Below are 72089 nucleotides of genomic sequence, written 5' to 3'. Positions count from 1 at the left end.
TTGCTGAGTGAACTTGAAACATGAGTGAAATTGTATAAGCATTTTGGTATGGGACAATGAAAGGACAGATTGACCATATATTTCTGTTGCCTACTCTCCTCAGAATTAGGCTTACAAGTTATATCTTGAAATGTAGTAACTGTAATTGTCCTGTTTTTACTCAATACAGTACAAAATATAAGAACAATACGCAATAAATACAATCCGTACATTACACAATGTACTCTACAATACAATTTATAATACAATATACTATATAACATGCAACACCAGGAGCGTGAGTGTTATGAATAATATAAATGCTAAATGATAAGTGATGGTGATGGTATTGCACAGTAGGTAAGTGGTAATATGATATAAGTAGTCAACATTGGCAGCACAGTGGTAGTGCAGTGATGATGCAATAACAGTACAACAGTCCAACAACTGTACAATAACTACAGTGTCTTGTGGTTAGAGGTTTGCCCAAAAATTCTCCATTGACTCTCACTTCAACACATCAACCCAGTCTGATGTCTCCAAGTGTGTAGTGTGTGTAGACTATTATGTTACCTATGATAACTTTAACTGTATTGCTTTACCACTGAGTCCCCATTCATTGTCCCCCACATTGTATGATAACTTTAACTGTATGACCTGCTTTACCACTGAGTCCCCATTCATTGTCAATGCCGCCCCCTAACGGCACAAAGTCAACGTTACAGTGTGACTAACAAACTAACGAACAAACGAACGAACGGACGGACGGAGACCGATCCATAGTTCCCCCTTTGTTGGGGGACAAAAACAATTATTGGTGATGGACCAAGTGCATTCCTGGGTCCATTTTGTTTGGTGGTATATTTTTCTTATTCTGTGGAAACGGGCCAAACGCAGACAACGTGACGGCACGTCCAGATATTTCCAGTGCAGCAGCAATGTAGTTTGATAGCAGAACATTTTATGGTGATGACGCAGATGTTATAAACATCATCCAAATTCAAGATGCTTTTATTCCGTTTTATTTTTCTCTTCTGCCAACTAACCTGCACAACAACCACAAATTGAACTCTGGTTAGGCTGATTTTAAATACTGACCTAAACCAGCAGAGAATCGTAAATGTCAGATTAGCTTCTGAATTGAATGTGTACAGATATATCCAGTAATATTTCAACACCTGGCAGATATCCAGATGAGTGTGAGTTATACCTTGTAGCCAACAGCTCCTTGCAGCTCAGCTCTGATCTAATGTAGTATTTCTCCCTCAGGGCTGATAAAGGAGGTTATTTGTAGACACAATCAATTTTTTTAGGACTTTGTACTTTTTGAGTTCTGAAACTCAACTCTGAAACACTGAAAATATGGCATCTTTAAATTCTAATCAATTTTACTTTTTCACCTTCCAAAGAGAAGGAAGCACCCCACTTTTTTTTTTTTTCATTATAACTGGTCTACCATTGAACTTAGATAAATTACATTTACTAGTTTCAAGTTTTATAATGATTCAAGATAAATGTATTGTCCCATTGACCTTATTGGTAATATATGACGTATTATATTGACTGTGTGTGCAACTTGCTGTCTCCTCCCAGGAATGACAAACTGATAGGACTCCTGAATCTGAGGTTCACTGCCGAAAACCAGCATCCACTTCCCTCTGTGCAAAATGTCTGGGAAAACCTCCACGCTGAGTCTGCAGTAGCAGACAAGGAAGGAACAGCAGAACGTCCTCGTCAAAATGAGGTGGAGAGAAGAGGGGAGAGATTTGAGCGATATCTAAAGCCCTCAGATGAGATCCTGTCGAGACATGTTGATAAAACCAGTAAGTTCATAGCTTCTCAGATGGAGGCAAGAAAAGTTTCAACTGGAAAGCTAGTTCTACCCAAAGACCCAACACTAAGAAACAAGCAAAGCCTAGGACTTCCTGGTTCTTTGGTCCTCCAGCAGGGGGTGCCATCTCACAGCAGCTCAGATAGCAGGAGTCATCACATCCCACACTTCCACAGTAATAGTAAAGATCTGACTTCAGCTGTTGACCAGAGGATCCTGAACACCCCCACTCCATCCAGCTCCTCCAAGGCTCACCTCGACAGCATCCACAACAGTAAAGGCTTCTGCCAGCCAAAGGATCACATCGTGTTCCTAAAGACACACAAAACAGCCAGCAGCACCATCCTCAACATCCTGTATCGCTATGGCGACAGCAGGAACTTGACCTTTGCCCTCCCACTGAGCAAACACAGCCAGTTGTTTTACCCATTCTTCTTTGCTTCGCACTTTGTGGAGGGCGTCAGCAGCAGAAGCGTAAGGCAGTTCCACATCATGTGCAACCACATGAGGTTTAGAAAATCTGAGGTGAGCTTAATTAAAAAATTACTCACATTGTTTGGTTTAACTGTTGCTATGCCTGTTTATAACTGCATGCCTGGAGTTATCCATCTGTAACATAGCTAGGCTACATCATCTTTCACCTTTTGGTTATTGCTTCATATTTCATAATTGTTCATGAACCGGGTTCCAATTTGCATACAATTTGGCACTGTAAAACTTCTATTAACTGTTAGACCCATTTCATATGATATGATTTCATATCCTCTAAAGCAGTGGTTCTCAACGTGGGGTCCGGGGACCACCAGGGGTCCTTGAGGGGGTTCCAGGGGGTCCCCAGCAAATTGATGAATTGTTAAACTTCACCATTATTTCATTTACAAGAAGTTAACACAATTAGAGAATGTAGAAGAATGAAGAACTATTTTGATCATAGTTTCACTGTTATCTCTCTACCTACAATACAGATAGTCATGGAATTCTAGACAAAATCATATCTGACAGTAAAATGATCTTAGATTTGGGTCCGAGAGACAAAATCTCATCAAATGGGGGTCCGTGGCCCTAATGTGGACTAAATTAGCGGTCCTTAATATGAGAGAGGTTGAGAATCACTGCTCTAAAGTAACATGTTGAACAGCAGTTACATCAGCTAACTGGAAAAACATAAGCAATGAAGAAAAATGATTGTATTCTTCCTGTAAAATCTCTCCGAATTTCAGTCACAGTGAAGTAGAACTTGGTATTTTCTCCTAAACACATTTTTTCCTTTGTCATGTCCCAGGTGGCAAAAGTGATGCCTGAGGATACCTTCTACTTTTCCATCCTGAGGCATCCTGTGGCCATGATGGAGTCTATCTTTATTTACTATAAGAGCATCCCAGCCTTCCACAAGGCTCGCAGCCTGGACGACTTCCTCGATAACGGCTGGCGAGGCTACAACTCATCGCTGACCAACAACCACTACGCTCACAATATTCTGGCCTTCGATTTTGGCTTTAACAACAACGTTTCGGTCGATGCTGAAGACCTGGAGGCGAGAGCCAGCACAGCTATCGCGGCCATTGAACAGGACTTTCACCTCATTCTTATTTCTGAATACTTTGATGAGTCTATGGTCTTGCTCAAGCACGCCCTCTGCTGGTCCCTGGATGACGTGGTTTCCTTTAAGCTCAACAGCCGCAGTGAACGGACCCGTCACCCACTTCTGCCAAACACCGCAGACAAGATCAAGGCTTGGAACGCTTTAGACTGGAGGCTGTACCTGCACTTTAATGCCACCTTCTGGCATAAAGTGGACACTCTGGTGGGGCAGGAGGAGATGAGGCGGGAAGTATCTCAATTGAAAGAGCTCAGAGCCCAGCTAACGAAAACCTGCCTGAAAGATGGTGGGGCGGTAGACCCTTCCCAAATAAAAGATGCTGGACTGAAGCCATTCCAATACGGAGCAGCTGTCATCCAAGGATATAACTTAAACCCAGGCCTAGAGGGATCAACCAAAACAAAATGTCAGAATCTTATAACTCCAGAACTGCAGTACACAGATACGCTGTACTCCCAGCAGTTTCCTGAGCTAGCCGCTAAGCAAAGAAAAGCAGCTAGGATGGTTGCTCCGCAGCGCCAGTCTGGCTCAAACCGAACTGGCATGACGAGACAGGTCTGGGCCAGGGAAGCCCATCACAGAAGAACTGTCAGACACAAAGACCCAAATACCAAGAACCAAAAGGCCCCCACAAGTGCCCTGTTAACACACACAGCAGCTAAAAACAACAGAAATATGCCATGACTGGTAGCTGGAAGTGATGACTTGTATTGATGATTGATGGGACCATTCAGTTCTTATAGGTTCATACAGAGGTTTAATTTGTTCAGTCTAATGCCCATGTTGGAACATTTTCTTCATGTACTTTCAAGTGCATTCCTCTAGTTTGATTTTATGCCAATAACATAAACACAGTGAAGTTGGAGCTGAATAGAGGGATGATCTCGAGGCATGGCTGTAGTCAAGAGCACCTTAGTCGAGTCAAAAATCAAGACCAGGTCCAAAGGGGGTCGTGACCAAGTTAAAACTGAGACCAGGGCAAATCCAGTCCTATTCAAGACCAAAATAGGCAATAAACAGTGTACTTTCCAAATGTAAAAAAAATAATGCTAGATATCTGTTGATATTACAGATCAACAGAGATCTAGATCTATCTGCAGAAGCTCTGTACTATGCCCTTCAACATCCAAGTAATCAATACATAAGTGAATTGATTTATGTTATCAGTTAATAAGACTGGCATTAACCATTTGTGCTTAGAAGTGGAGTCAGTCTAATCTGTATCTTTCTGTGCCATCCTGAGTTAAAATTAAGATAATGAAAATATTATAGATTATAGATATTTATTTCTGATGACTTGAGGAAGAATCCCCTCTTTGTCTGCCCTCTCTACTCTTTGTCTCTACCAAATTCCTCAGTACAGCTCCAAAAAAAGAAAGGTTGTGTTGAAGAATATCACATAAGCTCAAGAAGATCTCAAAAGAACTCTTGCTTGGAGTTTCCTGGTGAGAACTCAGACATTTCCTGGAAATCCTCTCCATTTTTCCAACAAATTACGAAGTGAAGAATTATTGCTGAGAATGGAGTACTTACCATAGAGTCACTTAGCAGTCCTTTCTATTATCAGAGAGGCATTATTATTTTAAATAATGTTCTAATTCTTAGAATACCAAATAATAACTGTATTTATTGTATGTTTTCCAAATGTTTCTGCACAATACAAATGAATTGTGGATGATAATCAAGAAAGGATATTTAATGATTTCTGATTATCTTAATGCTTTGAGACTATATCATAGACAATCCCAATACTTTTGTAAATATGTCTATGTCTGTATATGTGATTTTCATTTGCTGAATATTGACAGTAATAATGTCACCACTCATAAGCACAGATTTGGCAGGGATTGAGTGTAGGACAACCACACTTAATGGAATCCAGTTCTCCAATCTTCCTCTGATCCAGCAGGTCCTGCTAGATGAACCACAGGATATGCTGAATGGGAAGCCACCTGACTGCTGGACTCATCCACAAAAGGGGGAACATAAGCATTCTTGCATTGGTGGTGTGTATTTGAGTTTGCCTTTTAGTTTTATTTCTACTGGTGCAGAATAAAACAGACAGAACCAAAAGTTTCTCTCCAGTGTCCTTCCTGCTCTGTAGAGACCAGTAGACATCAGAGAAATGTTTTAGCGTGGCCTAGGTTTTCATGTTTCTTTTAATCTATTTTGTGTGAAATCTACACATGCTTGAGTATTATGTGAAATTATTATGTGAATGGCATAAAGTATTAGGTAAGTGTCAGGTATTGTCAGACATTGGGAGGTGTGTGGGTGTTATGATGTGAGAAATCCAAAGTCTTTGAGGAAGTTCCAGGGGGTCCCCCAGCAAAATGGGAAATAGTTTAATTTCACTGGAATTAAATTGAATAGAAAGTTGGAGAATGTGTAAGAATGACTCTTCTAATCACAGATTTTACTGTCACCACTATTATCTCTCTACCGACAGACAACAAAAATATTCTTAGATGGGGTCCTGGTGTGAAAACCTTGATCGGATTGGGATCCATGGTCCAAAGTGTCTCTTAGGGATCCTTAATATGAAAATGTTTGGGAACCCTGGTGTATGACTTTCATATCAGGCAATTATTTTGCACAATATCATAATCATAGAAGTCCAGCACCATATACATGAGATGTCAAATAAGGTCAAGTTAACCATTGTATTGGGAAATTTGGTCTAAAAGTGGGGTCCAGGTAATTTCATACACTATAACTTATCTCAATTAGAGAATGACTATCGCAATCCTAGATTTCACTCATCACTCATCATTGTTATTTCCCCATGTACAGTGTTGACAATTCTACAATTCAATACTACATCAACAACAAAAAATCTTCCAATGTGGCTCTCTGGGACCAAATCTGATCAAATGGGGACTGTGGCCCTAATGTGGGTTTATTTGGGAGTTCGGGACATGAAAATGTTTGAGAACCCCTGATATCAGAATATAGGCACACATCTCCTCTCCTCATTACATTTCCTTTGGAAAACATGTTTCCAGTGACTGGTCTGAATGAGGACATCATGGCGTCTCAGTGTTTGCCCTGTGATGGACTGGTGACCTGTCTAGCTTAGTGATTCTCAACCTTTTTCATATCAAGGAGCCCTAAATTAGTACACATTAGGGCCATGGACCCCCATTTGTGTCTTGGACCCAAATCTGACAATATGTTTATTGATAGATATGATTTTGTCCAGAATTCCATGACTATCTGTATTGTAGGTAGAGAGATAACAGTGAAACTATGATCAAAACAGTCATTCTTCTACATTCTGTAACTGTGTTAACTTCTTATAAATTAAATAATGGCGAAGTTTAACAATTCATCAATTTGCTGGGGACCCCCTGGAACCTCCTTAAGGACCCCTGGTGGTCCCCAGACCCCACGTTGAGAACCACTGGTCTAGGTTGTCTCAATGCATGCTGGGATAGACTCCAGCCCCCTGCCACTTTGGAAAGGAATGAAAAGGTAATAATAATAATAATAATGATAATAACCTTTATTTGTATAGCACCTTTCACACACAACATGCAGCTCAAAGTGCTTTACATCAATAAAAGGCAGATAACAGACAGATAAAAAGATAAAATTCATATAAAAGAAGGTAAAGAGAGTGAAGGAATGAATGGTCTGAATGAGGCAGTAATATACTTCAGCCACTAGATGGAACTCTTGTCCATGTTTTGGTAGCCTTGTTGCCGTCATAAACCAGGCTCAAGTCCGACCCCTTGTGTTTGCCAGCAGTAATAAATAACAGATGCACTGAACACTATTTTCTGCCAAGGAGTCCAATCACTAATATCTGATTGTTGACACTGTTTATTATTTAGACAAGGTGGAAGGGACAGACAAAAGGGACAGACAGGGTTTGGCATGTCTTTCTCTGCTTGAATGCATAAATGCAAAGTTAGTAATGTGTATATGTGTGTGTGCATTCAAGCCTCTGGATGTTTGTATCAAACCGATATGTGCTTTGCATATTATTAGTGTCTGTGTGCATAATGTGTGTTTATGCAAATGACATCAGTGAGAGTTGTGTGTGTGTGTGTGTGTGTGTGTGTGTGTGTGTGTGTGTGTGAGAGAGAGAGAGAGAGAGAGAGCAGGCATGTTTGACAGCAGCAGTTCTAATCAGTTTGTGCAGTGCTTGCAGACAGAGTTGGGTCGATGGTTAGCTCGAGGAACCAGGGAATCGAGACTCAGGGTGGGGGCGCTGTCTCGCTGATGGGGAGTCTTCTGGCTCCATCATTTCCCCCTGTGGTTCCTGTACTGAGAGGGAAGAGCATGAAAGACAGAAAAAATGGGTTTGGGGGGGAGGGATGAGAAAACTGAGACATACGAGAGAGAGAAAAGGTCATGGTTAGGCGCGTTTAAATAGGGTGGAGCAGGAAATTTAATGTGTGCTTGAGGCGTGGTCTTTGTTCCCGAACCTCAGTTATAATAGTAATAATTTCATTTGTTTTGGGGTATACGGATAGCATTATTTCTGCTAAAAGTGGTACTAACAGCATACGGTGAGCTTGAAATTAAGTTTATGTTTCTCACATTCCCTCTTGGTAGTTGAGGTATTTTGTGATGTCACACTGCCATACCTTGGCTTGTGCTGAAACATCGCCCCTGAAGTCTGACATCCGGGACTTCCAAATCGGCTGCTAAAAAGCACTGCATTCATGTGACTGTGTCGTAAAATCAAACCTGGAAGGCAAACGACAAACAAATATGGATGTCCTGGAGTGTCTAACTACAAACGCGTAATAAAGGTGCATGTGTAGGCTATATAAGTATTTTGGCGGTTTTTCGCCCAATTGGGCTTCTTTTGATCGCATAGGTTGGAAAAAGAAATTGTTGGGCGAGCAGATAAATATTGGGCTGGTTTAGGATCATTTGGCTGGGTTTTTAAAATGATGACTTCTATACTGCATTGTATGATCATACAACTAAAGGGAATAACATTGCACCACCTACTTTGGTGAAATATTGATTGACATGAACTGACATGCACAGACCCACTCACCTGACCTGTCTAGCAGCAGTGTGCTTGTCTTTGCTGTGTATGTGCTTGTACATGTGTACAGCATGTGTGTGTTTGTGTGTGTGTGTTGCACTGCCTAGCAATGGTCTGGCGGGACACTGACAGGTTATAAAGTGAGTCAGGTGGTGGATGGTTCTATTGTACATAGTTAGCAAGTGAGGGAAATAAAAGAAAGCGTACCGAAAAGAATGAGAGTGTGACCCTGATCTCAAGCCATGGATAATGCCTGTTGCAGGAGACATTTTAAATACCAAAGACCAAGTGCACAGCAGCCGTTATGTCTGTTTTGGCACTTCATGTCAGGCAAGAGCTGAGGGAGGATATCGGTGATTCCCCTTACTCTCTCTACCTAGATGAAACAACCGGTATAACTGAGAACAAACTGTTTTGCATTTAGGTGAAATACGTTACCTTTCTTGAAAAGAATGCATTAGAAATCAAGAATATGGTGGATGGATGGAGATGGAGCAAGCGTCATGGTAGAAGAACACCACTCTGTTTACATCGTTCTCAAACAAAAGCAGCCTAACCTACAATTTATCTGCTAGTGGCTCCCCAGGCAATGCAGCATCTCCCCAGCAACCTTGACTAACTTGCAACTGGTTTGCCCATTCAGCCAAGCGCCAGGACGATTATCAGACTATCTATGAGACAATAATGGGGGCTGTCCGCTCAGACTGCTTTCACAAAGTGTCACCCGTTGGTTAGTGACAGCAGATTACATTGATCAAGAATATTCACTCAAACTACATTTCACTCTAGCATCAAATGCTGAACACTGCTATGCAGCACAGCCTTTGAGTGAGATGTTGTACTGATGTACTGTAAGTTCTGATGGAAATCAAAACTGTGAACAATTACCTTCAGTTGAAGACAGGCGACACTGAGAAGAATTGTTTAGCTTAGAGAGCATCTTCCTCTCCCCTCTGGATGCAGATCTGGATACCATGTTCCAGCAACAATTGGAGGCACTGCCACCTGAAAAGAAGCAGCTAATTAAATCCATGGAGACGCTCCAAAAACTGGAGCTCTTCTGTCTTAAGTCTGTGTTGTCCACCATTAACAGGCCAGGACCTTAAGACTTACCCAGTTTTTCTCATGCCCACTTAACACACTGGAAACCCAGTGGAGAAATGTGGCATCAGCGGGTTTCTCCAGTGACTTGGCCAGTGATGCATTTTGTCTGGAAGTCAAGGCTTTCAAAGATGCTGGAGGAAACAAGTGTTTTCAACATTTAGCAGTTTGCTCAGTATTCTCCTACCCAATGTTCATGTGGAGAGAGCATTTTCCCAAGTGACACTACTTGAAGATGACACAAGAAATCGCATGGGATTACCGCTCCTTTCCAGCCTCAGTGTGGTGGTCAAACCTATGAATTTTTTACATCTGGGCGGATTTTTACACCATTATTGGACTGGAAACTGTCAATCCAATCTGGCAACATGGCATTGACAGTAAACATGTTTTTTTTCTCTTTTCTCTTTTATATTGAACTTTGGTAACACTTTACAATAAGGGTCACTAAGTTAAGGGTTATTTAATGCTTAATAAGCATTAACTAACCCTTAATTAACAGTTAACTAATGTGTAATTTACTAATGGTGTTCATGTTAACTAAGGTATTAATTTATACATTAATAGTTTATAAAGATGACTATTAAATAATGTATAAATTAATACCTTAGTTAACATGAACATCATTAGTAAACGATTACCAGACACATTAGTTAACTGTTAATTAAGGGTTAGTTAATGCTTATTAAGCATTAACTAACCCTTAATTAATGTACCCTTATTGTAAAGTGTTACCTGAACTTCTGATGAGGGCAGGGAGAGAGGAACATGGCTACTTCTGCTCCACATGCTTTAGAAAGGAGTACAGGAGTACTTTGGTGGCTGGTTATCTAGAAAATATAAACACATCAATGCACAAACATTACAAGAGCAAGCATCAGTTGAGAGAATGAACTGTCATTTTGTTACAGTAGTTTTTCCGTAATCCTGCTAACAGACAAACAGACAGACAAACAAACAAACGGCACCGAAAACATAACCTCCTTGGCAGAGGTAATAACTTTATTTGTATAGTACCTTTTAACAAGACTGTTTACAAAGTGCTTCACAGAATAAAAGGCATAAAAACAAAGAAATAAAAGGAGTAAAACAATACAAACAATAGTAAAAAGGACAACAAAGGATCAAATTTAAATACACAGAAGTAAAAGAAAAAAACACTAAATACATGTAAACCAATTCACCACCACCTAATTAAAAGCAATGGTAAAAAGATGTGTTTTAAGATGCTGTAGTACTGATCAAACATATAAGAGAATCCTTGATTCTTCTTACCTTCTCGTTGTGTTGTGCAGTTTGCAAATGCAGTCGCTCATTGTCCCCCACCAAAGGGGGGACTATGGATCGGTCTCCGTCCATTAGATCGTTCGTTCGTTAGTCACACTGTAATGTTGACTTTGTGCCGCTAGGGGGCGGCATTGACAATGAATGGGGACTCAGTGGTAAAGCAAGTCATACAGTTAAAGTTATCATACAATGTGGGGACAATGAATGGGGACTCAGTGGTAAAGCAATACAGTTAAAGTTAGGTCATAGGTAACATAATAGTCTACACACGCTACACACTTGGAGACATCAGACTGGGTTGATGTGTTGAAGTGAGAGTCAATGGAGAATTTTTGGGCAAACCTCTAACCACAAAACACTGTAGTTATTGTACAGTTGTTGGACTGTTGTACTGTTATTGCACTCATCACTGCACTACCACTGTGCTGCCAATGTTGACTACTTATATCATATTACCACTTACCTACTGTGCAATACCAATATCTGTCCTTTCATTGTCCCACACGAAAATGCTTATACAATTTCACTCATATTTCAAGTACACTCAGCAATCACTGACTGACCCAAGGGTGGAACTACATCACTGGTGGGGGACAACATGTTTACTATTTGCTTGTTAATGACTTGGTCTATTTGCGTTGTTCCAAGCTTTCTATAACGCACATTTGCATGCAAATGCTCCTTGCATTGGTTATGGCGCCTCGTTGCCCGGTCCAAATTGTGGATGTCTCCAAATCCCTGGATAGTCCAATTGACTGCTTCTTCCATGACAAGACAGGGCCAATAATACAGGCGATTGGTAGCAAGGCTGCAAGTGAGCCAAGCACATTTGTCATACCACAAAGTTTTAAAACCCCCCAGCTTCTGGTCTTCTTGAATTTAATTCCCAGACATGGTCTTCCAGCAGTTTTGAATAAAATTTTCTCCCTATACTCCAGTGTATCGAATGGGTTTGCCAAGAAAAAACCCACAATGTCTTCTGAATTATCCATATAGCTTGCTAGGTAATAGCTAGCTAACTTAGGTAGGTAGGGTCTCCCACCCTTCTGCTGCGGGACACAAGTTAAAATTCGCAAGTTCACTCATCAGTACTCCAAACGATTTATAGATTTTGGTGTATATATTAAGGGACCCTGCATGATTGGATGGATATAATTTTATTACAGTGGTTGATTGGGGTGACGTCCTCCCTAATACATAATTTCCTATGTGTATTTGATAAGAGGGAGGCAAAAGAAAAAAACAAATTAATGGGGGCAAATGGGGATGATGTGAGGTCAACTGGAGTTTGTCCTCCCTTGTCCTCCTTCAGCACTACCTTACCATTATGCTCAGAGGTGCTGTTGAGATTTCTACATTTATAATATTGTTTTCTTCAATCTGTGTTTCTTGATACATATAAATACTAGATGAATGTCAGTTTTGACACAATTGTTTTGTTTTTTTAAGAAATTGCATTTTTTTTAATTTTTTTTTACTCAAAATAAAGTGAGAGAGAAAGGGGGGAGGCACAGTGGACAGTGTATTGAGATCTGTAAGAAAGAAAAACATGCTTAAAGCTGCTGTAGTCAATTTGGGCAACTACTCCCTCCCTTCCTCTTGTAACCCCTCCCTCCCGATGAGGCTCAGGCGTGTGCATGTACGTGCCTGTCAACAGAGAGGGGCAAACATGATAAATTCCAAATCTTTTATGCAAAACACAGCAATGCTTGCTCAATCTAGATGTAACTGAAACATTCACCAGCAAAAAAATGTTTTTTGACCACTAGAGGGGTGACAGAAACCGCAACACATTTGTAAACACACACAGCAAAACTACTGGGCTACAGAAGCCCCTTAAGGACAAACATAAAGGCAAGTGCATAAAGGCTAATGGCTAAAATAAACGTACCTACAGAGAAATATTGACGGTTACCAGTCTCGCTTTGCCAGATTTTTCTCCCGCTGAAGGTTACATGTCCCACAATGACAAGTGAAGAGGTAAGTACCAAGCAGTGGTGGAAGTAGTACTCTGATCCTTTACTTAAGTAAAAGTACCAATACAGCAATGTAAAAATACTCCATTACAAGCAAAAGTCCTGCATGAAAAATCCTACTTAAGTAAAAGTACATAAGTATTAGCAGCAACATGTAGTTAAAGTATTAAAGTAAAAGTAGTGGTTTGGTCCCTCTGACTGATATTTTTATTATATATGACATCATTAGATTGTTAATACTGAAGCATCAGTGTGTAAGCAGCATGTTACTGTTGTAGCTGCTGGAGGTGGAGCTAGTTTGAATTACTTTATATACAGTTAGCTAGTTTAGTCCAGTGGTTCCCAACCTAGGGCTCGGGCCCCTCCAAAGGGTCACCAGATAAACCTGAGGGGTCGTGAGATGATTAATGGGAGAGGAAACAAAGTTCTGATACACAAATCTGTTTTCAGTTTTTGGACTTTTTCTCTAATCTTTGATTTTTGCTGAAATATTGGATCATTTGAACATTTATTGAAATGAAACCATGTGAGGTTTAGAGGGAAAAATCACTATTTGGTGGAGCTGTTAACAACTCATAGACATCTGAAATGTGACCCGACTACACACTGCTTTTTGTAAGACGTCAAAAGCCAAAAAGGTTGGAAACCACTGGTTTCATCTTTAACAATGTGTTGTATTTTAAAAGCTTGTTATATTATCCATTGTGCCAAATCTCCATGTGAAAAGTAACTAAAGCTGTCAAATAAATCTAGTGGAGTAGAAAGTACAATATTTCCCTCTGAAATGTAGTGGAGTGGAAGTATAAAGTAGCATCAAATGGAAATACTCAAGTAAAGTACAAGTACAATTGTATTTAACTACCTTATACTGTTGGCCACTGAGCAGCTCAACTGGAACAGCTGGACTGCACTTGTATCCAACAAAAGGGCTTTTTCTACATTGAGCTGGCATGCAAAGGATAATTCTGGTTATTTTAAAACCTGGGCCTTAATTTCCTAGTTTTTGCCATCATGACGATTGCTTGCGTTGAAAATTTCATCCCTTATTTCACTATGGAGTGTTCATACCTCCAGGTTGCCGGGAGCGCTGCTGTCCAACACACACACACAGGGCCAAAGCAGTGATCTCCAATACTCACATTGCACTCACATTGCAGTTCAACATGTCTCTATATAGCTGCGATTTAACTATTATTACAACATTCCAGTTCTAATAGTCTGTTTGATACTTTTATACTTTTAAGTCATGTCAGTTTGAAAAGCATTCTTAAGTTTTACTGGGAAACCCCCACATACAAAATCATTTATGAATTTAAAATCAACCATAAATGAACTACGGCAGATGTTTCTCACTTTTTGTGAGTGTGGTTGATTGTATTAGTGTGAATAAAACTGATCATTGTGATTTTTCATGCATTTGCATTGAACAGCAGCACTCCTGGTGACCTGGATTTATTCTGGTTGACCTGGATTTAACTCTACAGTGAAGTAAGTTTTCAGTATCAATCTGGCTAATTATATTTGTATGCCCATAAACCCACCTATGATCAAAAGCAACAAGTTCACACCTCTTCTCGGTGGGGTTGTCGAAAGGCATTCTGGGAAATGCAGGAAAGCACTAACTGAAGTAGAAGTAGATGAGGCAGGTTGAGGGAAAGTGGGTTCACCAAAAAAATAAATTACAACTCTTCATTACAAAATAACTCCTGGAATGCAATGAACATCATTGATTGATGATATCCAAATTTGTTTTCGCTCCTTGAGGATGTATGTTTCTTATGTGTTCTTTGGGTAAGGGCTTTTATTACTATATATATATATATTCCTTCTATCTATTGTATTGCAATTAGCATTATCTATGATTTTCAGTTTTGTTATGTTTTTCCATCTCTAAATGTAGTATTGATTTACATTTGAAGCTTATGATTTGTTTATCTCATTACTTAAAAAAAAAAAGAAAAAAAAAGAGATTGCATTATGGTCAATCAGCCTGATATAAAATAATATACAGTCATAAATGAAATGTGACAATAAATAAAAAGTATATATATAAAAAAGGAAAGTATCCAAATGCACTATTGTATTTTCCCTTTGCTCAAGACTTAAGGTTGATAATGGGGAAATGGTTCAGACATCAGGACAGCATAGATGGTAGAAACAATAAGTCGCATATATCATCCAGTTTATTTTAAAGAATTTACGCTCAATGCCACACTGAACCTTTTAACTCACAGGATTAAAATCAAAGTCAAGAGAAGGGTTTTATAGAAACTGTTAAAATTGCTACCTCAACTGTATACTGGTAGAAATACTGAAATCATGAATGACAACTGCAAGTTCAAGCCCCTATCTTGACATAGACATAGTTAAGAGGAAAAAAATTGACAAATGACACAAGTCAGTAGGGAACAGAATTAAGTCTCTATGGCATACCTGTCTCCGAATCAGCTGGAGGAGGTATAGGAGATGATTTTAGTAGGCTATGTGTAGAGAGAACACCATTCCCATGGGCTTGTAGCCCAGTGCTTCTCAACCTTTTTCATATCAAGGACCCCTCATTCAGTCCACATTAGGGCCACGGACCCCCATTTGATGAGATTTTGTGTCTCAGACCCAAATCACTAGGTGGCGCTTCTAAGGGCAGCCGCATGTATTTGGGCTTCATTTCATGCTGCCTAGGATGTTGATCGCTATAATGTCTGACGCATTTCAGGATTCACTGTTTAAAAACTGTGTTTTTATGCTGTTGTACCCTGCCATGTCAAACTTTAATAAATGAATGAATGAATGAATCTAAAATATGATATTGTCCAGAATTCCATGATTATCTCTATTGTAGATAGAGAGATAACAGTGAAACTATGATCAAAACAGTCATTTCTACATCTCTCTTTCTTGTAAATTTCTTGTAAATGAAATAATGGTGAAGTTTAACAATTCATCAATTTGCTGGGGACCCCCTGGAATCCCCTCAAGGACCCCTGGTGGTCCCCGGACCCCACGTTGAGAACCACTGTTGTAGCCTACTAGTAGACCAGTAAATAAGCATATTCCATGTTTTTGACCGCTAGACAGAATTATATCGAACTAAATGTGTTTTTGTGCGCGTGTACAATGCACTAACCCGCAAAATTAAGAAAAAAAAACAAGCACTGAATTTGAAATAACTGACACAACTTCTAAAATTACCTGTATCTCAGTGCGCCTGCCGTATCCTGCATTTCCAGCCTACTTTGATGAAAAATGAAATAACTGTGACAAAAGAAAGGCCGACGATTTTTTGAAGTTATCCAATCCAGTTCAAAATGCTCTAGGAGTATGAAGGACCTGTTGACATGGAGCTGTTTCTATTTCAACATGTGTTGACCAGCTGCACTAATTAGACTTCTACAGTAACCAGAAGATGAGTTCCATTTCGACAAAAAAAGCTCCTTCAGTTTACTTTGCTAACTGTGGTCTCATGAATCTGTTCCTCCATGCATGGCATAAGCTATATTTAAGCATTTTATCTGTCACACTGGGGAGGATATTTAACTCAGAGAACTGTAATAAATGGTCTGAATATTTCCAAAGGACTAGCAGACTAGCACCAGCCTGCTTGTAAAATTAACCAGTCACAGGAATGTGGACTGAGAGAATAACAGCAGAGTAAAGCATCCGAAAGCAAAACATCAGTTTACTTACGAGGTTAAAGAGCCCAGAGCTTGCTCCCTCATCCATCTCCTTGGTGAGGGCGGCATCTCCCCCAAAGCCCCCCCCCCAAAAAAACCCAAAACCCGGTCCAAGTCTCTCCAGGTCTCCCCGTTAACCCAGACTACTCTGTCCTCTCTCTCTCTCTCCCTCTCTTTCCCCTCGCTCTCTCTCTCTCTCAGTCGGACTCCTCCTGCCGAACCGTCATCGCTCCGACGCGCAGACAGATGGAGGGGTAGAGAGTCATAGGGCGTTTAAAGGACAGGGTTTATTGTCACCCGTCCAGGTAGCTATCTCTCTCTGTCTCTCTCTCTCTCACTCTCTCTTTTGTCCTATTGTTCCCATTTTAGCATTTAAATCAGTTTGTTAAAGCAGAGAACATACAGTATATGGCATACCAGAAGTTCATTCTGAATGAATTTTGGGGGATATCAAGTTGAGCATAAAGCTACAAAATACTACTTTTTCACATAAAAGAACAATAGTCCTACATAAATAGGATATTCTATTATATTCTACATTATCAGTCTGTGTTCATGGCTAATCTTTAAAAATGTCTAATCTCTGAAATTGAGTGCTTAGTCAAAACTCAACTGATAGCAGACAAGGTTAGCAAGAAGGTTAAGCATTATCAAATATTGTACTTCTCTTCTAATATTGAACACTCTAATATCTAATTTTGAGCTCTTCTAGTTGACATCAGCATATTAGCAATCCATGGCAATAAGGGAGAAGCTCCTTTGGTCCTTGCAACTTCAACTTCAACTTTATTATTATCCCGAAGGAAATTTGGTCTGCAGCAGGCATCGAAACACATCAGGTTACATAAAAACATAAAAACATCGGCAACAACAAGCATCAGAAATATAGAACACAGAAAATCCCGGAATAAACCAACAGTTCAAGTAAAAATGAAGACACTCCTACCACTCTGAACCAGAAACTGAAAAACCAAAAATGGGAAACAATACCAGATCCAATATTATGCACTGCAAGTGAAGTGCAAAATAAAGTACAAAATCAAATCGAGTAAAGTGCTGTGCAGTGGCAATAAGTAAAAAATAATGATTAAGATTACTGTCAGTTTTGTCATATTAGGCTGTTGAGCCATCAGGCCCCAAGCTATCAAGTTCTGATACTGAAGAATGTAATAGCAAGTTAAAAGGTGTCAATATCTAACTTTGTATTGGCTTTGCTGTGTTTAGCTGTAAACTCAAAATGCTACTGTTGGGCAAAATCTGGTCGGATCTGTATTTAAATTGGTGTGCATGTTCCACATAAGGGTTGAAACATGATTACCAAGTTTCATAGCGATTGGTGAAAATCTGTTTGAGTTATAAGCCAAAATGTGGCCATGCCGACGACCAAACTTCAGATTTTAACTAGGACATGGTCCTAGAGCATGTGTACCAAATTTTGTGTAATTTCACCAATTGGATTTAGGAAATACAGTTTTCTGGTCTTTGTGGTGCCCTCTATTGGTCAATATTTGAATGTCTTTACACACATGTTCATTCATTATATCTGAACATGTTGTCCAAGTTTCATGATGATTGGACCATCTATCACAAAGTTATAACAATTTAGCTGATAGGCCACGCCTCCTTCACAACTTTAAGAGTTAATATCTTCAAAACTACAGTAGATATCAACAATCTATGAACAAAATTTAAAGAACTTGGACCATAGATGCTACTGACCAATTTTGGTGATAATCGTCAAACGGTGTAGGAGAAGATATTAATATATAGGAGATACAGCACCTATTTTTGACCTTTAATTATAGCGCCACCATCAGGCTGAGCCCAAAGACAAAAACAATAATAATAAAAAAAAGTACCAATGCAAAACTCTGAAGAACTGGTCCCCACTGACTTCAGTTGTTTTGGAGAAGGCTGCTATGGAGCTGTGCTGGCAACCTCCCTGTGTGTTATATGGACAAACTTCACCTGTGTTTCAACTGGCATGAGGGTGAGTAGATGATGACAGAATTTTCATTTTTGGGTGAACTATTCCTTTAATGGAGCATTGTAATGTGAAAAAGCCCTGCCATTCTAGTTTGATTTTTTTGTACTCCCACCAAAATATCTGTCCAATAGCTCTGCTTGATATTAGTCAGTGTTAAACTAACCAGACAATACAGTGTAACAATTTGGTGATCTCTAGTTCAGACTTTGAAAGGACTATTACAGTGTGAAAACTCCATTAGCCTTCATAGCTGAAATGTGTTGAGACTCACAGTCTTACAGCACAGTCCTCCATCTTTGAGTAGTTGAATGTCAGGGGGGGGCGGCTGCCAAAAAAGCATGGACCGGAAAATTACTTTTGAAAGCCAGAAATCTCAGTGGCTGGCAAAGTAAATGTTGAGTCATAGTATTCTCCTAGGAAAATATAAACATAACAACAACAAACAGGTTTAGAGTTTATGGTTTCACATAGGACATTGCAGATATTCTGACACAAGTTACTGACACAAGACACGTAGGGCAGCACAAAGATAGTGGCACAGTGACAATTAAAGGGGAACACCACTCACCCAGAACCCATAACCCATGGTCCAAAACAAAATATTCTTTTTTTTTTTTTACTTTATTGCCATTAACACACATTAACAGGCAATTAACATTACAAAACAAAATCACCTTGAGATTGGGCTTCACTTGACATACATACACATATAGATGAAATGACACCGTACAGAAGTAGAACACACACACATCTACCTATACATATACCAACAAAAATTCTACATCTAAACAATAAAGTACAATATTTCTAACTAAGGTAGTCAATAACTGATGACCATTTTCTTATAAAAAAAATAGGCAGTTTTAGTTGTAGCTGGGCAGTCATGTGTTCCATCATGTAAACATGTTTGACTTTTTGTAGCCATTGAACAATCGTGGGAGTGTTAGGCTTCATCCAATTAATAGTAATTATTTTTCTTGCAACCATCACAAAACAACATATTCTAATTCCCAACTTTCAGTCATCAGGTTAATGAAAGGTTGCCATATTTTCAAAAAGTATAATTTTCCTCTCTAGTTGACATTGTGCACTGAATTTTCTCCAGGTGTAATACATTCCCTAGCTCTTTTAGCCACATTTCAAATGTAGGAACCTTTTCAGAGTTCCAGGATTGTAGCAGTAGCTTTCTGACTAGCAGTGTTGAGAGAGATGTCCTGAGCCTCATAACCATTCTTCACGCCACCTGGTTCGACAGCCCCAAATAGCACAGCTGGGAAAACTCCCTGCTGAAAGACCCAAGAACAAATGTAACTTGGGACATAGTAAGAATTGATAAGACAGCGGTCCTTCCTCGTTTAAACATTTCACGCAGAGTGGTGAAGTCTTTGGGAATATCTTTTGTAGTCTGGTCGGAGAGAAATGCAATCTGTGTACAACCTTGAATTGTATCAAATTATGTCTTGTATTGGGTGTATTACAGGGCTGGAGCGTATGAGCAAGGCCAATGGTTCCAGTGCTAAAGAAAACAGGAATGGGGAGATAGGGCCCCCCTGGCTTATCCCCCTATACAGGTGAAAGGGTCTTGATATGTTTCGATTTTGTGTATTATCTTGATCCAATTAATAAATGATTTGCCAAAACCCAATCTATCTAGCACCGACAACATTTAAGGCCATTCTATTTGGCCTTTTCGGTGTCAAGTGATATTATAGTGATATAAATTTATATTGCCAAAAATGTATTATTGCCAATTTTTGGATCCCTGGTCTGTTCTTAAAATGGGTGAAACAATCTAAGTAAAAATTATATATGACAAAGTAACTACTCAATGAATGACTGAATTAAAAAATATGGGAACACTTTACAATAAGGGTACATGCGTAAGCATGGTCAGAGCTGTGCTTAAATTTCCGCACGTTCTCAAGCATAAGTACAAATTAATAAATCCGACTCCTTGCTCAGAAATGGTCGTACGCATGGTTTACACACATATTTGTACTGATGCACTCTTGATAAATGAGGGTCCAGGGGACTAAGCAAAGTGAATGGATTGCTGTGATACTTGCTTGTGTCCTGGAGTCTGCTGCGGCCGACGTTGCTGGACTTGGATGGTGAGAGAGTCTTTGGGAGCCAAGTTGAAGAAACTCTTGATCAAGGGTTAGGGTTAGGGTTAACTCACTGAACTATTCTCTGGGAATGATTTATAAGGTATATGGTGTCTCTACCTTCAGATAGCGTTCAGCCAATGCTGATTTGATCCGGGTGATAGCACCTTTGAAATCTTAGGATTCTCTATTATTCTCACCAAAATTGTCAGAGCACATTTCTGGTGGCAGATTTGAAAAGTTAAGATCAGAACAAATAAATTGATACCAAACTTGGGACCTATAGACGTGTCAAGATTGGTGAAGTAATAGTGTGTTGTTCATTAACTTCAGACATTCTAATATTATGAGCTTACAAATAGGACCAGATGCTGACTATCACATCCACAGAGTGTTTTATGGCAGCATTATTGCCAGTGCTGAGTGTCAATCGTTAGTTAGTCATGCTGGGCTGGCTGAATCGCTCAGCAATAAGTAGATCAGGAGCCCCGGCATTGTTGATTTTAGCATTAGTGAAAAGTGTGAAGGTCCTGACCTTTTGGTCTGGCTTGGGGTGAAAACCGGCAGGCGGTCTCTGTGCCACTTGAGGAATGTGGATGTCTCCCTGCTCTGGAAACAGAGGGGCTTGTCTCCTACCTGGGTATGTAGCTACAGTTTTATCAGTGTTGGAATGTGTGTAATTTAGTAGGTGCTGAAGCAACAATTATATGTTCAAGATAGGGCTGAACGATTTTGAAAAAATATCTAATTGCGATTATTTTGACTGATATTGCAATTGCGATATGATTTGTGATATTAGAGGGAATGATCATTTTTACATCATTATTCTCATTTTCATAGAAAAACGTATTGAAATGATTATGGTGTGATTTTTGCGGGGATCTGTACCAAACAAAGATGTTTTCTTAAGTCTGTAGAATATGATGTGTAGGCCAGAACATCTCTGCAGCACGACAATATTTAATTTAAAATGGTATTTTGACACACATTTTGCCTTTAACAAATATTGCGCCTCCTGCGATTTGAAAATTGCAGTAGGCCATATTGTGATTTCGATAAAATTTCAATTAATTGTTCAGCCCTAGTTCAAGATCAAAGTAATCCAGCACACACCAGGAGTGTTCAAATCGACTTTTTAGTTTAATTCATATAAAACACACTGAACCAAAAAAAGAAGAAATACCTTTTTGTTTAATTTTTGTTGACTTTAACTAACTTCATTTTGAATTCTAACTAGTTTATGTTTGGTAAGAAGCATTACTTGCAATGCCAAGGAACAAGCATGGGGTCGCCATTTGCGCCAAATTACACTAATCTCTTCATGGGATTTTGGGAGGAAAAATATGTTTTCAATAACAACCCTTTTAGTCATGGTATTCTGTTTTTCAAGAGATTTATTGATGATATCCTTATGTGTTATACAGGCCCTGAAGAAGATCTCCACAGATTCTGTGATTATATCAATAACACCTATCCCTTGTGAAGTTCACTATGCAGTATGATAAAGAAAAAATACATTTTTTAGATCTATTGATATCAGTCAATGAAAATTGGAATTGGACACTTCCATTTTTCATAAAGAGACAGACAGGAATACTATCCTTCACGCTCAGAGTGACCATCCTAAAAAGATGATTGCCAATGTTGGGCTTTGATAGGGGCAGGTTTGGTTATTAGCAATTAATAATTAATAATTATAAAATTATTAATATTCATAAAATTATTGACGGGGTCAATATTAACGGGGCACCACCCTGGAGGGACCAATAACTGAACCTTTAAGACAATCTCAAAATGGCTGTTCACTCCCAAATGACAGTGTTTAAGTACCACTGTACATTTATGAGTGAACAGTGAAGGGTGAATTCGTACACAGGCCCACACAACCAGCATACACATATGCATAAGAAATCACAGACAACTTCTCTTTAAAAATATAACAGTGTTTATTTAACTTTAGTAATATTAATCAATAATCAATAGCACTTCAGTTAATCAATCACTATTACACAACTATAACTATGGATCTAAACTAGCAAGCATAAGGCACAAGCAGCATATGGCATATATGGATATGTGTGTGTGTGTGTGTGTGGGTGCGTGTGGGGAAGAGAGAGAGGAGAGGGAGTGGAGAGAGAGAGAGCAAGATGGCAGACGTGACCACGTGGGTGGGACATCTCGCGAGAGTTCAAGATGGCGGCCGTGATCGCTCAATCCGAACAAAGGGGCTTTAGAACCAAGATAGGGTTGGAGTTATGCAGCTAAACCGACACCATCTAATCCTTAGGTAGTAATGACTGTGTAATGAGATGTGGGTGTGTGTGTGTATGTGGTGGTTAGTAAGAGAGAGCGAGAGAATAGAGGGGGGGCACTCAGGGTAAATCTAGAGCTTCTACCCAGCACCATAGCTCCTGCATCACATCGCTAGCTTGCCTGGGAAGCTAAGCAGGTTTGGCTGTGGTTAGTCCAAGGACTAACCACAGCCACCACTTCCAGCACCAGGTGGTGCTGGAAGTGGTGTTGGAGGACCAGTAGGAGGTGCTCTTCCCTCTGGTCTCGTGCATGATATCCCCAATGCCCCAGGGCAGAGACAGGGACTCTGTCCTGTGAGTGAGCACCGTCCTTTGGATGAGACGTTAAACCGAGGTCCTGACTCTGTGGTCAATAAAGATCCCATCGGCACTCATCGCAAGAGTAGGGGTGTAACCCCGGTGCCCTGGCAAAATTCCCAAACAGGCCTTCCTTCCATCATGGCCAACTAATCAACCCTTGTTACCTCATTGGCTCTTTCAGTCCTCTACTCTCCACTGAGATAGCTAATGTGTGGTGAGCGTTCTGACGCAAACTGGCTGCCGTGCATCACCCAGGTGGGTGCTACACATCGGTGGTGGATGAGTTGTAATCAATTATTAATTATTATTAATTACTCGCCGTTGAGAGACAAAATAGCAGCGTTTTACCACGCAGGGGCTCGGGATGCGACTTCGGGGGTGGTACTGGTAAAATGCATTATATTGGCTCTCTACGGTGACTATCAACACAAATGCAAGTCCAGCGACATGCAACTGAACACAATCAGCTTCAAATTAACACAATCAAATTGAGCAGCAAGCACAATGATTGAGGTATCTTTACACAGTATAAATATGGACACGGCGGTCCGATGCGCTCCCCAATAAGCACAGTTGTAGCTTCTGATCAGTTTAAGCTTAATTCAACACACCTATGCTAGTCTCTGCCCAGAACCAAAGCCTCTTACTTGGGGAATCACTCTGAAGTGATTGGTGTGTGTTTTCAGTCCGTCTTATCAATCCGGTTGGGTCCTCCCAGGCGGGTCGGCGGAACCGCTATCTCTTCATTGCACGGAGCAGCGGTCAGCTGGCTGTCCTCGTAGGCAGTGAAGGATGTCAGCCAGGAGTCGACTTGGTTGAAGAAACATGCTCTTACGTTGTCTTCTTGGAGGGAAGGAGTGTCCTCAGCTGTATTCTCTTCCAGTCTACTTCTGCAGGTCTGCTACACGCACCGGTTGCACATACAGTACGCGTAAGGAGTTAGAATGCCGGATACACAAACAGCTAATCTAATCCTTCTGGATCCAATAGTGTTAAACACTAAACAGTCTGGGCTCATCCAGCGAGTTGAAGACTGCGCCTCGGCTAAACAAAAGAAACGTTCGAACGTTTTAAATACCACCTTGTTAGCAACGGAGTGCAGTGATTCTCAACCTTTTTCATATCAGGGACCCCTCATTCAGTCCACATTAGGGCCACGGACCCCCATTTGATGAGATTTTGTGTCTCAGACCCAAATCTGAGAATATTTTTATTGTTAAATATGATTTTGTCCAGAATTCCATGACTATCTGTATTGTAGGTAGAGAGATAACAGTGAAACTATGATCAAAACAGTAATTTCTACATCTCTTTTCTTGTAAATTTCTTGTAAATGAAATAATGGTGAAGTTTAACAATTCATCAATTTGCTGGGGACCCCCTGGAACACCCTCAAGGACCCCTGGTGGTCCCCAGACCCCACGTTGAGAACCACTGCTCTATAGTCACATCCATGTACAGAGAGCCTGCAGTTAAAATCAACTGGCTCTCTCAAGAAGTTTATGGCAACTACAGATGTGGTTGATGTACACATTGTTCAAATACCTTTGATACAAAAGTATTCAACCATCCACATACAGGTGAAAAATATAACATCAAGGAATTTATCAATTGCATGGCTACACATGTGATTTATATGCTCAAATGCCCATGAGGTCTCATATATATAGGCCAAATCAAACACAATCTTAAATTAAGAATTGTGGAACACAAAGCAGCAATAAGAAATGGAAATATGGATTATGCAATAGCCAGACATTATAAGGAAAGAAATCATGGTTCTGCTTCTTACAATCGATCTTTTGTTAAGAATCTTGGTGTGATTTTTGACAGCTACTTCAAATTTGATTAACAGATTAGTTCAGTTGTCAAAACTAGCTTTTTTCAGTTAAGACTTTTAGCCAAGGTAAAGGCCTATCTCTCTCCCAAGGATTTCAAGAGAGTTATTCATGCTTTTATTACCTCTCGGTTACACTGTTGTAATTCTTTGTATGTCGTCGTCTGCAGTTAGTACAAAATGCAGCCACTCATCTTCTAACTGGAACAAGAAAGCGTGATCACATAACACCAGTATTGGCCTCCCTCCACTGGCTTCCTGTCTGTTTCAGGATTGATTTTGTGATTTTATTGCTTGTTTTTAAGGTTTTAAATGGGCTGGCACCACCTTATCGAGCAGAACTCTTGCATCATCATACTCCAGTTAGAGCACTGAGGTCGACCAACCAGATGCTCTTGGATGTTCCGAGATCTAGGCACAAAAACAGAGGCGACCGAGCCTTTGCGACGGCTGCCCCTAATCTCTGGAACAGTTTACCTATTCATAACTGCTCAGACCCTAGAAACCTTTAAGTCGCTGCTTAAGACCTACCTCTTCTCGTTGGCATTTAATTCGAGTTGAGCTTGACACCTTGACTTCATCCTCTATTGTGCCACAATTCTTTTATTATTATTACCTCTGCCAAGGAGGCTATGTTTTCGGTGCCGTTTGTCTGTTAGCAGGATTACGGAAAAACTACTGGGCCGATTTTCATGAAACTTTGTGGAAGTGTGTAACATGGGCCAAGGAAGAACCCATTAAATTTTGGAGCGGATCCGGATCCGACTCACGAAATTTGCATATCATAGCAGACTGGACTATTGGCCTTGGCGGAGGTCTGCGCTCTCCGAGTGCCCTTCTAGTTATGTTTATTGTTTTCTTTTATTCTTATGTGTTATTTACTTTTATATTCGTTTATTTTGGTATTTTAAGCCTGTTCAGCACTTTGGTCAACAAATACATTTTGACTTGACTTGACTTGCTGCTTCACTCAAATTTATTGGCATTGAGAAAGTTTTGCCCAACCCAAGAGGAGGCAACAACATCAACCAGCTACTGGGGAGGGAAGCATATTGGATATACACCCTAAACACAGTAGAGCCTAATTGTATCTGCAGGTGATTCCTTATATAGGGAGAGATGAGGCACTATAGATCTCCCCTGGCACTGACCCCTTCCCCTACCTAATATAAGGCATTAGATGACTATGTAGAGTTGTGTTGTGATGATATTGTTGCCAATTTGTGGCCTCATCTGTGGAAATGGTACTTGTAGTGTGTGAAGTAGAAATAGTTTGACCACGATATTTTGATATTTTGATATTTTGATATTTTGACAGTTCGACCATGATGATATTTGTTATTGTTATATTTAGGGGTTCAAGCCCGTAGGGCTGAAACCCTATTGTTTTTGTGCTGGTTTATTATTATTCATTATTATTGTTCTTCTGCCGCAGCGCAAATTGCCGTGAGCAAGTACATCCCAGAGACATGAAATTTGGCCCAATGACAGATATTGGTGGCTAGTTTCTGCTCAAGAAATATTTACCCAATCGGCCTGATGGGGGCGCTATAGTTAAAGGTTAAAATTTCAAACTTTGAAAGGCTGTAACTCCTACACCATTAGTCCGATTTAAGGGTTAGAGTAGAGTAGGGTTTGAAGATATACATTTTTAAAGTTGTGAGAGGGCGTGGCCTGTCAGCTAAATTGTTATAACTTCATGACCGATTGCCCAATCATCACAAAACTTGGTGAACATGTTCAGATATAATCAATGACCATGTGCGCAAAGCTGTTTTAAGATTGAACAGTAGGGGGCACCACAAATTCCAAATCCAGATTTTGCGTGAAATTTGGTACACATGTTCAGGGAGGGTGCACTAGTCAAAATCAAAAGTTTTCTCATCATTGGTGAAAGTGGGTGGGGCCTATGGTGTAATAACCATGTAACAGCCGGTAAATCAAAGTCAAAAGCAACGTCAGTACCGTTCAGAAAAGGCTTGAACCCCTTTCATGGCCGCTTGCGGCTATATTTGTTATCGTTACCTTGTGTGTTTGTCTCATCAAATACTGCAAGTAATGTAAAACTGGAATTCATGTTGTCACATGATCTGGCATTATTACCACCTGTTGGCACAGAAAGTCTTTGTAAACCCACACCTGATGCCAATCAAGTGAAGAGCGAACCTGAGGAAGCCACAATGCGAAACGCGTTGTTCAGCCCAATATTTTATATGAATTAAACTAAAAAGTCGATTTGAACACTGCTGGTGTGCGCTGGATTACTTTGATCTTGAATGTTGTATTGTTCCTGCTCTAGCTGTACCCTGAGCACAGCTGTGCACAGGGCACCCATAGATTCTCAGCAATTACATGTGTCTACACTGGACATAGGATGTGTAAAGTTTTCCACTCAGATTATGTTTTATTCTGGCTATGGGAGTAATGTGACTATGTGCTTGAATAGAATAGAATATAAAAGAATAGAATAGAATAGAATAGAATAGGATTTAGCACAAGAAGCCTGTGGCAGTGGTCGGTGAGATAGATGTTTTGCGGAAATGTTTTAAAGTGTCAGCACAACATGAATTTCACTTTCGATCTTTGAATATGTTATGACACCAGTAAGCTGTAAACCTTTCTTGTTGTCATGTCATTTCTTGTGCATTTCTTTTATTACAATAGATTATATAGTTTATTTCTGGTTATGATAACAAAAACAAAGTGGGAAAGCTGAAATTGTTAATTCTGTTGTCTGCTGGACTAGTGTTTATACATCTTTGTAAAATATAGTGGTCTGAGGTGGCTGGGTGTTCCTGTAATTCAAAGACATTTCCATGTAGACTGCAGCTATAGCTGTGGCTGCTGAGCACTGTTTATAGAAAGTTTTGACAGTGCTTTCAGACGAAACCGCAGAACATGACAAAGCCAGTGGCCACTTCTCAGTGTGCTCAGTGTGGAAATAGACACGGAAATGAACTGGCGCTAACTCTCCCCTTCAAGGTTCTGTAAATTGGACTTGAGCTAGTTATATAACTGTAGTCACTATAGTTTGGCCAATATTGGTTTTTGAAGACTTATATTTTTTGGATTGAAGCTGCCAATAGGTTATACTTTAAATATGACCATTTTCATGCTAAAAAACATAGAATCCAAGCATTCAGCATTTCCCCTGAATTGTATTCTTGTCAGGGTGGAAAAGCGTCTGAAACAGCATTTAGACCATGGGACACTAAAACTCTCCATTGAAAGCCATACTATATATGGAACCTCTATCATATCAGAGATGGATGATCTTTACAATTCTTTTTTCTTTTAAAGTTTTAATAAAAGGCCAACGTTGGCCCCAATCCTAGTAACGACTGCCACCAAATGAGCAGCTCAAGTCAAAGTGTGGCAAGAGTGGAGCCCTGTGTGTACAGAGATGAACTGTGTGTGTGTGTGTGTGTGTGTGTGTGTATTTGCGTGTATGTGAATGTTGTGTTTATTCGAGCAGTACCCACAGCTGTTGAGTGCTTCCAGGATTCCAGCTTGGCAGAGGAGGCGTAGTATCAGTCCAAAATCCAGTGAGAGAGAGAGAGAGAGAGAGAGAGAGAGAGAGAGAGAGAGAGTTTAAACTTTCACACATTAAGGGAAGAGGGACACACAGTTGAATGAGAAATTTGAAGAATAATATATGAATGTATGTGAAAAGTTCTGTTTTTTAATTGGCTAAGGTGATATTTTGCTGGTTTATGTTTCCTCAGAAACACAAGTGACAAACACAGAAACAATGATAGTCAGTAGACAGTGGAGGCACAGCAACACACGTGCACACACACACACACACACACACATTAGATTGTTCATATTTGAGAAAGACAGGAAAGGCTGGGAGAGAACAAGAGAGGGATGACATGCGACACAGGTCCTTTACCACACACACACATACACACACACACACACACACACACACACACACACACACACACACACACACACATGTGAGCTGAGACAGGACCATGCACCAAAAGTTGATTAGAGTTGCTGTTGAAATGCTGCTGTTTTTTACTGTAAATAATTGTGTTGCTCTCCCTCATACTGTGTGTATTGTACAGTCAAATGTGCTGTAGGCACACACACTCACTTTCACAAACAGCTATATGAAGTGTGTTGTGATAATTACAAACCGTACAAACAGGAGAGTAGTTATACTGGTTTATTATGCATCAAGATATGAGGTGTTGGATCTAATTGTGTTTAACTGTCTTTTTTCCCTGCTACTTCGGCTGGCTACTCAAAGCCTGAATTAGTAATAGCAATCTGATTCCCCCTGTGGAAACACAATTACCCCACCACTAACTTTGTCTTTTTTTATTGCTTGAAGACAATTTGTCATTTTGTGACTTGAGATATTGAAACAAAGGAGAATTTTGTGTGTTTTTTGAGTTTGTAAAAAGTTCGTCATGTCAAAGTTTTCCATGCTAGATGTCACGAATCTATATGAATAAACCTTATGGTCAAATAAAACTCGGTGCTGAGGATGTAAGCAAAGTATTTTGCTTATTTTGCTTATTGCAGAGACATAGTCATAGAAATATTATTGTACTGCTGATAGCCAATATTTTATGCCAATATTCAGTGTTTTTAAACTGGACCATTTTCATGCCAAAAAAATGCAAACTAGATGGTACTCAGCAGAGCGCATACCTCCATAAACATTCCAAGGTAAATAAGAGGAAGGTGATAATTTCATTGTTTTCCTCTTAAGACAGGCCATCAGGATTCAAATTCAGATCAGTCAGTCTATCAGTCGGTCAAACCGCGCTCTCTCACTTCATATTGAGTGATGCTCGCTTGACCGGCAGTAGCTTAGCAACTGTGGTATATGTGACAAAAAAACATTTTTTGCCCGTGAACATTTTAGTAACAACTAGACTGAGTTAGCACAGCTGCTTTTTTCAGCAAGTCCTCCAACCCATACGACCACATAGGTCGTTTGTTCCTACCCTCTAATATGACCCACAGGAGGTGTTTTTATCGTGTGCTTTCTTCTTCATTTTATTATTGCTATTACCTGAACCGGGACCTGAATACCTCATTTCGTTCCCTTTCATGTACATGTTCTGGAATGACAATAAAACATATCCTTATCCTTATCATAGATCCACTTTAGATCCACCCGAATTTCCCCAGGGGGATCAATAAAGTGCTATCTTGCCATTTTGTTAGCATTGGGCAAAATTCCATTCCTTTTATGCAAAAAAGTGAGACTGTCCTCCCCCAAAAAAACGACTCCATAGGTCGTTTGTTCCTACCCTCTAATACGACCCACAGGAGCGTTTCCTAAATTAGCGCCCCTACCGGCGGCAGGAGATGGCTACATTGGTCTGCGTCCACGTCACGTGACTGTCAAGTTTCTCTCTGCGGCGGAAAAAAATAAATGGCTGACATTCCTTTTATTCTCAGTGGAAAATGCAATATTTTAAGATAGTTTCGGCATCATAATCTTTGTTCAGCGAATGTATATGATGTTTAGTTTGTTAGTTATTACGAAGATTCATTCAGGCTTTCTATTGTTGCTATGGTGGTTGCTATGCATGCTACTATCGCTGAAACCACAGTTGTAGTTCTTCCGGTTTGCAAAGTGGTCATAAAAAGATATATCTACTGAATATATCAAATATCTACAGCCGATGAAAGATAGGGGATTCTGGTTTAGAAATATTCAGGATAGCACTCGCCCTGGGGTGTCGGTCAGAACACACTAGACAGGAGACAGGATGGAGCTTTAACCGTTTAGTGACTGATTTATCCTCAATACAGCACAGCAGTACAGTAGACCCAATTATGACATGCATCAAAGGTAGGTGTGTGGTCTGAAACAAATCGGAAATAAAATATACATACATCAGGTTAGTCATAACTACCAACAATTCAACTAGGCGTTGCTGAGACTGTATACAGGGCTTAACAGTAATGATAATCCTGGTTCTGACACTGATGAAGTTAGTAACGATGTAAACACTGACAGCAATAATAATCCTATTAATACAAATGCCAATATCAGTAGGCATACTAACGCTCATATTAATACCAGTACTACCAACATCAAAGACCCGCCGACCGTGTGGCTGGGTTACGTTTCACTAGAGCAGCAACACGTGGGTTTCTTATAAGAAGCTACTGCAATTAGCAACTAATATGATATCCATGAACAGAAACGGGATTACACAGCTGTGGAACACCTACACGCTGCTTGCAGAGTTGTTGAACATAAGGCAATAAGAATAATACACGTAATCAGGTATATTGACATGTGTTATCAATTCCTATTTACCAGTAACAGTATTAATCAAACGCATGTACGGCTGATCAAACAGAGATACATCTAGCCAAATGTACACACAATAACTGCGTCAATTAACTCCGTAGTCGGAAACACGTCCGTTCTCAGTCTCAATATTAGGATAAGAACATATAACTTACTGGTTGGACATTCATGCACACAGGAAAACGGGGAGAAACATGGCAAATAACCAAAGGAAAAGTCTGTTAAATCTTGCAGCGGTGACTCAAGGTGCACAACAGCGCTTGCTCCCATATGAAGCTTGCTCAGGTGTGCGGGTGCGCACATGCACGCGCCGCCAATGGAGAAGTCCGCCTGGCCAATATGGGACTTTATCACAGCCGCCCCCACAGTTGCATAGCAAATGTGTTCCCTGAAGAGCCGGCAGGGATGTAAGGTTAGGCAGGGGTGCTGTCGTCAGGAAGTTCAGGGAGTATGATAAGTCGTACGACCGGGCGCGTGTAGACTCTATCCCCAACCTTTACCTCCGCTGCTCTGATTTGACCGTCTGTGCTGGGGATCACCTTGACAACACGGCCGATAGACCAGAGAGCCCGTGGCAGTTGAGTGTCGGCTAGCATGACGACGGTGTCCACGGTGAGGTTATCTGTTGCCGCCTGCCATTTCTGCCGTGGTTGTAGATTCAGTAGGTAGTACCTGATGAACCGAGACCAGAAGTGGAGTCAGGATCTGGCTCTGCCTCCAGCGCCTTCTGCTCAGGAGTTCTGACTGTGGGTAGACCACGAGAGGTAGGGAGCTACTAAGCTGCCCCATGAGAAGGTGATTCGGTGTGATAGGATCAAGGTCTGCAATGTCGGAGGAGACGTAGCCTAAAGGCTTCGAATTCAGGATGCCTTCAACCTCTATTAAGACTGTCTGAAGGACCTCCTCGGTGACTGTCTGAGACCCAGTGGTGGCCCGGAGAGTGGACTTCACAGAGCGAATCTCGCGTTCCCATGCTCCTCCAAAGTGTGGTGCTGCCGGTGGATTAAAGTGGAACTCAGTCCGGTGGTGCTTAGCAAGGAGCTCTTTCAGGCTGGGGTGCATCTCCGAGAAGGCTGTAGCCAACTCCCTTTCAGCCCCACGAAAGTTGGTGCCCTGATCTGAGTAAAGCTCGGCAGGGGTGCCACGGCGAGAAGTAAACCTCCGGAGGGCCATGAGGAAGGCATCAGAGTCGAGAGCAGTCAGAAAGTCTAGATACACGGCTCGGGTCGTAAGGCATTTGAATATGAGGCCCCACCTCTTCTCCGTCCGGCGTCCTATTTTCACCTGAAAGGTGGAAGGTCGGCCATGAATGGTGCTGAAGGCTTAGCTCTCCATCTTCGGCACTCTGGGCAGGAGTGTTGTTGCTTCCTAATGGCTTCGTGCCCGCGCAGGATCCAGAAGGAATGTCTGACTTCAGCGAAAACCCGCTCAGGCCCTGGATGCCGCAACCGGTTGTCAAAGTCTCTGATCACCTGCGTTGTAATTCGGTGGTGTGGGTCCAGGACAACCGGATGTACTGCTGAAGGGTCGAGCTCCTCTGCCCGGCGCAGTCTGCCACCAACTCTAATGAGTCCTGAGGCTGTATCAAACTCAGGGGATAAGGTGATAAGACGACTGTTAGCAGACACAGGCTTACCCGCTCGCAGGAGGGCGTAGTCATCTGGGAAACAGTCGATCTGGGCTCTTTGTAGGATGAGATGCACGGCCTGCTGGTACATGGCTGCTGAGGGTGGTCCATCCTGGCTCGCCGCCCCATGAAGCTGCTGCGCAGTAGCATTGACCAAGTCATCCCAGGTGTCATAATTTTCTGGGTCCGGCACAGCAGGGTCTGGGCCGATGGTGGTAATCCCGCAGGCCCTCCAGAACATGGATCATCGGAGCTCTGAGGTGTCATTGGCTGGCTCACTCACTGGAGGCTTAGGCCACTGCAGACCAAGTGTGGCCTCCTGCATGTCCACCCGGTCCTGTGAGAGCCAGAGTTCTGTGCTGTCGGAGAGTGCTACCTGCTGGGGAGATGGCTGACCACAGATGGGACATTGCTGGTCCACTGTCTGATGTCGAACCCACCAGATGAGAGGAGAGCTCGTAGCTTGTCTAGCAGTTGCATTGCTTCCTTTGCCGATGGAATGCTCTGCAGGCAGTTGTCGACGTAGAAACATCTCTCTACTGAGAATCTGACGTCTTCATCTGGGCTGCTGTGGTCGATAACGTGCCGTTGGAGAGCAAAGGTGGCACAGCAGGGTGAGCAGGTCGAGCAGGTCGTGCCAAAGGGTAGCACTTGCCACTCGTAGATGTCAGGGGGCGTGTCTCTCTTCAGGTCGCGCCACACAAACCTTAGGAGGGGCCTGTCTTCGGGCAGGAGCCGGACCTGGTGAAATATGCCCTTTATGTCTCCGCTAATGGCCACACTGTGTTGGCGGAAGCGTAGCAGCACCCCCAGGAGTGAGGGCCCAAGCGTAGGTCCAGGGAGGAGAGCATCGTTCAGGTTGAGACCTCTATACTCGTAGGAGCAGTTGAAGACGATGCGATTTTTCTGGTTATACTGAACCATATGATGGGGTATAAACCATGACTCCCCCCTCTCTGCCGTCCCTGGAATGGACAGCTTCGCCACAGAGCCTGCGACTTCGAGCTTCTTGATCTCTGCATGGTACGCTGTGGCCTTCTCAGGGTCCTTCTAGAGCCGCCTCTCTGTGCTCCTAAGGCTCAGCATCACAGCTTCTGGAGATGCTTGGAAGTGAGGCACATCTTTCCTTCTGAGCAAGGGTGTGGCGTAACGATATATCCCTTCCACCTCAACACGTACCGTCCTGCTCTCCAGAAGAGCGATGGCCTCTTGGTCCTCCTTTGATCGTGTTACCAGCTTTTCGCTTCGGAACGGTAGAGTGACTAGTAATTACACTGCATCTAGGTGATCTATGTTAAGAAAAAGATAAAGATGTTGGTTTATTTCAGATATTTTAGCCAAAACAGGAGTTTTGTATCAAGGAGATTTGTATCAAGCTGCATGGCACGGCTCCAGGGAATTGTAGTTTTTAAAAAATATTAGAATTGAAAGTTGTAGATACTGAATTGAGAGTACACTGAGGAGTTTAAGGGGATGGTAAACACATTTGTGTAATCAGATTTTAAATATCTAATTGTTAAATGGGTGAAAATTAATTTTAACCATATTTTACCCATATTTGACAGCGCCCCAGTTGCTGACTATACTCACATGATAGCTGAGGTCAAGAGCTCTCTATAACAGTTGGTCCCATGTCTGTAACCCCTTTTGTTGCTGAATTATAAGCCTTCAAACATACACCGAGGTCAAGGTTCAAAGGTCAATATTTCAAAGCAGGAATGCAGGAAAGAAATGAACTGTATAAAATATATGAAGGTGACAAGAGCAAAAATTAAATGTGACATGTGCATAAATAATTAAATTATGTAACAGTGGAGGTTGAATGCAATGCACAATCTAAAGTCCAGTTTGATAAAATATATGAAAGTGACAAGTGCAGGGATTAAATGAGGGATGTGAAATATAAAGTCCAGTTTGATAACCCCGTCTTCATCCCGTTTATATGGCCATGGTACAAGATTTGACATACACACACACACACACGTAATAACTAACAAACTAAACATCATATACATTCACTGAACGAGATTATGAAAATAAAATGCACATTTCTCACTAGAAATCTTATCAAAACACATTTTAATGCTGAAACTATCTTAAAATATTCCATTTTCCACCGAGAATAAAAGGAATGTCAGCCATTTCTTTTTTTTCGCCGCAGAGAGAAACTTGACAGTCACGTGATGTGGACGCAAGCCAAGGCAAGGCAAGGCAGCTTTATTTGTATAGTACATTTCATACACTGGGGCAATTCAAAGTGCTTTATAGAGTGATAAAAATACAGTAAAGGTAAATGATTTACAATTAACAAGTGCAAAAGTACAGACAAGAGATACAAAAGATAAAAGACTTAATAAGTAAACTAGTGCAGTTCAAATCAAGTGAAATAGAAAGATAAAAGAACACAACAACAAATACTCCCACTTATACATGCCCCCCCCCCCCCCACACACACATATAGTGGTCACTCATGCGCAAGTAAGCATTACCCGGACAAGACGAATGAAAATTCGTACTTGCCTGTGTCAGCTCTGTTGGGATCCTGAACAGAAACAGTTAAAATTAAGGCTATTTAAAAGCTAAGCTGAAAAGATAAGTTTTTAGCCATTACAGGGTAGAGTAGGCAGTGTAAAATAAGAACGTTTTTAGCTTTGACTTAAAAGTGGTCAGAGTCAGGTCTTGTCTAATATCATCTATCCCAGATGTCCTAAGGGTCCTAGAAGGTTCATATGACACAAGCATGTCAGAGATGTATTTGCGACCAGAGCCACATAGTGATTTGTAGACAAGCAGCAAGATTTTGAAATCAATTCTCTGAGTGACTGGTAGCCAGTGTAAGGATTTTAGAACTGGTGTAATGTGGTCATATATATATGTGGTCGACGCAGACCCACGTAGCCATCTCCTGCCGCTGGTAGGGGCGCTAATTTAGGAAATGCTCCTGTATTAGAGGGTAGGAACAAACAAACTATGGGGTCGTTTTTTGGGGGAGGACAGTCTCGCTTTTTTGCATAAAAGGAATGGAATTTTGCCCAATGCTAACAAAATGGCAGTGGTGTGTTTGGAATTTATGCTTTAGCTAGCAGAGCAGTTTCTTTTTTGTAACAGATGTGGAATTTATTATGTCTGGCCAATGCTAATGAAACATTTTGGCTAACAAGCTACATGATACTGAAAGACAGCTAACCTAGCGTAGCAATATAGTAAGATAAGATAAGATAAGATAGCACTTTATTGATCCCCCTGGGGAAATTCGGATGGATCTAAAGTGCATTTCTGATGAGGATATGTTTTATTGTCATTCCAGAACATGTACATGAAAGGGAACGAAATGAGGTACTCAGGTCCCGGTTCAGGTAATACCAATAATAAAATCAAAAAGAAAGCACACAATAAAAACACCATTATATGCAACATGCCCTGATATGAAACAATACTAATAATAGCAGCAAATTGTTCAGTGAGAAGCAGCAATTGTTCAGTGTGATTTGCAGGGTTTTCAGTCTTAAAGTGCAGCATTTCTCAGTCTCAAATTGCAGCAATGCCCTGACATGGAGTAATAGTAATAATAGCAGCAATTATTCAGATCAGTGTGATGCAGAAATAGTAATAATAGCAGCAATTATTCAGTATGATGCAGCAGTTATTCAGTGTGATGCAGCAGTTATTCAGTGTGATGCAGAATTTATCAATCTCACAGCATCCGGGAAGAAACTGTTCCTCAGCCTGGTGGTTCTGGCCTTGATGCTGCGTAACCTCCTGCCTGAAGGGAGGGGGGCAGACAGTCCGTTAGCAGGGTGGGCAGAGTCCCTCGTGATGCAGGAGGCCTTTTTCCTGCACCTGCTGTTGTAAATATCACTGATGATGGGTAGGCTGCTGCCAATGATCCTCTGTGCAGTCTTACCCACCCGCTGCAGTGCCCGTCTGTCTGCAGCAGAGGTCAATAAAAAGACAAACTAGGCTACAGAGTTTTTGGCTTCCCGTGGAGAGCCCATGGTGGCTCCGGTTGAGGTGAACAGCCAATCCCTCCGCATACCCTCAGCTGCTAAAGTTAAATTAACTGGACGTAAGACAAGGAAATAAACTGTGTTCAAACCGGGCCGAAGACCGGGATGGTTTGATAGAAGGCTCAGTCATGTCTCTGTTTTTCTCTGTTTTGTGTTGCCGGACAACTTTGCCCCCAAAAAGGGACAACCTACACCAGTGATTCTCAACCTTTTTCATATCAAGGACCCCTTATTTAGTCCACATTAGTGCCACGGACGCCCATGTGATGAGACTTTGTCCCTCGGACCCAAATCTGACAATATTTGTATTGTTAGATATGATTTTGTCCAGAATTCCATGACTATCTGTATTGTAGGTAGAGATAACAGTGAAACTATGATCAAAAATATAATTCTTCTGCATTCTCGAATTGCGTTAACTTCTTGTAAATGAAATAATGGTGAAGTTTAACAATTTATCAATTTGCTGGGGACCCCCTGGAACCCCCTCAAGGACCCCTGGTGGTCCGCGGACCCCACGTTGAGAACCACTGACCTACACCAAACCCAACACGTAGAAGTGCGCCACTAGAAGTATTCCCCCAAGAATTGTATTCTTTAGTCAGAGTAGGAAATCCTCTGAAACAGCATCTAGATCATGGGACACTAAAACTCTCCATGAAACCCACATCATATCATATACTCATATCCATCATATCAGAGGTGGACGACACTGACTGGACCAGATCCCATTTTTAATAAAAGGACGATATTGGACCCATATATCTGACCCATCTTCAACTTCTAGTTTCAGTGGTCTCAGTATAGGTTTCATCAGTGTCTGCGTGTTGTGTGCCTCCTGCAGGTGTCTGAGGAGAGTGCTGTGCAGCCCGCGTCGCTCTCTGTGGATGCTGCTCATGCTTCTCACTGTGATCTGCGTCGCCATTCAAATCCTGGGAGTCGTCCGCCAGGCCAGGTAAAGTCACACTGCTGCAGATCCTACCGGTTTAGATGTTACTGTTTTATGAGTGGACTTAGAGGGTCCTTAAGGTTTTGCTGACATGTGAGAAATAATCAATGTTAAACATATCACACATAAATCAAATGAAATCATTTTAAAGGTAAGGACCACCCTAAAACACTTATTAACTGTAATTGCCCTGTTTTTACTCAATACAGTACAAAATATAAGAACTACAATACGCAATAAATGCAATCCGTACATTACACAATGTACACTACAATACAATTTATAATACAATATGCAATATAACATACAACACCAGGAGCGTGAGTGTTATGAACAGTATAAATGCTAAATGATAAGTGATATATGGTATTGCACAGTAGGTAAGTGGTAATATGATATAAGTAGTCAACACTGACAGCACAGTGGTAGTGCAGTGATGATGCAATAACAGTACAACAGTCCAACAACTGTACAATAACTACAGTGTCTTGTGGTTAGAGCTTTGCCCAAAAATTCTCCATTGACTGTCACTTCAACACATCAACCCAGTCTGTTGTCTCCAAGTGTGTAGCGTGTGTAGACTATTATGTTACCTATGATAACTTATCTGTATTGCTTTACCACTGAGTCCCCATTCATTGTCCCCCACATTGTATGACAACTTTAACTGTATGACCTGCTTTACCACTGAGTCCCCATTCCTTGTCAATGCCGCCCCCTAGCGGCACAAAGTCAATGTTACAGTGTGAGGAACGAATGAACGAACGAACAAACGAATGAACGGACCTTTGGTGGGGGACAAAAACAGTTATTGGTGATGGACCAAGTGCATTCCTGGGTCCATTTTGTTTGGTGGTATATTTTTCTTATATTCTGTGGATAACGGGCCAAACGCAGACAACGTGACGGCACGTCCAGATATTTCCAGTGCAGCAGCAATGTAGTTTGATAGCAGAAAATTTTATGGTGATGATGCAGATGTTATAAACATCATCCAAATTCAAGATGCTTTTATTCCATTTTGTTCTCTTCTGCCAACTAACCTGCACAACAACCACAAATTCAACTCTGGTTAGATTGATTTTAATTACTGACCTAAACCAGCAGAGAATCGTAAATGTCAGATTAGCTTCTGAATTGAATGTGTACAGATATATCCAGTAACGTTTCAACCCGTAAACATAGCAACCTGGCAGATATCCAGATGAGTGTGAGTTATACCTTCTAGTCAACAGCTCCTTGCAGCTCAGCTCTGATCTAATGCAGTATTTCTCCTTCAGGGCTGATAAAGGAGGTTATTTGTAAATCTTACGCTTTGTCTTTTGGCCAAAAATGAAGCTTAAACTCTTTAAAAATGCACAATACATTTTTTAGGACTTTGTACTTTTTGAGTTCTGAAACTCAACTCTGAAACACTGAAAATATGGCATCTTTAAATTCTAATCAATTTAACTTTTTCACCTTCCAAAGAGAAGGAAGTACCCCACTTTTTTTCATAAATTCCAACTCATCAGTGTATTATAACTGGTCTACCATTGAAATTAGAAAAATGTACTGGTTTCAAGTTTTATAATGATTCAAGATAAATGTATTGTCCCACTGACCTTATTGGTAATATATGACGTATCATATTGACTGTGTGTACAACTTGCTGTCTCCTCCCAGGAATGACAAACTGACAGGACTCCTGAAACTGAGGTTCACTGCTGAAAACCAGCATCCACTTCCCTCTGTGCAATATGTCTGGGAAAACCTCCACGCTGAGCCTGCACTAGTAGACAAGGAAGGAACAGCAGAACGTCCTTGTCAAAATGAGGTGGAGAGAAGAGGGGAGAGATTTGAGGGATATCTAAAGCCCTCAGACGAGATCCTGTCGAGACATGTTGATAAAACCAGTAAGTTCATAAATTCTCAGACAGAGGCAAGAAAAGTTTCAACTGGAAAGCTAATTCTACCCAAAGACCCAACACTAAGAAACAAGCAAAGCCTAGGACTTTCTGGTTCTTTGGTCCTCCAGCAGGGGGTGCCATCTCACAGCAGCTCAGATAGCAGGAGTCATCACATCCCACACTTCCACAGTAATAGTAAAGATCTGACTTCAGCCATTGACCAGAGGATCCTGAACACCCCCACTCCATCCAGCTCCTCCAAGGCTCACCTCAACAACATCCACAACAGTAAAGGCTCCTGCCAGCCAAAGGATCACATTGTGTTCCTAAAGACACACAAAACAGCCAGCAGCACCATCCTCAACATCCTGTATCGCTATGGCGACAGCAGGAACTTGACCTTTGCCCTCCCACTGAGCAAACACAGCCAGTTGTTTTACCCATTCTTCTTTGCTTCGCACTTTGTGGAGGGCGTCAGCAGCAGAAGCGTGAGGCAGTTCCATATCATGTGCAACCACATGAGGTTTAGAAAATCTGAGGTGAGCTTAATTAAAAAATTACTCACATTGTTTGGTTTAACTGTTGCTATGCCTGTTTAGAACTGCATGCCTGGAGTTATCCATCTGTAACATAGCTAGGCTACATCATCTTTCACCTTTTGGTTATTGCTTCATATTTCATAATTGTTCATGAACCGGGTTCCAATTTGCATACAATTTGGCACTGTAAAACTTCTATTAACTGTTAGACCCATTTCATATATATGATTTCATATCCTCTAAAGCAGTGGTTCTCAACGTGGGGTCCGGGGACCACCAGGGGTCCTTGAGGAGGTTCCAGGGGGTCCCCAGCAAATTGATGAATTGTTAAACTTCACCATTATTTCATGTACAAGAAGTTAACACAATTAGAGAATGTAGAAGAATTAAGAACTATTTTGATCATAGTTTCACTGTTATCTCTCTACCTACAATACAGATAGTCATGGAATTCTAGACAAAATCATATCTGACAATAAAATGATCTTAGATTTGGGTCCGAGAGACAAAATCTCATCAAATGGGGGTCCGTGGCCCTAATGTGGACTAAGTTAGCAGTCCTTAATATGAGAGAGGTTGAGAATCACTGCTCTAAAGTAACATGTTGAACAGCAGTTACATCAGCTAACTGGAAAAACATAAGCAATGAAGAAAAATGATTGTATTCTTCCTGTAAAATCTTTCCGAATTTCAGTCACAGTGAAGTAGAACTTGGTATTTTCTCCTAAACACATTTTTTCCTTTGTCATGTCCCAGGTGGCAAAAGTGATGCCTGAGGATACCTTCTACTTTTCCATCCTGAGGCATCCTGTGGCCATGATGGAGTCTATCTTCATTTACTACAAGAGCATCCCAGCCTTCCACAAGGCTCGCAGCCTGGACGACTTCCTCGATAACGGCTGGCGAGGCTACAACTCATCGCTGACCAACAACCACTACGCTCACAATATTCTGGCCTTCGATTTTGGCTTTAACAACAACGTTTCGGTCGATGCTGAAGACCTGGAGGCGAGAGCCAGCACAGCTATCGCGGCCATTGAACAGGACTTTCACCTCATTCTTATTTCTGAATACTTTGATGAGTCTATGGTCTTGCTCAAGCACGCCCTCTGCTGGTCCCTGGATGACGTGGTTTCCTTTAAGCTCAACAGCCGCAGTGAACGGACCCGTCACCCACTTCTGCCAAACACCGCAGACAAGATCAAGGCTTGGAACGCTTTAGATTGGAGGCTGTACCTGCACTTTAATGCCACCTTCTGGCATAAAGTGGACACTCTGGTGGGGCAGGAGGAGATGAGGCGGGAAGTATCTCAATTGAAAGAGCTCAGAGCCCAGCTAACGAAAACCTGCCTGAAAGATGGTGGGGCGGTAGACCCTTCCCAAATAAAAGATGCTGGACTGAAGCCATTCCAATACGGAGCAGCTGTCATCCAAGGATATAACTTAAACCCAGGCCTAGAGGGATCAACCAAAACAAAATGTCAGAATCTTATAACTCCAGAACTGCAGTACACAGATACACTGTACTCCCAGCAGTTTCCTGAGCTAGCCGCTAAGCAAAGAAAAGCAGCTAGGATGGTTGCTCCGCAGCGCCAGTCTGGCTCAAACCGAACTGGCATGACGAGACAGGTCTGGGCCAGGGAAGCCCATCACAGAAGAACTGTCAGACACAAAGACCCAAATACCAAGAACCAAAAGGCCCCCACAAGTGCCCTGTTAACACACACAGCAGCTAAAAACAACAGAAATATGCCATGACTGGTAGCTGGAAGTGATGACTTGTATTGATGATTGATGGGACCATTCAATTCTTATAGGTTCATACAGAGGTTTAATTTGTTCAGTCTAATGCCCATGTTGGAACATTTTCTTCATGTACTTTCAAGTGCATTCCTCTAGTTTGATTTTATGCCAATAACATAAACACAGTGAAGTTGGAGCTGAATAGAGGGATGATCTCGAGGCATGGCTGTAGTCAAGAGCACCTTAGTCGAGTCAAAAATCAAGACCAGGTCCAAAGGGGGTCGAGACCAAGTTAAAACTGAGACCAGGGCAAATCCAGTCCTATTCAAGACCAAAATAGGCAATAAACAGTGTACTTTCCAAATGTAAAAAAAAATAATGCTAGATATCTGTTGATATTACAGATCAACAGAGATCTAGATCTATCTGCAGAAGCTCTGTACTATGCCCTTCAACATCCAAGTAATCAATACATAAGTGAATTGATTTATGTTATCAGTTAATAAGACTGGCATTAACCATTTGTGCTTAGAAGTGGAGTCTAATCTGTATCTTTCTGTGTCATCCTGAGTTAAAATTAAGTTAATTGAAAATATTATAGATTATAGATATTTATTTCTGATGACTTGAGGAGGAATCCCCTCTTTGTCTGCCCTCTCTACTCTTTGTCTCTACCAAATTCCTCAGTACAGCTCCAAAAAAAGAAAGATTGTGTTGAAGAATATCACATAAGCTCAAGAAGATCTCAAAAGAACTCTTGCTTGGAGTTTCCTGGTGAGAACTCAGACATTTCCTGGAAATCCTCTCCATTTTTCCAACAAATTACGAAGTGAAGAATTATTGCTGAGAATGGAGTACTTACCATAGAGTCACTTAGCAGTCCTTTCTATTATCAGAGAGGCATTATTATTTTAAATAATGTTCTAATTCTTAGAATACCAAATAATAACTGTATTTATTGTATGTTTTCCAAATGTTTCTGCACAATACAAATGAATTGTGGATGATAATCAAGAAAGGATATTTAATGGTTTCTGATTATCTTAATGCTTTGAGACTATATCATAGACAATCCCAATACTTTTGTAAATATGTCTATGTCTGTATATGTGATTTTCATTTGCTGAATATTGACAGTAATAATGTCACCACTCATAAGCACAGATTTGGCAGGGATTGAGTGTAGGACAACCACACTTAATGGAATCCAGTTCTCCAATCTTCCTCTGATCCAGCAGGTCCTGCTAGATGAACCACAGGATATGCTGAATGGGAAGCCACCTGACTGCTGGACTCATCCACAAAAGGGGGAACATTAGCATTCTTGCATTGGTGGTGTGTATTTGAGTTTGCCTTTTAGTTTTATTTCTACTGGTGCAGAATAAAACAGACAGAACCAAAAGTTTCTCTCCAGTGTCCTTCCTGCTCTGTAGAGACCAGTAGACATCAGAGAAATGTTTTAGCGTGGCCTAGGTTTTCATGTTTCTTTTAATCTATTTTGTGTGAAATCTACACATGCTTGAGTATTATGTGAAATTATTATGTGAATGGCATAAAGTATTAGGTAAGTGTCAGGTATTGTCAGACATTGGGAGGTGTGTGGGTGTTATGATGTGAGAAATCCAAAGTCTTTGAGGAAGTTCCAGGGGGTCCCCCAGCAAAACGGGAAATAGTTTAATTTCACTGGAATTAAATTGAATAGAAAGTTGGAGAATGTGTAAGAATGACTCTTCTAATCACAGATTTTACTGTCACCACTATTATCTCTCTACCGACAGACAACAAAAATATTCTTAGATGGGGTCCTGGTGTGAAAACCTTGATCGGATTGGGATCCATGGTCCAAAGTGTCTCTTAGGGATCCTTAATATGAAAATGTTTGGGAACCCTGGTGTATGACTTTCATATCAGGCAATTATTTTGCACAATATCATAATCATAGAAGTCCAGCACCATATACATGAGATGTCAAATAAGGTCAAGTTAACAATTGTATTGGGAAAGTTGGTCTAAAAGTGGGGTCCAGGTAATTTCATACACTATAACTTATCTCAATTAGAGAATGACTATCGCAATCCTAGATTTCACTCATCACTCACCATTGTTATTTCCCCATGTACAGTGTTGACAATTCTACAATTCAATACTACATCAACAACAAAAATCTTCCAATGTGGCTCTCTGGGACCAAATCTGATCAAATGGGGACTGTGGCCCTAATGTGGGTTTATTTGGGAGTTCGGGACATGAAAATGTTTGAGAACCCCTGATATCAGAATATAGGCACACATCTCCTCTCCTCATCACATTTCCTTTGGAAAACATGTTTCCAGTGACTGGTCTGAATGAGGACATCATGGCGTCTCAGTGTTTGCCCTGTGATGGACTGGTGACCTGTCTAGCTTAGTGATTCTCAACCTTTTTCATATCAAGGACCCCTAAATTAGTACACATTAGGGCCATGGACCCCCATTTATCTCTTGGACCCAAATCTGACAATATTTTTATTGATAGATATGATTTTGTCCAGAATTCCATGACTATCTGTATTGTAGGTAGAGAGATAACAGTGAAACTATGATCAAAACAGTCATTCTTCTACATTCTGTAACTGTGTTAACTTCTTGTAAATTAAATAATGGCGAAGTTTAACAATTCATCAATTTGCTGGGGACCCCCTGGAACCTCCTTAAGGACCCCTGGTGGTCCCCAGACCCCACATTGAGAACCACTGGTCTAGGTTGTCTCAATGCATGCTGGGATAGACTCCAGCCCCCTGCCACTCTGGAAAGGAATGAAAAGGTAATAATAATAATAATAATAATGATAATAACCTTTATTTGTATAGCACCTTTCACACACAACATGCAGCTCAAAGTGCTTTACATCAATAAAAGGCAGATAACAGACAGATAAAAAGATAAAATTCATATAAAAGAAGGTAAAGAGAGTGAAGGAATGAATGGTCTGAAGGAGGCAGTAATATACTTCAGCCACTAGATGGAACTCTTGTCCATGTTCTGGTAGCCTTGTTGCAGTCATAAACCAGGCTCAAGTCCGACCCCTTGTGTTTGCCAGCAGTAATAAATAACAGATGCACTGAACACTATTTTCTGCCAAGGAGTCCAATCACTAATATCTGATTGTTGACACTGTTTATTATTTAGACAAGGTGGAAGGGACAGACAAAAGGGACAGACAGGGTTTGGCATGTCTTTCTCTGCTTGAATGCATAAATGCAAAGTTAGAAATGTGTATATGTGTGTGTGCATTCAAGCCTCTGGATGTTTGTATCAAACCGATATGTGCTTTGCATATTATTAGTGTCTGTGTGCATGATGTGTGTTTATGCAAATTACATCAGTGAGAGTTGTGTGTGTGTGTGTGTGTGTGTGTGTGTGAGAGAGAGAGAGAGAGAGAGAGAGAGAGAGCAGGCATGTTTGACAGCAGCAGTTCTAATCAGTTTGTGCAGTGCTTGCAGACAGAGTTGGGTCGATGGTTAGCTCGAGGAACCAGGGAATCGAGACTCAGGGTGGGGGCGCTGTCTCGCTGATGGGGAGTCTTCTGGCTCCATCATTTCCCCCTGTGGTTCCTGTACTGAGAGGGAAGAGCATGAAAGACAGAAAAAAGGGGTTTGGGGGGGAGGGATGAGAAAACTGAGACATACGAGAGAGAGAAAAGGTCATGGTTAGGCGCGTTTAAATAGGGTGGAGCAGGAAATTTAATGTGTGCTTGAGGCGTGGTCTTTGTTCCCGAACCTCAGTTATAATAGTAATAATTTCATTTGTTTTGGGGTATACGGATAGCATTATTTCTGCTAAAAGTGGTACTAACAGCATACGGTGAGCTCGAAATTAAGTTTATGTTTCTCACATTCCCTCTTGGTAGTTGAGGTATTTTGTGATGTCACACTGCCATACCTTGGCTTGTGCTGAAACATCGCCCCTGAAGTCTGACATCTGGGACTTCCAAATCGGCTGCTAAAAAGCACTGCATTCATGTGACTGTGTCGTAAAATCAAACCTGGAAGGCAAACGACAAACAAATATGGATGTCCTGGAGTGTCTAACTACAAACGCGTAATAAAGGTGCATGTGTAGGCTATCTAAGTATTTTGGCGGTTTTTCGCCCAATTGGGCTTCTTTTGATCGCATAGGTTGGAAAAAGAAATTGTTGGGCGAGCAGATAAATATTGGGCTGGTTTAGGATCATTTGGCTGGGTTTTTAAAATGATGACTTCTATACTGCATTGTATGATCATACAACTAAAGAGAATAACACGCTCAGAAAAGAATGAGAGTGTGACCCTGATCTCAAGCCATGGATAATGCCTGTTGCAGGAGACATTTTAAATACCAAAGACCAAGAGCACAGCAGCCGTTATGTCTGTTTTGGCACTTCATGTCAGGCAAGAGCTGAGGGAGGATATCGGTGATTCCCCTTACTCTCTCTACCTAGATGAAACAACCGGTGTAATTCTCTCGAAGCACAGGCAGACACAAGTGGCTTTCTTGCTACTGGTTTATTTGAAGGCTTCTCTCCAAATCCACCGTGAAAACTAAACACACAGTATTGACGAGAAAATCTCGTTGGCTGCATGCTGCAAAAGGGAATAGTCTTCGAGTCTTCCTTATAACCGTTCACATAAAATTAAAGTCTATTTTGACCAGCATAAACTTTTCACCGGTGCATATATGATGTCCTCGCTTGCTGCTTGCTTAAGAGTCTCACTCACACGAGAGCAGCACGACGAGACTTGTACATAACTTTGGGCTGAGACTTCAAAATAAAGGTACTATTACTTGTACTAAATGAAATTATGTATAAATAACAAAGGCAACTTAAATTCACTCTCAATTATGACAGTCTTAGAAAAAGTAGACAAATTATATAAATTATATAAGCAATATAATTACAACAGTTACAACCGGTATAACTGAGAACAAACTGTTTTGCATTTAGGTGAAATACGTTACCTTTCTTGAAAAGAATGCATTAGAAATCAAGAATATGGTGGATGGATGGAGATGGAGCAAGCGTCATGGTAGAAGAACACCACTCTGTTTACATCGTTCTCAAACAAAAGCAGCCTAACCTACAATTTATCTGCTAGTGGCTCCCCAGGCAATGCAGCATCTCCCCAGCAACCTTGACTAACTTGCAACTGGTTTGCCCATTCAGCCAAGCGCCAGGACGATTATCAGACTATGAGACAATAATGGGGGCTGTCCGCTCAGACTGCTTTCACAAAGTGTCACCCGTTGGTTAGTGACAGCAGATTACATTGATCAAGAATATTCACTCAAACTACATTTCACTCTAGCATCAAATGCTGAACACTGCTATGCAGCACAGCCTTTGAGTGAGATGTTGTACTGATGTACTGTAAGTTCTGATGGAAATCAAAACTGTGAACAATTACCTTCAGCTGAAGACAGGCGACACTGAGAAGAATTGTTTAGCTTAGAGAGCATCTTCCTCTCCCCTCTGGATGCAGATCTGGATACCATGTTCCAGCAACAATTGGAGGCACTGCCACCTGAAAAGAAGCAGCTAATTAAATCCATGGAGACGCTCCAAAAACTGGAGCTCCTCTGTCTTAAGTCTGTGTTGTCCACCATTAACAGGCCGGGACCTTAAGACTTACCCAGTTTTTCTCATGCCCACTTAACACACTGGAAACCCAGTGGAGAAATGTGGCATCAGCGGGTTTCTCCAGTGACTTGGCCAGTGATGCATTTTGTCTGGAAGTCAAGGCTTTCAAAGATGCTGGAGGAAACAAGTGTTTTCAACATTTAGCAGTTTGCTCAGTATTCTCCTCCCCAATGTTCATGTGGAGAGAGCATTTTCCCAAGTGACACTACTTGAAGATGACACAAGAAATCGCATGGGATTACCGCTCCTTTCCAGCCTCAGTGTGGTGGTCAAACCTATGAATTTTTTACATCTGGGCGGATTTTTACACCATTATTGGACTGGAAACTGTCAATCCAATCTGGCAACATGGCATTGACAGTAAACATGTTTTTTTTCTCTTTTCTCTTTTATATTGAACTTTGGTAACACTTTACAATAAGGGTCACTAAGTTAAGGGTTATTTAATGCTTAATAAGCATTAACTAACCCTTAATTAACAGTTAACTAATGTGTAATTTACTAATGGTGTTCATGTTAACTAAGGTATTAATTTATACATTAATAGTTTATAAAGATGACTATTAAATAATGTATAAATTAATACCTTAGTTAACATGAACATCATTAGTAAACGATTACCAGACACATTAGTTAACTGTTAATTAAGGGTTAGTTAATGCTTATTAAGCATTAACTAACCCTTAATTAATGTACCCTTATTGTAAAGTGTTACCTGAACTTCTGATGAGGGCAGGGAGAGAGGAACATGGCTACTTCTACTCCACATGCTTTAGAAAGGAGTACAGGAGTACTTTGGTGGCTGGTTATCTAGAAAATATAAACACATCAATGCACAAACATTACAAGAGCAAGCATCAGTTGAGAGAATGAACTGTCATTTTGTTACAGTAGTTTTTCCGTAATCCTGCTAACAGACAAACAGACAGACAAACAAACAAACGGCACCGAAAACATAACCTCCTTGGCAGAGGTAATAACTTTATTTGTATAGTACCTTTTAACAAGACTGTTTACAAAGTGCTTCACAGAATAAAAGGCATAAAAACAAAGAAATAAAAGGAGTAAAACAATACAAACAATAGTAAAAAGGACAACAAAGGATCAAATTTAAATACACAGAAGTAAAAGAAAAAAACACTAAATACATGTAAACCAATTCACCACCACCTAATTAAAAGCAATGGTAAAAAGATGTGTTTTAAGATGCTTCTTGAAAGTGCTGAGTGTATCAGTGGCTTTGATGTCACACCAATTGTGACATCATGAGCTTTTCTGCAAAGTTTAATTCTGCCATCTCTTTCAACACAAAATCAAACAAGGCCTGGGCATCGCATGCACACAACACATCAAAGAAACCCAAAAAGCGCTCCTGAATAACACCCTACTCATCTACATATCTGACTGTGACAGAAAGTTGTGAGTGACAGCTGATGTCTGCTATCTCATTGATCTGCCACGACAAAAATGGAGCAGCGGCAATCTCCCTCTTGATCTCATTTTTGATAGTGGTAGCAATAGCAGAGATCAGATCATTCTGAATGGTTTTTAACATGCGAGTGAACACGCTGGATGTTTGCAAATGATCAGGAAGCAAAGCGCCATATCTTGCAATGACATCTGCCAGTTCTCTGTAATTGCCCCTGTTGGAGGACTCCTCTCGTTCATCGTTTCCCCTAAAAGCTAACTCCTGCATTCCCAGAAAAGCTGTAGTACTGATCAAACATATAAGAGAATCCTTGATTCTTCTTACCTTCTCGTTGTGTTGTGCAGTTTGCAAATGCAGTCGCTCATTGTCCCCCACCAAAGGGGGGACTATGGATCGGTCTCCGTCCATTAGTTCGTTTGTTCGTTAGTCACACTGTAATGTTGACTTTGTGCCGCTAGGGGGTGGCATTGACAATGAATGGGGACTCAGTGGTAAAGCAGGTCATACAGTTAAAGTTATCATACAATGTGGGGACAATGAATGGAGACTCAGTGGTAAAGCAATACAGTTAAAGTTATCATAGGTAACATAATAGTCTACACACGCTACACACTTGGAGACATCAGACTGGGTTGATGTGTTGAAGTGAGAGTCAATGGAGAATTTTTGGGCAAACCTCTAACCACAAGACACTGTAGTTATTGTACAGTTGTTGGACTGTTGTACTGTTATTGCACTCATCACTGCACTACCACTGTGCCGTCAGTGTTGACTACTTATATCATATTACCACTTACCTACTGAGCAATACCAATATCTGTCCTTTCATTGTCCCATGCGAAAATGCTTATACAATTTCATTCATATTTCAAGCACACTCAGCAATCACTGACTGACCCAAGGGTGGAACTACATCACTGGTGGGGGACAACATGTTTACTATTTGCTTGTTAATGACTTGGTCTATTTGCGTTGTTCCAAGCAATCTATAATGCACATTTGCATGCAAATACTCCTTGCATTGGTTATGGCGCCTTGTTGCCCGGTCCAAATTGTGGATGTCTCCAAATCCCTGGATAGTCCAATTGACTGCTTCTTCCGTGACAAGACAGGGCCAATAATACAGGCGATTGGTAGCAAGGCTGCAAGTGAGCCAAGCACATTTGTCATACCACAAAGTTTTAAAACCCCCCAGCTTCTGGTCTTCTTGAATTTAATTCCCAGACATGGTCTTCCAGCAGTTTTAAATAAAATTTTCTCCCTATACTCCAGTGTATCGAATGGGTTTGCCAAGAAAAAACCCACAATGTCGTCTGAATTATCCATATAGCTTGCTAGGTAATAGCTAGCTAACTTAGGTAGGTAGGGTCTCCCACCCTTCTGCCGCGGGACACAAGTTAAAATTCGCAAGTTCACTCATCAGTACTCCAAACGATTTATAGATTTTGGTGTATATATTAAGGGACCCTGCATGATTGGATGGATAGAATTTTATTACAGTGGTTGATTGGGGTGACGTCCTCCCTAATACATAATTTCCTATGTGTATTTGATAAGAGGGAGGCAAAAGAAAAAAACAAATTAATGGGGGCAAATGGGGATGATGTGAGGTCAAATGGAGTTTGTCCTCCCTTGTCCTCCTTCAGCACTACCTTACCATTATGCTCAGAGGTGCTGTTGAGATTTCTACGTTTATAATATTGTTTTCTTCAATCTATGTTTCTTTATACATATAAATACTAGATGAATGTCAGTTTTGACACAATTGTTTTGTTTTTTTAAGAAATTGCATTTTTTATTTTTTTTTTACTCAAAATAAAGTGAGAGAGAAAGGGGGGAGGCACATTGGACACTGTATTGAGATCTGTAAGAAAGAAAAACATGCTTAAAGCTGCTGTAGGCAATTTGGGCAACTACTCCCTCCCTTCCTCTTGTAACCCCTCCCTCCCAATGAGGCTCAGGCGTGTGCATGTACGTGCCTGTCAACAGAGAGGGGCAAACATGATAAATTCCAAATCTTTTATGCAAAACACAGCAATGCTTGCTCAATCTAGATGTAACTGAAACATTCACCAGCAAAAAAATGTTTTTTGACCACTAGAGGGGTGACAGAAACCGCAACACATTTGTAAATACACACAGCAAAACTACTGGGCTACAGAAGCCCCTTAAGGACAAACATAAAGGCAAGTGCATAAAGGCTAATGGCTAAAATAAACGTACCTACAGAGAAATATTGACGGTTACCAGTCTCGCTTTGCCAGATTTTTCTCCCGCTGAAGGTTACATGTCCCACAATGACAAGTGAAGAGGTAAGTACCAAGCAGTGGTGGAAGTAGTACTCTGATCCTTTACTTAAGTAAAAGTACCAATACAGCAATGTAAAAATACTCCATTACAAGCAAAAGTCCTGCATGAAAAATCCTACTTAAGTAAAAGTACATAAGTATTAGCAGCAACATGTAGTTAAAGTATTAAAGTAAAAGTAGTGGTTTGGTCCCTCTGACTGATATTTTATTATATATGACATCATTAGATTATTAATACTGAAGCATCAGTGTGTAAGCAGCATGTTACTGTTGTAGCTGCTGGAGGTGGAGCTAGTTTGAATTACTTTATATACAGTTAGCTAGTTTAGTCCAGTGGTTCCCAACCTAGGGCTCGGGCCCCTCCAAAGGGTCACCAGATAAATCTGAGGGGTCGTGAGATGATTAATGGGAGAGGAAACAAAGTTCTGATACACAAATCTGTTTTCAGTTTTTGGACTTTTTCTCTAATCTTTGATTTTTGCTGAAATATATTTGATCATTTGAACATTTATTGAAATGAAACCATGTGAGGTTTAGAGGGAAAAATCACTATTTGGTGGAGCTGTTAACAACTCATAGACATCTGAAATGTGACCCGACTACACACTGCTTTTTGTAAGACGTCAAAAGCCAAAAAGGTTGGAAACCACTGGTTTCATCTTTAACAATGTGTTGTATTTTAAAAGCTTGTTATATTATCCATTGTGCCAAATCTCCATGTGAAAAGTAACTAAAGCTGTCAAATAAATGTAGTGGAGTAGAAAGTACAATATTTCCCTCTGAAATGTAGTGGAGTGGAAGTGTAAAGTAGCATCAAATGGAAATACTCAAGTAAAGTACAAGTACAATTGTATTTAAGTACAGTACTTGAGTAAATGTACTTAGTTACTTTACACGTGGACTGAAACTACCTTATACTGTTGGCCACTGAGCAGCTCAACTGGAACAGCCGGACTGCACTTGTTGACAATACTTGTATCCAACAAAAGGGCTTTTTCTACATTGAGCTGGCATGCAAAGGATAATTCTGGTTATTTTAAAACCTGGGCCTTAATTTCCTAGTTTTTGCCATCATGACGATTGCTTGCGTTGAAAATTTCATCCCTTATTTCACTATGGAGTGTTCATACCTCCAGGTTGCCGGGAGCGCTGCTGTCCAACACACACACACAGGGCCAAAGCAGTGATCTCCAATACTCACATTGCACTCACATTGCAGTTCAACATGTCTCTATATAGCTGTGATTTAACTATTATTACAACATTCCAGTTCTAATAGTCTGTTTGATACTTTTATACTTTTAAGTCATGTCAGTTTGAAAAGCATTCTTAAGTTTTACTGGGAAACCCCCACATACAAAATCATTTATGAATTTAAAATCAACCATAAATGAACTACGGCAGATGTTTCTCACTTTTTGTGAGTGTGGTTGATTGTATTAGTGTGAATAAAACTGATCATTGTGATTTTTCATGCATTTGCATTGAACAGCAGCACTCCTGGTGACCTGGATTTATTCTGGTTGACCTGGATTTAACTCTACAGTGAAGTAAGTTTTCAGTACAATCAATCTGGCTAATTATATTTGTATGCCCATAAACCCACCTATGATCAAAAGCAACAAGTTCACACCTCTTCTCGGTGGGGTTGTCGAAAGGCATTCTGGGAAATGCAGGAAAGCACTAACTGAAGTAGAAGTAGATGAGGCAGGTTGAGGGAAAGTGGGTTCACCAAAAAAATAAATTACAACTCTTCATTACAAAATAACTCCTGGAATGCAATGAACATCATTGATTGATGATATCCAAATTTGTTTTCGCTCCTTGAGGATGTATGTTTCTTATGTGTTCTTTGGGTAAGGGCTTTTATTACTATATATATATATATTCCTTCTATCTATTGTATTGCAATTAGCATTATCTATGATTTTCAGTTTTGTTATGTTTTTCCATCTCTAAATGTAGTATTGATTTACATTTGAAGCTTATGATTTGTTTATCTCATTACTTAAAAAAAAAAAGAAAAAAAAAGAGATTGCATTATGGTCAATCAGCCTGATATAAAATAATATACAGTCATAAATGAAATGTGACAATAAATAAAAAGTATATATATAAAAAAGGAAAGTATCCAAATGCACTATTGTATTTTCCCTTTGCTCAAGACTTAAGGTTGATAATGGGGAAATGGTTCAGACATCAGGACAGCATAGATGGTAGAAACAATAAGTCGCATATATCATCCAGTTTATTTTAAAGAATTTACGCTCAATGCCACACTGAACCTTTTAACTCACAGGATTAAAATCAAAGTCAAGAGAAGGGTTTTATAGAAACTGTTAAAATTGCTACCTCAACTGTATACTGGTAGAAATACTGAAATCATGAATGACAACTGCAAGTTCAAGCCCCTATCTTGACATAGACATAGTTAAGAGGAAAAAAATTGACAAATGACACAAGTCAGTAGGGAACAGAATTAAGTCTCTATGGCATACCTGTCTCCGAATCAGCTGGAGGAGGTATAGGAGATGATTTTAGTAGGCTATGTGTAGAGAGAACACCATTCCCATGGGCTTGTAGCCCAGTGCTTCTCAACCTTTTTCATATCAAGGACCCCTCATTCAGTCCACATTAGGGCCACGGACCCCCATTTGATGAGATTTTGTGTCTCAGACCCAAATCACTAGGTGGCGCTTCTAAGGGCAGCCGCATGTATTTGGGCTTCATTTCATGCTGCCTAGGATGTTGATCGCTATAATGTCTGACGCATTTCAGGATTCACTGTTTAAAAACTGTGTTTTTATGCTGTTGTACCCTGCCATGTCAAGCTTTAATAAATGAATGAATGAATGAATCTAAAATATGATATTGTCCAGAATTCCATGATTATCTCTATTGTAGATAGAGAGATAACAGTGAAACTATGATCAAAACAGTCATTTCTACATCTCTCTTTCTTGTAAATTTCTTGTAAATGAAATAATGGTGAAGTTTAACAATTCATCAATTTGCTGGGGACCCCCTGGAATCCCCTCAAGGACCCCTGGTGGTCCCCGGACCCCACGTTGAGAACCACTGTTGTAGCCTACTAGTAGACCAGTAAATAAGCATATTCCATGTTTTTGACCGCTAGACAGAATTATATCGAACTAAATGTGTTTTTGTGCGCGTGTACAATGCACTAACCCGCAAAATTAAGAAAAAAAAACAAGCACTGAATTTGAAATAACTGACACAACTTCTAAAATTACCTGTATCACAGTGCGCCTGCCGTATCCTGCATTTCCAGCCTACTTTGATGAAAAATGAAATAACTGTGACAAAAGAAAGGCCGACGATTTTTTGAAGTTATCCAATCCAGTTCAAAATGCTCTAGGAGTATGAAGGACCTGTTGACATGGAGCTGTTTCTATTTCAACATGTGTTGACCAGCTGCACTAATTAGACTTCTACAGTAACCAGAAGATGAGTTCCATTTCGACAAAAAAAGCTCGTTCAGTTTAGTTTGCTAACTGTGGTGTCATGAATCTGTTCCTCCATGCATGGCATAGGCTATATTTAAGCATTTTATCTGTCACACTGGGGAGGATATTTAACTCAGAGAACTGTAATAAATGGTCTGAATATTTCCAAAGGACTAGCAGACTAGCACCAGCCTGCTTGTAAAATTAACCAGTCACAGGAATGTGGACTGAGAGAATAACAGCAGAGTAAAGCATCCGAAAGCAAAACATCAGTTTACTTACGAGGTTAAAGAGCCCAGAGCTTGCTCCCTCATCCATCTCCTTGGTGAGGGCGGCATCTCCCCCAAAGCCCCCCCCCCAAAAAAACCCAAAACCCGGTCCAAGTCTCTCCAGGTCTCCCCGTTAACCCAGACTACTCTGTCCTCTCTCTCTCTCTCCCTCTCTTTCCCCTCGCTCTCTCTCTCTCTCAGTCGGACTCCTCCTGCCGAACCGTCATCGCTCCGACGCGCAGACAGATGGAGGGGTAGAGAGTCATAGGGCGTTTAAAGGACAGGGTTTATTGTCACCCGTCCAGGTAGCTATCTCTCTCTGTCTCTCTCTCTCTCACTCTCTCTTTTGTCCTATTGTTCCCATTTTAGCATTTAAATCAGTTTGTTAAAGCAGAGAACATACAGTATATGGCATACCAGAAGTTCATTCTGAATGAATTTTGGGGGATATCAAGTTGAGCATAAAGCTACAAAATACTACTTTTTCACATAAAAGAACAATAGTCCTACATAAATAGGATATTCTATTATATTCTACATTATCAGTCTGTGTTCATGGCTAATCTTTAAAAATGTCTAATCTCTGAAATTGAGTGCTTAGTCAAAACTCAACTGATAGCAGACAAGGTTAGCAAGAAGGTTAAGCATTATCAAATATTGTACTTCTCTTCTAATATTGAACACTCTAATATCTAATTTTGAGCTCTTCTAGTTGACATCAGCATATTAGCAATCCATGGCAATAAGGGAGAAGCTCCTTTGGTCCTTGCAACTTCAACTTCAACTTTATTATTATCCCGAAGGAAATTTGGTCTGCAGCAGGCATCGAAACACATCAGGTTACATAAAAACATAAAAACATCGGCAACAACAAGCATCAGAAATATAGAACACAGAAAATCCCGGAATAAACCAACAGTTCAAGTAAAAATGAAGACACTCCTACCACTCTGAACCAGAAACTGAAAAACCAAAAATGGGAAACAATACCAGATCCAATATTATGCACTGCAAGTGAAGTGCAAAATAAAGTACAAAATCAAATCGAGTAAAGTGCTGTGCAGTGGCAATAAGTAAAAAATAATGATTAAGATTACTGTCAGTTTTGTCATATTAGGCTGTTGAGCCATCAGGCCCCAAGCTATCAAGTTCTGATACTGAAGAATGTAATAGCAAGTTAAAAGGTGTCAATATTGGCTTTGCTGTGTTTAGCTGTAAACTCAAAATGCTACTGTTGGGCAAAATCTGGTCGGATCTGTATTTAAATTGGTGTGCATGTTCCACATAAGGGTTGAAACATGATTACCAAGTTTCATAGCGATTGGTGAAAATCTGTTTGAGTTATAAGCCAAAATGTGGCCATGCCGACGACCAAACTTCAGATTTTAACTAGGACATGGTCCTAGAGCATGTGTACCAAATTTTGTGTAATTTCACCAATTGGATTTAGGAAATACAGTTTTCTGGTCTTTGTGGTGCCCTCTATTGGTCCATATTTGAATGTCTTTACACACATGTTCATTCATTATATCTGAACATGTTGTCCAAGTTTCATGATGATTGGACCATCTATCACAAAGTTATAACAATTTAGCTGATAGGCCACGCCTCCTTCACAACTTTAAGAGTTAATATCTTCAAAACTACAGTAGATATCAACAATCTATGAACAAAATTTAAAGAACTTGGACCATAGATGCTACTGACCAATTTTGGTGATAATCGTCAAACGGTGTAGGAGAAGATATTAATATATAGGAGATACAGCACCTATTTTTGACCTTTAATTATAGCGCCACCATCAGGCTGAGCCCAAAGACAAAAACAATAATAATAAAAAAAAGTACCAATGCAAAACTCTGAAGAACTGGTCCCCACTGACTTCAGTTTTGGAGAAGGCTGCTATGGAGCTGTGCTGGCAACCTCCCTGTGTGTTATATGGACAAACTTCACCTGTGTTTCAACTGGCATGAGGGTGAGTAGATGATGACAGAATTTTCATTTTTGGGTGAACTATTCCTTTAATGGAGCATTGTAATGTGAAAAAGCCCTGCCATTCTAGTTTGATTTTTTTTGTACTCCCACCAAAATATCTGTCCAATAGCTCTGCTTGATATTAGTCAGTGTTAAACTAACCAGACAATACAGTGTAACAATTTGGTGATCTCTAGTTCAGACTTTGAAAGGACTATTACAGTGTGAAAACTCCATTAGCCTTCATAGCTGAAATGTGTTGAGACTCACAGTCTTACAGCACAGTCCTCCATCTTTGAGTAGTTGAATGTCAGGGGGGGGCGGCTGCCAAAAAAGCATGGACCGGAAAATTACTTTTGAAAGCCAGAAATCTCAGTGGCTGGCAAAGTAAATGTTGAGTCATAGTATTCTCCTAGGAAAATATAAACATAACAACAACAAACAGGTTTAGAGTTTATGGTTTCACATAGGACATTGCAGATATTCTGACACAAGTTACTGACACAAGACACGTAGGGCAGCACAAAGATAGTGGCACAGTGACAATTAAAGGGGAACACCACTCACCCAGAACCCATAACCCATGGTCCAAAACAAAATATTCTTTTTTTTTTTTTACTTTATTGCCATTAACACACATTAACAGGCAATTAACATTACAAAACAAAATCACCTTGAGATTGGGCTTCACTTGACATACATACACATATAGATGAAATGACACCGTACAGAAGTAGAACACACACACATCTACCTATACATATACCAACAAAAATTCTACATCTAAACAATAAAGTACAATATTTCTAACTAAGGTAGTCAATAACTGATGACCATTTTCTTATAAAAAAAATAGGCAGTTTTAGTTGTAGCTGGGCAGTCATGTGTTCCATCATGTAAACATGTTTGACTTTTTGTAGCCATTGAACAATCGTGGGAGTGTTAGGCTTCATCCAATTAATAGTAATTATTTTTCTTGCAACCATCACAAAACAACATATTCTAATTCCCAACTTTCAGTCATCAGGTTAATGAAAGGTTGCCATATTTTCAAAAAGTATAATTTTCCTCTCTAGTTGACATTGTGCACTGAATTTTCTCCAGGTGTAATACATTCCCTAGCTCTTTTAGCCACATTTCAAATGTAGGAACCTTTTCAGAGTTCCAGGATTGTAGCAGTAGCTTTCTGACTAGCAGTGTTGAGAGAGATGTCCTGAGCCTCATAACCATTCTTCACGCCACCTGGTTCGACAGCCCCAAATAGCACAGCTGGGAAAACTCCCTGCTGAAAGACCCAAGAACAAATGTAACTTGGGACATAGTAAGAATTGATAAGACAGCGGTCCTTCCTCGTTTAAACATTTCACGCAGAGTGGTGAAGTCTTTGGGAATATCTTTTGTAGTCTGGTCGGAGAGAAATGCAATCTGTGTACAACCTTGAATTGTATCAAATTATGTCTTGTATTGGGTGTATTACAGGGCTGGAGCGTATGAGCAAGGCCAATGGTTCCAGTGCTAAAGAAAACAGGAATGGGGAGATAGGGCCCCCCTGGCTTATCCCCCTATACAGGTGAAAGGGTCTTGATATGTTTCGATTTTGTGTATTATCTTGATCCAATTAATAAATGATTTGCCAAAACCCAATCTATCTAGCACCGACAACATTTAAGGCCATTCTATTTGGCCTTTTCGGTGTCAAGTGATATTATAGTGATATAAATTTATATTGCCAAAAATGTATTATTGCCAATTTTTGGATCCCTGGTCTGTTCTTAAAATGGGTGAAACAATCTAAGTAAAAATTATATATGACAAAGTAACTACTCAATGAATGACTGAATTAAAAAATATGGGAACACTTTACAATAAGGGTACATGCGTAAGCATGGTCAGAGCTGTGCTTAAATTTCCGCACGTTCTCAAGCATAAGTACAAATTAATAAATCCGACTCCTTGCTCAGAAATGGTCGTACGCATGGTTTACACACATATTTGTACTGATGCACTCTTGATAAATGAGGGTCCAGGGGACTAAGCAAAGTGAATGGATTGCTGTGATACTTGCTTGTGTCCTGGAGTCTGCTGCGGCCGACGTTGCTGGACTTGGATGGTGAGAGAGTCTTTGGGAGCCAAGTTGAAGAAACTCTTGATCAAGGGTTAGGGTTAGGGTTAACTCACTGAACTATTCTCTGGGAATGATTTATAAGGTATATGGTGTCTCTACCTTCAGATAGCGTTCAGCCAATGCTGATTTGATCCGGGTGATAGCACCTTTGAAATCTTAGGATTCTCTATTATTCTCACCAAAATTGTCAGAGCACATTTCTGGTGGCAGATTTGAAAAGTTAAGATCAGAACAAATAAATTGATACCAAACTTGGGACCTATAGACGTGTCAAGATTGGTGAAGTAATAGTGTGTTGTTCATTAACTTCAGACATTCTAATATTATGAGCTTACAAATAGGACCAGATGCTGACTATCACATCCACAGAGTGTTTTATGGCAGCATTATTGCCAGTGCTGAGTGTCAATCGTTAGTTAGTCATGCTGGGCTGGCTGAATCGCTCAGCAATAAGTAGATCAGGAGCCCCGGCATTGTTGATTTTAGCATTAGTGAAAAGTGTGAAGGTCCTGACCTTTTGGTCTGGCTTGGGGTGAAAACCGGCAGGCGGTCTCTGTGCCACTTGAGGAATGTGGATGTCTCCCTGCTCTGGAAACAGAGGGGCTTGTCTCCTACCTGGGTATGTAGCTACAGTTTTATCAGTGTTGGAATGTGTGTAATTTAGTAGGTGCTGAAGCAACAATTATATGTTCAAGATAGGGCTGAACGATTTTGAAAAAATATCTAATTGCGATTATTTTGACTGATATTGCAATTGCGATATGATTTGTGATATTAGAGGGAATGATCATTTTTACATCATTATTCTCATTTTCATAGAAAAACGTATTGAAATGATTATGGTGTGATTTTTGCGGGGATCTGTACCAAACAAAGATGTTTTCTTAAGTCTGTAGAATATGATGTGTAGGCCAGAACATCTCTGCAGCACGACAATATTTAATTTAAAATGGTATTTTGACACACATTTTGCCTTTAACAAATATTGCGCCTCCTGCGATTTGAAAATTGCAGTAGGCCATATTGTGATTTCGATAAAATTTCAATTAATTGTTCAGCCCTAGTTCAAGATCAAAGTAATCCAGCACACACCAGGAGTGTTCAAATCGACTTTTTAGTTTAATTCATATAAAACACACTGAACCAAAAAAAGAAGAAATACCTTTTTGTTTAATTTTTGTTGACTTTAACTAACTTCATTTTGAATTCTAACTAGTTTATGTTTGGTAAGAAGCATTACTTGCAATGCCAAGGAACAAGCATGGGGTCGCCATTTGCGCCAAATTACACTAATCTCTTCATGGGATTTTGGGAGGAAAAATATGTTTTCAATAACAACCCTTTTAGTCATGGTATTCTGTTTTTCAAGAGATTTATTGATGATATCCTTATGTGTTATACAGGCCCTGAAGAAGATCTCCACAGATTCTGTGATTATATCAATAACACCTATCCCTTGTGAAGTTCACTATGCAGTATGATAAAGAAAAAATACATTTTTTAGATCTATTGATATCAGTCAATGAAAAGAGGGAATTGGACACTTCCATTTTTCATAAAGAGACAGACAGGAATACTATCCTTCACGCTCAGAGTGACCATCCTAAAAAGATGATTGCCAATGTTGGGCTTTGATAGGGGCAGGTTTGGTTATTAGCAATTAATAATTAATAATTATAAAATTATTAATATTCATAAAATTATTGACGGGGTCAATATTAACGGGGCACCACCCTGGAGGGACCAATAACTGAACCTTTAAGACAATCTCAAAATGGCTGTTCACTCCCAAATGACAGTGTTTAAGTACCACTGTACATTTATGAGTGAACAGTGAAGGGTGAATTCGTACACAGGCCCACACAACCAGCATACACATATGCATAAGAAATCACAGACAACTTCTCTTTAAAAATATAACAGTGTTTATTTAACTTTAGTAATATTAATCAATAATCAATAGCACTTCAGTTAATCAATCACTATTACACAACTATAACTATGGATCTAAACTAGCAAGCATAAGGCACAAGCAGCATATGGCATATATGGATATGTGTGTGTGTGTGTGTGTGGGTGCGTGTGGGGAAGAGAGAGAGGAGAGGGAGTGGAGAGAGAGAGAGCAAGATGGCAGACGTGACCACGTGGGTGGGACATCTCGCGAGAGTTCAAGATGGCGGCCGTGATCGCTCAATCCGAACAAAGGGGCTTTAGAACCAAGATGGGGTTGGAGTTATGCAGCTAAACCGACACCATCTAATCCTTAGGTAGTTATGACTGTGTAATGAGATGTGGGTGTGTGTGTGTATGTGGTGGTTAGTAAGAGAGAGCGAGAGAATAGAGGGGGGGCACTCAGGGTAAATCTAGAGCTTCTACCCAGCACCATAGCTCCTGCATCACATCGCTAGCTTGCCTGGGAAGCTAAGCAGGTTTGGCTGTGGTTAGTCCAAGGACTAACCACAGCCACCACTTCCAGCACCAGGTGGTGCTGGAAGTGGTGTTGGAGGACCAGTAGGAGGTGCTCTTCCCTCTGGTCTCGTGCATGATATCCCCAATGCCCCAGGGCAGAGACAGGGACTCTGTCCTGTGAGTGAGCACCGTCCTTTGGATGAGACGTTAAACCGAGGTCCTGACTCTGTGGTCAATAAAGATCCCATCGGCACTCATCGCAAGAGTAGGGGTGTAACCCCGGTGCCCTGGCAAAATTCCCAAACAGGCCTTCCTTCCATCATGGCCAACTAATCAACCCTTGTTACCTCATTGGCTCTTTCAGTCCTCTACTCTCCACTGAGATAGCTGATGTGTGGTGAGCGTTCTGACGCAAACTGGCTGCCGTGCATCACCCAGGTGGGTGCTACACATCGGTGGTGGATGAGTTGTAATCAATTATTAATTATTATTAATTACTCGCCGTTGAGAGACAAAATAGCAGCGTTTTACCACGCAGGGGCTCGGGATGCGACTTCGGGGGTGGTACTGGTAAAATGCATTATATTGGCTCTCTACGGTGACTATCAACACAAATGCAAGTCCAGCGACATGCAACTGAACACAATCAGCTTCAAATTAACACAATCAAATTGAGCAGCAAGCACAATGATTGAGGTATCTTTACACAGTATAAATATGGACACGGCGGTCCGATGCGCTCCCCAATAAGCACAGTTGTAGCTTCTGATCAGTTTAAGCTTAATTCAACACACCTATGCTAGTCTCTGCCCAGAACCAAAGCCTCTTACTTGGGGAATCACTCTGAAGTGATTGGTGTGTGTTTTCAGTCCGTCTTATCAATCCGGTTGGGTCCTCCCAGGCGGGTCGGCGGAACCGCTATCTCTTCATTGCACGGAGCAGCGGTCAGCTGGCTGTCCTCGTAGGCAGTGAAGGATGTCAGCCAGGAGTCGACTTGGTTGAAGAAACATGCTCTTACGTTGTCTTCTTGGAGGGAAGGAGTGTCCTCAGCTGTATTCTCTTCCAGTCTACTTCTGCAGGTCTGCTACACGCACTGGTTGCACATACAGTACGCGTAAGGAGTTAGAATGCCGGATACACAAACAGCTAATCTAATCCTTCTGGATCCAATAGTGTTAAACACTAAACAGTCTGGGCTCATCCAGCGAGTTGAAGACTGCGCCTCGGCTAAACAAAAGAAACGTTCGAACGTTTTAAATACCACCTTGTTAGCAACGGAGTGCAGTGATTCTCAACCTTTTTCATATCAGGGACCCCTCATTCAGTCCACATTAGGGCCACGGACCCCCATTTGATGAGATTTTGTGTCTCAGACCCAAATCTGAGAATATTTTTATTGTTAAATATGATTTTGTCCAGAATTCCATGACTATCTGTATTGTAGGTAGAGAGATAACAGTGAAACTATGATCAAAACAGTAATTTCTACATCTCTTTTCTTGTAAATTTCTTGTAAATGAAATAATGGTGAAGTTTAACAATTCATCAATTTGCTGGGGACCCCCTGGAACACCCTCAAGGACCCCTGGTGGTCCCCAGACCCCACGTTGAGAACCACTGCTCTATAGTCACATCCATGTACAGAGAGCCTGCAGTTAAAATCAACTGGCTCTCTCAAGAAGTTTATGGCAACTACAGATGTGGTTGATGTACACATTGTTCAAATACCTTTGATACAAAAGTATTCAACCATCCACATACAGGTGAAAAATATAACATCAAGGAATTTATCAATTGCATGGCTACACATGTGATTTATATGCTCAAATGCCCATGAGGTCTCATATATATAGGCCAAACCAAACACAATCTTAAATTAAGAATTGTGGAACACAAAGCAGCAATAAGAAATGGAAATATGGATTATGCAATAGCCAGACATTATAAGGAAAGAAATCATGGTTCTGCTTCTTACAATCGATCTTTTGTTAAGAATCTTGGTGTGATTTTTGACAGCTACTTCAAATTTGATTAACAGATTATTTCAGTTGTCAAATCTAGCTTTTTTCAGTTAAGACTTTTAGCCAAGGTAAAGGCCTATCTCTCTCCCAAGGATTTCAAGAGAGTTATTCATGCTTTTATTACCTCTCGGTTACACTGTTGTAATTCTTTGTATGTCAGTCGTCTCTTCGTCGTCTGCAGTTAGTACAAAATGCAGCCGCTCGTCTTCTAACTGGAAAAAGAAAGCGTGATCACATAACACCAGTATTGGCCTCCCTCCACTGGCTTCCTGTCTGTTTCAGGATTGATTTTGTGATTTTATTGCTTGTTTTTAAGGTTTTAAATGGGCTGGCACCACCTTATCGAGCAGAACTCTTGCATCATCATACTCCAGTTAGAGCACTGAGGTCGACCAACCAGATGCTCTTGGATGTTCCGAGATCTAGGCACAAAAACAGAGGCGACCGAGCCTTTGCGACGGCTGCCCCTAATCTCTGGAACAGTTTACCTATTCATAACTGCTCAGACCCTAGAAACCTTTAAGTCGCTGCTTAAGACCTACCTCTTCTCGTTGGCATTTAATTCGAGTTGAGCTTGACACCTTGACTTCATCCTCTATTGTGCCACAATTCTTTTATTATTATTACCTCTGCCAAGGAGGTTATGTTTTCGGTGCCGTTTGTCTGTTAGCAGGATTACGGAAAAACTACTGGGCCGATTTTCATGAAACTTTGTGGAAGTGTGTAACATGGGCCAAGGAAGAACCCATTAAATTTTGGAGCGGATCCGGATCCGACTCACGAAATTTGCATATCATAGCAGACTGGACTATTGGCCTTGGCGGAGGTCTGCGCTCTCCGAGTGCCCTTCTAGTTATGTTTATTGTTTTCTTTTATTCTTATGTGTTATTTACTTTTATATTCGTTTATTTTGGTATTTTAAGCCTGTTCAGCACTTTGGTCAACAAATACATTTTGACTTGACTTGACTTGCTGCTTCACTCAAATTTATTGGCATTGAGAAAGTTTTGCCCAACCCAAGAGGAGGCAACAACATCAACCAGCTACTGGGGAGGGAAGCATATTGGATATACACCCTAAACACAGTAGAGCCTAATTGTATCTGCAGGTGATTCCTTATATAGGGAGAGATGAGGCACTATAGATCTCCCCTGGCACTGACCCCTTCCCCTACCTAATATAAGGCATTAGATGACTATGTAGAGTTGTGTTGTGATGATATTGTTGCCAATTTGTGGCCTCATCTGTGGAAATGGTACTTGTAGTGTGTGAAGTAGAAATAGTTTGACCACGATATTTTGATATTTTGATATTTTGATATTTTGACAGTTCGACCATGATGATATTTGTTATTGTTATATTTAGGGGTTCAAGCCCGTAGGGCTGAAACCCTATTGTTTTTGTGCTGGTTTATTATTATTCATTATTATTGTTCTTCTGCCGCAGCGCAAATTGCCGTGAGCAAGTACATCCCAGAGACATGAAATTTGGCCCAATGACAGATATTGGTGGCTAGTTTCTGCTCAAGAAATATTTACCCAATCGGCCTGATGGGGGCGCTATAGTTAAAGGTTAAAATTTCAAACTTTGAAAGGCTGTAACTCCTACACCATTAGTCCGATTTAAGCGTTAGAGTAGAGTAGGGTTTGAAGATATACATTTTTAAAGTTGTGAGAGGGCGTGGCCTGTCAGCTAAATTGTTATAACTTCATGACCGATTGCCCAATCATCACAAAACTTGGTGAACATGTTCAGATATAATCAATGACCATGTGTGCAAAGCTGTTTTAAGATTGAACAGTAGGGGGCACCACAAATTCCAAATCCAGATTTTGCGTGAAATTTGGTACACATGTTCAGGGAGGGTGCACTAGTCAAAATCAAAAGTTTTCTCATCATTGGTGAAAGTGGGTGGGGCCTATGGTGTAATAACCATGTAACAGCCGGTAAATCAAAGTCAAAAGCAACGTCAGTACCGTTCAGAAAAGGCTTGAACCCCTTTCATGGCCGCTTGCGGCTATATTTGTTATCGTTACCTTGTGTGTTTGTCTCATCAAATACTGTAAGTAATGTAAAACTGGAATTCATGTTGTCACATGATCTGGCATTATTACCACCTGTTGGCACAGAAAGTCTTTGTAAACCCACACCTGATGCCAATCAAGTGAAGAGCGAACCTGAGGAAGCCACAATGCGAAACGCGTTGTTCAGCCCAATATTTTATATGAATTAAACTAAAAAGTCGATTTGAACACTGCTGGTGTGCGCTGGATTACTTTGATCTTGAATGTTGTATTGTTCCTGCTCTAGCTGTACCCTGAGCACAGCTGTGCACAGGGCACCCATAGATTCTCAGCAATTACATGTGTCTACACTGGACATAGGATGTGTAAAGTTTTCCACTCAGATTATGTTTTATTCTGGCTATGGGAGTAATGTGACTATGTGCTTGAATAGAATAGAATATAAAAGAATAGAATAGAATAGAATAGAATAGAATAGGATTTAGCACAAGAAGCCTGTGGCAGTGGTCGGTGAGATAGATGTTTTGCGGAAATGTTTTAAAGTGTCAGCACAACATGAATTTCACTTTCGATCTTTGAATATGTTATGACACCAGTAAGCTGTAAACCTTTCTTGTTGTCATGTCATTTCTTGTGCATTTCTTTTATTACAATAGATGATATAGTTTATTTCTGGTTATGATAACAAAAACAAAGTGGGAAAGCTGAAATTGTTAATTCTGTTGTCTGCTGGACTAGTGTTTATACATCTTTGTAAAATATAGTGGTCTGAGGTGGCTGGGTGTTCCTGTAATTCAAAGACATTTCCATGTAGACTGCGGCTATAGCTGTGGCTGCTGAGCACTGTTTATAGAAAGTTTTGACAGTGCTTTCAGACGAAACCGCAGAACATGACAAAGCCAGTGGCCACTTCTCAGTGTGCTCAGTGTGGAAATAGACACGGAAATGAACTGGCGCTAACTCTCCCCTTCAAGGTTCTGTAAATTGGACTTGAGCTAGTTATATAACTGTAGTCACTATAGTTTGGCCAATATTGGTTTTTGAAGACTTATATTTTTTGGATTGAAGCTGCCAATAGGTTATACTTTAAATATGACCATTTTCATGCTAAAAAACATAGAATCCAAGCATTCAGCATTTCCCCTGAATTGTATTCTTGTCAGGGTGGAAAAGCGTCTGAAACAGCATTTGGACCATGGGACACTAAAACTCTCCATTGAAAGCCATACTATATACAGAACCTCTATCATATCAAAGATGGATGATCTTTAAAATTCTTTTTTCTTTTAAAGTTTTAATAAAAGGCCAACGTTGGCCCCAATCCTAGTAACGACTGCCACCAAATGAGCAGCTCAAGTCAAAGTGTGGCAAGAGTGGAGCCCTGTGTGTACAGAGATGAACTGTGTGTGTGTGTGTGTGTGTGTGTGTGTATTTGCGTGTATGTGAATGTTGTGTTTATTCGAGCAGTACCCACAGCTGTTGAGTGCTTCCAGGATTCCAGCTTGGCAGAGGAGGCGTAGTATCAGTCCAAAATCCAGTGAGAGAGAGAGAGAGAGAGAGAGAGAGAGAGAGAGAGAGAGAGAGTTTAAACTTTCACACATTAAGGGAAGAGGGACACACAGTTGAATGAGAAATTTGAAGAATAATATATGAATGTATGTGAAAAGTTCTGTTTTTTAATTGGCTAAGGTGATATTTTGCTGGTTTATGTTTCCTCAGAAACACAAGTGACAAACACAGAAACAATGATAGTCAGTAGACAGTGGAGGCACAGCAACACACGTGCACACACACACACACACACACACACATTAGATTGTTCATATTTGAGAAAGACAGGAAAGGCTGGGAGAGAACAAGAGAGGGATGACATGCGACACAGGTCCTTTACCACACACACACATACACACACACACACACACACACACACACACACACACACACACACACACGTGAGCTGAGACAGGACCATGCACCAAAAGTTGATTAGAGTTGCTGTTGAAATGCTGCTGTTTTTTACTGTAAATAATTGTGTTGCTCTCCCTCATACTGTGTGTATTGTACAGTCAAATGTGCTGTAGGCACACACACTCACTTTCACAAACAGCTATATGAAGTGTGTTGTGATAATTACAAACCGTACAAACAGGAGAGTAGTTATACTGGTTTATTATGCATCAAGATATGAGGTGTTGGATCTAATTGTGTTTAACTGTCTTTTTTCCCTGCTACTTCGGCTGGCTACTCAAAGCCTGAATTAGTAATAGCAATCTGATTCCCCCTGTGGAAACACAATTACCCCACCACTAACTTTGTCTTTTTTTATTGCTTGAAGACAATTTGGCATTTTGTGACTTGAGATATTGAAACAAAGGAGAATTTTGTGTGTTTTTTGAGTTTGTAAAAAGTTCGTCATGTCAAAGTTTTCCATGCTAGATGTCAAGAATCTATATGAATAAACCTTATGGTCAAATAAAACTCGGTGCTGAGGATGTAAGCAAAGTATTTTGCTTATTTTGCTTATTGCAGAGACATAGTCATAGAAATATTATTGTACTGCTGATAGCCAATATTTTATGCCAATATTCAGTGTTTTTAAACTGGACCATTTTCATGCCAAAAAAATGCAAACTAGATGGTACTCAGCAGAGCGCATACCTCCATAAACATTCCAAGGTAAATAAGAGGAAGGTGATAATTTCATTGTTTTCCTCTTAAGACAGGCCATCAGGATTCAAATTCAGATCAATCAGTCTATCAGTCGGTCAAACCGCGCTCTCTCACTTCATATTGAGTGATGCTCGCTTGACCGGCAGTAGCTTAGCAACTGTGGTATATGTGACAAAAAAACATTTTTTGCCCGTGAACATTTTAGTAACAACTAGACTGAGTTAGCACAGCTGCTTTTTTCAGCAAGTCCTCCAACCCATACGACCACATAGGTCGTTTGTTCCTACCCTCTAATATGACCCACAGGAGGTGTTTTTATCGTGTGCTTTCTTCTTCATTTTATTATTGCTATTACCTGAACCGGGACCTGAATACCTCATTTCGTTCCCTTTCATGTACATGTTCTGGAATGACAATAAAACATATCCTTATCCTTATCATAGATCCACTTTAGATCCACCCGAATTTCCCCAGGGGGATCAATAAAGTGCTATCTTGCCATTTTGTTAGCATTGGGCAAAATTCCATTCCTTTTATGCAAAAAAGTGAGACTGTCCTCCCCCAAAAAAACGACTCCATAGGTCGTTTGTTCCTACCCTCTAATACGACCCACAGGAGCGTTTCCTAAATTAGCGCCCCTACCGGCGGCAGGAGATGGCTACATTGGTCTGCGTCCACGTCACGTGACTGTCAAGTTTCTCTCTGCGGCGGAAAAAAATAAATGGCTGACATTCCTTTTATTCTCAGTGGAAAATGCAATATTTTAAGATAGTTTCGGCATCATAATCTTTGTTCAGCGAATGTATATGATGTTTAGTTTGTTAGTTATTACGAAGATTCATTCAGGCTTTCTATTGTTGCTATGGTGGTTGCTATGCATGCTACTATCGCTGAAACCACAGTTGTAGTTCTTCCGGTTTGCAAAGTGGTCGTAAAAAGATATATCTACTGAATATATCAAATATCTACAGCCGATGAAAGATAGGGGATTCTGGTTTAGAAATATTCAGGATAGCACTCGCCCTGGGGTGTCGGTCAGAACACACTAGACAGGAGACAGGATGGAGCTTTAACCGTTTAGTGACTGATTTATCCTCAATACAGCACAGCAGTACAGTAGACCCAATTATGACATGCATCAAAGGTAGGTGTGTGGTCTGAAACAAATCGGAAATAAAATATACATACATCAGGTTAGTCATAACTACCAACAATTCAACTAGGCGTTGCTGAGACTGTATACAGGGCTTAACAGTAATGATAATCCTGGTTCTGACACTGATGAAGTTAGTAACGATGTAAACACTGACAGCAATAATAATCCTATTAATACAAATGCCAATATCAGTAGGCATACTAACGCTCATATTAATACCAGTACTACCAACATCAAAGACCCGCCGACCGTGTGGCTGGGTTACGTTTCACTAGAGCAGCAACACGTGGGTTTCTTATAAGAAGCTACTGCAATTAGCAACTAATATGATATCCATGAACAGAAACGGGATTACACAGCTGTGGAACACCTACACGCTGCTTGCAGAGTTGTTGAACATAAGGCAATAAGAATAATACACGTAATCAGGTATATTGACATGTGTTATCAATTCCTATTTACCAGTAACAGTATTAATCAAACGCATGTACGGCTGATCAAACAGAGATACATCTAGCCAAATGTACACACAATAACTGCGTCAATTAACTCCGTAGTCGGAAACACGTCCGTTCTCAGTCTCAATATTAGGATAAGAACATATAACTTACTGGTTGGACATTCATGCACACAGGAAAACGGGGAGAAACATGGCAAATAACCAAAGGAAAAGTCTGTTAAATCTTGCAGCGGTGACTCAAGGTGCACAACAGCGCTTGCTCCCATATGAAGCTTGCTCAGGTGTGCGGGTGCGCACATGCACGCGCCGCCAATGGAGAAGTCCGCCTGGCCAATATGGGACTTTATCACAGCCGCCCCCACAGTTGCATAGCAAATGTGTTCCCTGAAGAGCCGGCAGGGATGTAAGGTTAGGCAGGGGTGCTGTCGTCAGGAAGTTCAGGGAGTATGATAAGTCGTACGACCGGGCGCGTGTAGACTCTATCCCCAACCTTTACCTCCGCTGCTCTGATTTGACCGTCTGTGCTGGGGATCACCTTGACAACACGGCCGATAGACCAGAGAGCCCGTGGCAGTTGAGTGTCGGCTAGCATGACGACGGTGTCCACGGTGAGGTTATCTGTTGCCGCCTGCCATTTCTGCCGTGGTTGTAGATTCAGTAGGTAGTACCTGATGAACCGAGACCAGAAGTGGAGTCAGGATCTGGCTCTGCCTCCAGCGCCTTCTGCTCAGGAGTTCTGACTGTGGGTAGACCACGAGAGGTAGGGAGCTACTAAGCTGCCCCATGAGAAGGTGATTCGGTGTGATAGGATCAAGGTCTGCAATGTCGGAGGAGACGTAGCCTAAAGGCTTCGAATTCAGGATGCCTTCAACCTCTATTAAGACTGTCTGAAGGACCTCCTCGGTGACTGTCTGAGACCCAGTGGTGGCCCGGAGAGTGGACTTCACAGAGCGAATCTCGCGTTCCCATGCTCCTCCAAAGTGTGGTGCTGCCGGTGGATTAAAGTGGAACTCAGTCCGGTGGTGCTTAGCAAGGAGCTCTTTCAGGCTGGGGTGCATCTCCGAGAAGGCTGTAGCCAACTCCCTTTCAGCCCCACGAAAGTTGGTGCCCTGATCTGAGTAAAGCTCGGCAGGGGTGCCACGGCGAGAAGTAAACCTCCGGAGGGCCATGAGGAAGGCATCAGAGTCGAGAGCAGTCAGAAAGTCTAGATACACGGCTCGGGTCGTAAGGCATTTGAATATGAGGCCCCACCTCTTCTCCGTCCGGCGTCCTATTTTCACCTGAAAGGTGGAAGGTCGGCCATGAATGGTGCTGAAGGCTTAGCTCTCCATCTTCGGCACTCTGGGCAGGAGTGTTGTTGCTTCCTAATGGCTTCGTGCCCGCGCAGGATCCAGAAGGAATGTCTGACTTCAGCGAAAACCCGCTCAGGCCCTGGATGCCGCAACCGGTTGTCAAAGTCTCTGATCACCTGCGTTGTAATTCGGTGGTGTGGGTCCAGGACAACCGGATGTACTGCTGAAGGGTCGAGCTCCTCTGCCCGGCGCAGTCTGCCACCAACTCTAATGAGTCCTGAGGCTGTATCAAACTCAGGGGATAAGGTGATAAGACGACTGTTAGCAGACACAGGCTTACCCGCTCGCAGGAGGGCGTAGTCATCTGGGAAACAGTCGATCTGGGCTCTTTGTAGGATGAGATGCACGGCCTGCTGGTACATGGCTGCTGAGGGTGGTCCATCCTGGCTCGCCGCCCCATGAAGCTGCTGCGCAGTAGCATTGACCAAGTCATCCCAGGTGTCATAATTTTCTGGGTCCGGCACAGCAGGGTCTGGGCCGATGGTGGTAATCCCGCAGGCCCTCCAGAACATGGATCATCGGAGCTCTGAGGTGTCATTGGCTGGCTCACTCACTGGAGGCTTAGGCCACTGCAGACCAAGTGTGGCCTCCTGCATGTCCACCCGGTCCTGTGAGAGCCAGAGTTCTGTGCTGTCGGAGAGTGCTACCTGCTGGGGAGATGGCTGACCACAGATGGGACATTGCTGGTCCACTGTCTGATGTCGAACCCACCAGATGAGAGGAGAGCTC

The 72089-nt window shown here is 40.9% G+C and overlaps 2 protein-coding genes across 2 annotated transcripts in view; both read left to right on the top strand.

Annotated features, from left to right (window-relative positions):
- Window positions 1–20015, top strand: part of LOC139659952 (galactosylceramide sulfotransferase-like) — a gene marked incomplete at its 5' end in the record, with an annotated part of 21583 nt that extends 1568 nt beyond the window's left edge. The window contains 3 exons of the mRNA XM_071537975.1: window positions 1573–2335; window positions 3093–4044; window positions 19921–20015. Coding sequence (XP_071394076.1) covers window positions 1573–2335; window positions 3093–4044; window positions 19921–20015 — 1810 coding nt within the window. The remainder of the gene's footprint in view (window positions 1–1572; window positions 2336–3092; window positions 4045–19920) is intronic.
- A 16208-nt stretch (window positions 20016–36223) lies between these two features.
- LOC139659951 (galactosylceramide sulfotransferase-like) lies at window positions 36224–58717 on the top strand. The gene is made up of 6 exons (XM_071537974.1): window positions 36224–36269; window positions 36614–36761; window positions 37765–37875; window positions 39535–40297; window positions 41054–42005; window positions 58623–58717. The coding sequence occupies exons 1-6, from the start codon at window positions 36224–36226 to the stop codon at window positions 58715–58717; spliced, it is 2115 nt and encodes a 704-aa protein (XP_071394075.1).
- The last annotated feature ends 13372 nt before the right edge of the window (window positions 58718–72089 follow it).

The sequence above is a fragment of the Centroberyx affinis genome, unplaced genomic scaffold, assembly GCF_046629955.1.
Source record: "Centroberyx affinis isolate AG114_WGS23_722 - 3 ecotype Tasmania unplaced genomic scaffold, CSIRO-AGI_Caff_v1 ptg003175l_1, whole genome shotgun sequence".
Taxonomy (NCBI): Eukaryota; Metazoa; Chordata; class Actinopteri; order Beryciformes; family Berycidae; genus Centroberyx; species Centroberyx affinis.
The sequence above is the reverse complement of the archived record's forward strand: the minus strand, read 5'-3'. Positions and strand labels throughout refer to the sequence as shown.

What these genes read in the sequence shown, in the direction of transcription:
- LOC139659951 (XM_071537974.1), top strand. Translation starts at nt 36,224, where the DNA reads ATGTACATGAAAGGGAACGAAATGAGGTACTCAGGTCCCGGTTCAG. An exon ending in TTTTTCCTGCACCTGCTGTT is followed by an intron (nt 36,762 to 37,764) that starts GTAAATATCACT and finishes TGCCTCCTGCAG; the next exon opens with GTGTCTGAGGAGAGTGCTGT. An exon ending in TGAGGTTTAGAAAATCTGAG is followed by an intron (nt 40,298 to 41,053) that starts GTGAGCTTAATT and finishes GTCATGTCCCAG; the next exon opens with GTGGCAAAAGTGATGCCTGA.